Genomic DNA, 70,045 nt, shown 5'->3' with positions numbered 1-70,045 from the left:
ACATGTCTTTTTAAAAAATGATCCGGGGTAGGGGCACCTGGGTGGCTCAGTGGCTTAAAACCTTTGCCTTCGGCTCTGGTCATAATCCCAGGGTCCTGGGATCGAGTCCTGCATGGGGCTCTCTGCTCAGCGGGGAGCCTGCTTCCCCTGCTCTCTCTGCCTGCCTCTCTGCCTACTTGTGATCTCTGTCAAATAAATAAATAAAATCTTAAAATGATCCGGGGCACCTGGGTGGTTCAGTTGGTTAAGCGACTGCCTTCAGCTCAGGTCATGAACCTGGAGTCCTGGGATGGAGTCCAGCATCGGGCTCCCAGCTCCATGGGGAGTCTGCTTCTTCCTCTGACATTCTCTCTCTCTTTCTCTCAGATAAATAAATAATCTTTTTAAAAAATTATTCAATTGGGGCGCCTGGGTGGCTCAGTGGGTTAAGCCTCTGCCTTCAGCTTAGGTCATGATTTCAGGGTCCTGGGATCAAGTCCCCCATCGGGCTCTCTGCTAGGCAAGGAGCCTGCTTCCTCCTCTCTCTCTCTCTCTCTTTGCCTGCCTCTCTGCCTACTTGTGATCTCTCTCTGTCAAATAAATAAAATCTTTTAAAAAAATCATTCAACCGATTTGGCAAACCATTTGGAATTGGAATTATTGGATTACCATTATCTTTGGTAATCCAGAAATTCCACTTCTCTAGGCACACTGGAGAATGAATAAGCAAATTGTGGATTACATCCAATTATCTCTGGGTGATAAATGCCAGCCACTGATAAGCCCTCCTGAAAAGTCAGCCAGTCAATGAAAACCGCGTGCTGCTTCTAGGTGACATCCAAACAGCGCATGCTCACTCCAGCTACCTGTTCTGAAAGCCGGGGGCTGCCAGCCGCCTTACTCCAGCAGGAGCAGGAACACCCTGGAAGTCCTTCGGTGTCTTTGCACTTCTACTTCTCTACAGCAACCGATCCCTGCATGCCTGGCTCTCCAAAACCTTCCCAAAGCTCTGGCTTTGTTCTGGAAAAGTGCACCTTACAAGTACAGCTCACCTTCATGGTTAAACGTGAAGTTCACCTGATCTGTAGCAGATACTAATACAACTTATTGTTAGATCACAGGTCTTCCAATGGCTCATGGTTTGTTATGCATTTGACATGAAACAGGCACTGTGAGATGATCAACTCCAACCACAGTTGTGGTGGTTGCTATCATATATATGCGTGCATGCGTGCGTGTGTGCATGTGCGTGTGCGTGTGTGTGTATTTAAGCACCAAAATGCTAAAATGCAGGTGTAAATTTTGTGGTGAATTTACTAACAGTAGACACTAAATGAGGAAAGGTCCTTTTGAAGTTCTTTGAGCCATCATTCAATGTAAAAATGGTAGGAAGTCAAATATAAGCCAGATTAGTATAGCTAAGCATACGAGATGTAGGATTTCCTCAACTTGTACCAAAGAAACTTATAAAATGATAAAATTTTCATTAAGGAATTCAGGGGCGCCTGGCTGGCTCAGCTGTAGATCTTGTGACTCGTGATCTCGGGGGTGTGATTTGCAGACCCATGTTGGGTGTACAGATTATTTAAAAATAAATTTCTAAACAAATTCAGTGGAAGAAAATAAATTAATTGCAACAGAAGTTGTAATGGTCCTCCACACTATGTCATCATTAATTTACAGGTCAAATGTCTGCTTGAATGTCTTGCTACCAGAGTATTTCTTGATTCTAAAACTTCAAGCTAATTTTTAAGTGCCAGGATGAAATCTACTGCAATAATAAAAAATGTAATAGATCCACTTACTATAGAGTGGATATATGTTATGAAAGATCTAAATACCTTACATTTTATGGCATAACTGTGAATTCAAGTAATCACAATGCAAACAAAAAATTTCCCTTCGCTTATGCAATATTTTTTATATGAAAAAGGCTTGCTAATTAGGCTGTTCTGAATAAAATCCCTTCTAGCTGAGATTTCAGAAATAACAGAAAATTTATACAGAGAATCACTTATTGATTTAGGAGTTAATGATAAAAAATTGTACACTTCTCATGCTCTACACTCTCAATTTTATTGATGTTTTCCAAGAACTGGCATTTGGTTCCATTGATTTTCTCTATGTGTGTGTGTGTGTGTGTGTGTGTGCGTTTTAGGATTTTTTGGAATTTATCTAACACAGAGAGAGGGATCACAAGTAGGTGGGGGGTGAGGGGGAGCAGACTACCCGCTGAGCAGAGAGCCCAATGCAGGACTTGATCCCAGGACCCTAAGATCATGACCTGAGCTGAAGGCAGAGGCTTAACCCACTGAGCCACCCAGGCACCCCTGTGTGTGTGTTTTCATTTTTACTGATTTCTGTTTGTATCTTTATTATTTCCTTCCTTTGGGCATAATTTTTCTAGTTTTCTAAGTTGGAAATTTAGATAATTGATTTGAGACATTTCTTCTTTTCTCTTATTGGCATTTTATTGCTATTAAATTCCCTCTCATCACCACTTTAACTGCATCCCTCAAATTTGATTCATTATATTTTTATTTTATCCAATTCACACTAGTTTCTAATTTCCCTTTGGATTTCCTCTTGGATTCATGGATTACCTAAAAGTGTGTTACTTAGTTTCCAAATATTTTGAGATTTTCCACATATATATGTTTCTGTTGCCAATTTCTAGTTTCATTCAATTATGCCAGAGAACACATTTTCTTATTTTAATTCTTTTTTAAGATCTTATTTATTTGACAGAGAGAGAGAATAAGCAGGGGGAGCAGCAAGCAGAGGAAGAGGAAGAAGCAGGCTTCCCGATGAGCAAAGAACAGGATATGGGGCTTGACCCCAGGACCCCAGGATCATGACCTGAGCCAAAGGCAGATGCTTAACTGACTGAGCCACCCAGATGCCCCTGTGATTTCAGTTCTTTTAAGTTTATTAAAGATTGTTTCATTGCACAGAATATGGCCTCTTTTGGTGAATGTTCCATGTGCATTTGAGAAGCATGTGTATTCTGCTGTTGTTGGTTGAAGTACTCTATAAGTCAGGTCCAACTGTTTAATAATAACATTTTTCAAGTCCTCTATATCCTTACTGATTTTCTGCCTACAATGTAGACACTTTGCAACCATGTAACTCCCTTGGCCCTATCCCCTTTTGTTCTGGTTGTCATATGTATTACATCTTTATACAATGAAAACATTAACACACAATAGTAACATTTTTGCTTGGAACAGTTATTAATATTCTGAAGAAATTAAGAGGAGAAAAATAGTCTTTTATATTTACCCAGATATTTACCATTCCTGTTTTTCTTCCCTCATTCATGAAGTTCCAGGTTTCCCTCTGGTGTTGTGTTTCTTTATCATTTCTTGCACAGCCCATCTGCTATTGACCTATTGTCTTCATTTTCCATCATCTGAGAATGTCTTTATTTTTAAAGATTTTATTTATTCATTTGAGAGAGACAGAGCATGAGTGGGAGGAGGGGCAGTAGGAGAGGGGCAAGCAAACTCCCCACTGAGTGTGGAACTCAACACGGGGCTCCATGATCCTGAAGATCATGACCTGAGCTGAAGGCAGACGCTTTATCCACTGAGCCACCCAGGAGCCCAGAGAGCATCATTATTTTGTGTTCACTTCTTCTTCTTTTTTTTTAAGATTTTATTTATTTATTTGACAGACAGAGATCACAAGCAGACAGAGAGGCAGGCAGAAGCAGGCTCCCTGCTGAGCAGAGAGCCCGATGTGGGGCTCCATCCCAGGACCCTGAGTTCATGACCTGAGCCGAAGGCAAAGGCTTAACCAACTGAGCCACCCAGACGCCCCTTGGGTTCATTTCTGAAAGTCATTTTCACTGACTGGAATTCTGGATTGACTGTTACTCTCAGCACTTCAAAATGTTGTCTCACTGTTTTCTGGCCACCATATTTCTGACAAGAAATCTATGGAATTTGTATTGTTTTTCTCTTATGAATAATGTGGGGTTTTTAAATAATTTGATTTATGATATTTCTTGGCAATTCTTGAGTCTGTTAGCTTATGTCTTTCACCCAGATTTGGGGGAGTTTTGGTCATTATATCTTCAATTTTTTTTTCCATGCCAGTATCATCCTCTGAGACTCCAGTAGCATAAATATTAGACCTTTTAATATTGTCTAAGAGGTCCCTGAAGTCCTCCTCACATTTTTCAATATTTTTCTCTTTGTTCTTCAAGTTAAATAATTTCTATTGATATAGCTTCAGATTCACAGATATTTTCCCCCATCATATCTATTTTACTATTGAGCCCATCTGGATAATTTTTTTTTAATTTCAAATGTTACATTTTGGGGTCCTAGAATTTCCAATTGGTTCTTTTTTAAAAACACTATTTTTTTAAGATTTTATTTATTTATTTGACAGATAGAGATCACAAGTAGGGAGAGAGGCAGGCAGAGAAAGAGAGAGAGGAGGAAGCAGGCTCCCTGCCAAGCAGAGAGCCCGATGTGGGGCTCGATCCCAGGACCCCGGGATCATGACCTGAGCGAAAGGCAGAGGCTTTAACCCACTGAGCCACCCAGGCGCCCCTATTTTATTTTTTATTTTTAAAAACTTTATTTATTTGTTTGACAGAGATGCAGCGAGAGAGGGAACATAAGCAGGGGGAATGGGAGAGGGAGAAGCAGGCTTCCCAATGTGGGGCTCGATCCCAGGACCCTGGGACCATGACCTGAGCTGAAGGCAGACACTTAACAACTGAGCCACCCAGATGCCCCAACACTATTTTATTTTTTTAAAAATAATCTCTCTGTCCAATGTGGGGCTCGAACTCACAACCCCAAGACCAAGAATCACAATGCTCTCCCAACTGAGAGAACCAAGCACTCTGGGAAGGAGATCCTTATACTATCTGAAGATCTTTCCCCAGAGTATGTGGTTTCTTAGCTCTTTGGGAGTTTTATCTGAATTAGGATTTATTTTAACTATTTGGGTACCTGTGACAGAGAATTTGAGAACTCTGGTGTGTGTGTGTGTGTGTGTGTGTGTGTGTGTGTGTGTGTGTGTGTCTGCCCAGTGGGTGCGGTCTCTGAGAACCTTTGATTTCTGTGTCCCATGACATGAGATCCCTATGTTGTTTGCGGTATATTTGAAGCTTCTGTTCCTTTGGGGAGTATCAGTCCCGAGATGTGATGTTTTTGACTTATTAAGGTACTGTTTCTAGTGACTACAGTCTCTGAGCCATTTATCCCAAGCCAGTATCCCAAGAAGTGAGATCTCTAAAGTTTTTGTAGTTTGTGTATTTGTGTGTGAAATCTCTGAACTGTTTTGATGTTTGTCTTAGGATGTAAATTCTCAAAAACGATTTTGGCATCTGTCTTGCATGGTATGAAGTTCCGGAACTGTTTGGGGTACACTTTTAGGCGTGATGCTTTTGTTCTTTTTGGGAAAATCTCACTTCCAGGGCTGATGTCTGATTCATTCAGGGCCGTGTGATTAATTGGGGTATTAGTTATCTGGACCGCTCATCAGTCTAGGGCATGGGCTATGGGGTCTCTGGAACATTCAGGGGTCTGTGTATCAGGGTATAAGGTCTCTGGGATATACATAGATCTGGGGCATAAAGTCTCAGAGCTGTAGAGATCTGCGGCAGCGTGTGAAGTCACTGGAATGGTTTGTGGTTGTTGTCCCAGTGAATGAGATCACTTGAAGTGTTTGGGGTCTATTCCCCAGGGTTGGAACATGACATTTTAGAGATTGTGTGGACCAGACTGTGGGGGTACACACGCTTAGTAGCTCCATGCCTTATCATAGGTGGTGTCTGAGCTCTTTTGGGATATGTGTCCAGGGTATAAGATCTTGAAATTTTATCCCTTTTTTTGCTCAAGGGTTTGAGGTATTGGAACTGTGTGTAGGATTTTGTCCCAGAGTGTGAGGTCTCTGAGATGTTGGGATTGGGGGCTCTCTCCCAAGGTATGAGGTCTCTGAGTGGCTTTGAATTACTATGTCCCTGGGTGTGTTCACCATGTGATCTATTGGAGGTGGTCTTGTGTCTGTGTCCTAACATTTGAGGTTCCTGTGTTTCTCTGGATTATGTTCGTTCATGGCATGAAGATCATGATTTTTTTAAAATTATTTTTTAGTCTGTGTCCAGGGAGTGAAGTCTCTTAGCATTTTGGGAACCTGAGCTCTCTGATGAGTATGAGGTGTCTGAGTTCTTTTGGGTCTGTGTTCCATGCCATGAAATAACTGTGTTTTGGGGGGGTATGTTCCAGGGTTTGAGGTCTTTCACATTTTTAACAGTTTCTGTATAAGTGTGTGACGCCTCTGATATATGCGTGGTCTAGTCATAGGGTGTTAGGTCTCAAAATTTTATCATGTTTGTGTCTCAGGTAGGAGGTTTCTTTGTTAATTGATTTCTACGTAGTCTGTGAGCTGTTTTGGAGCCTCTTCAAAATCTATCAAGAGAGGAGTTTCTGATTAGTTCTGTGGTCTACGTCCAAGATGTGAGACATCTGAGCTCTTTTATTTTTTATTTATTTTTGAAAGATTTTATTTATTTATTTGAGACAGAGAGAGAGAAAGGGAATGAGCAGTATGAGGGGCAGAGCAGAGGAAGAGGGAGAAGCAGACTTCCTGCTGAACAGAGAACCCAATGCAGGACTTGATCCCAGGACTCTGGAATCACGACCCGAGCCGAAGGCAGATGCCTAACTGAGCCACCCAGGTGCCCCTGGCATCTAAGCTCTTTGAGTAACTGGCAACTGTTGACAGACTCCAAGGATTATTTTTGGGGTCTGTACCCCATAGTATGATAGCTCCGAGTTCGGGGGTTTTTTTGTTTGTTTGTTTGTTTTCTGGATCTGAATCCTGAAACGTGAGATCTATGAGCTCTTGGACATCTCTGTCCAAGGCATGAGGTTTCTGAATTGTTCTGCGACATGTGTCCAGGGTGTGAAATCTCTCTCCTGTTTTGGGTTCTGTGACACATGATGGAAATTCTGAGCCACCTGGGGTATGTTTCCAGGTGTGAAGAGTCTGTTCCTGTTGACAGTCACTGTCAAGGTTATGACGTCTCTGACCTCTGTTTCCAAGGGGTGGGGGTCTCTGGGCTCTGTAGCCATCTGTGTGACTGTGAGATCACCATTCATGGATCTGGGTTCTGGAGCCGGAGACTTCTGAACTGTCTGGGGTTTGGAGTCCAGAGTGTCATGTCCTCTGATTTGTTTTGGTTAGCTCTCAGGGGGTAAGATCTCTGAGGTACTTACTATGTATGCTCCAGGGGGAATTTTTGAGCCATTTGGGGGTGTGCGTTCTAGAAAAAGAACTGTCAGAGCTGTCTTGGGCTTGTGTCCACTTCAGAAACCTCAGAAGGTTTCTGAGGCATGTGACAGCATGTGAAATCTCTTTGTTTTGGAGTCCTTCTGTTCTCACGATGTCTGTGAGACTGGGCGGGAGTTGTTGGGGACTGGGAGGGTGGTATGGAGTGGTCAGTGTCCAGAGGTTAAGGCCGTAGAATTGGCCCGTGCTGTGCTCAGAGTCGGAGCTTTCTGAGCTCTTTGGAACACTGTGACTCAGGGTGGGAGGTGTCTACAGGGTTTCTAGGTCATTGTTCCAGACTACGAAGCCTCTGAACTCCTTCGGGACTCACATCCAGTATACGAGGCCTCGGAATTGTTTAATGTTCTGTGTCTACAGGTGTGAGATTTTTGTCATCTTGGAGTCTGGTACCACAGAATGAGATTGCTGAGGTGTTTTTATTTCTTTTTTTTTTAAAGATTTTTATTTATTTGACAGAGATCACAAGTAGGCAGAGGGCAGGCAGAGAGAGAGGGGGAAGCAGGCTCCCCGCTGAGCAGAGAGCCCAATGCGGGGCTTGATCCCAGGACCCTGAGATCATGACCTGAGCTGAAGGCAGAGGCTTTAACCCACTGAGCCACTCAGGCGCCCCAATTTCTTTTTGCCTCAATGAATGTTTTCTACATTGCGGGTTGGGGTGCCCTTCTCCCAGCATGTGTAGTGTTTCAACTCTTTGGGGATGTGGGTCCAGGGCTGAAGTTTTCTGAACTTTGTGGGAGTCTCCCTCAAGGGTGCAAGACCTCGAAGCTCTTGTGGGTCTAAACCCCATTACGTGAGATCTTGGAGACAGTTGGCAGGTGTTTCCAGGAGTGAGGCCTTTGACATTTGTGTGGGTCTCGGTTACAAGAAGGAGGTCTTTTTTTTTTAAATTTATGGGTATATTTCCCAGAGTCTGACATCTCTGAGGTATTTCTGTGAGCGCATATGACGTGCTGTGATGCTGCTGAGCTGCATCAAGGTCTGGGTCCTGACCTGTGAGGTATCTGAGCTGTCTGGAGGTCTGTCTCCCAGGACTTGTGATCTCTGAACTGTTTGGGGCCTGTATCTGTTTCCGACTTTGTGTTCCACGGTGTGGTATCTCTGTCCTCTTAGGGATTACTTTCTTGAGTGTGATGTCCCTGCATCATTTGGGGTCAGTTTCTAGTGATCTATGGGGATGTGTCACAAGGTATGGAATCTCTGTTCTCTTTCTCTCTCCAATATCTGGAATGCTTTAGAAGTCAGTGTCTTGTCTGTAAAGTCTATGGGGTGTTGGGTATCTGTGTCTGGAGAACTGTGAGTGGTTTTGGGTTCTTGGCCTTAGTGGGCAAGTTGTTCCAGCTCATGTAGCTGCCAAGTTCCATTGATGTGAAGTTTTTGAGTAATTTGGGGTTTGTTTCCAGGCATGAGGTTTCTGATCTTTTTGGTGGTCTCCATTCCAGCAAGGTATGTATGTGATCTATTAGGGTCTGTTTCCTGGTAGCAAGGCCACTTAGCTATACCGGTGTCTCTTTTCTTTTCTTCTTCTTTTTTTTTAATGGGGCACCTGGGTGGCTCGGTTGTTAAGCATCTGCCTTCAGCTCAGGTCATGATCCCAGGGTCCTTGGATTGAGCCCCACATCGGGCTCCCTGCTCAGCAGGGACCCTGCTTCTCCCTCTCCCACTCACCCTGCTTGTGTTCCCTCTCTTGTTGTCTGTCTCTCAAATACATAAATAAAATCCTTTAAAAAATAAAAATAAAAAATAAAATATTAGCAATTTATTTATTTGTGAGAGAAAGAGAAAGGGAAAGAGAGACAGAGATGGAGAGAGAACACACATGGTGGGGGCAGAGGGAGAGGGAGAAGCAGACTCCCCACTGAGCAGGGAGCCCCATGGGGGGCTTGATCCTGGGATTCTGGGATCATGACCTGAGCCAAAGGCAGAAGTTTAACTGACTGACCCACCCAGCCACCCGGCCCTCAGTGTCCCTTTCCCAAGGTGTCTGCGTTTTTGTGTGTCATTTTTTTGAGCATCTGTGTTCTTGAGTATCAAGTCTCTTAGGATATGTGGGGTTTGTTTCTAGGGTCTAAGGTCTTTGATCTATATATTTGTTTAACCTGTATGTCAAGTTGTAAGGTCTCTGAAAATTTTCCAGGTCTGCATCCAAGGTACAACGTCTCTGTTGTTATGAACTCCATGTTGCAGATTTTGGGGCATCTGAGATGTTTGGGGGCCTTGGTTATAGAGTGTTAAGTCTCTGTACTGTTTTGGAAACTTTCTTCCAGGGTGTGGAGTCTCTGAGTGTTTGAATGTATGTGTTCCTAAGTATAAAATCTCATAAGCTCTTTAGAGACATTTCTAGAGTCTGAGGTCACTACATTATTTTTGGTGCCATATCTTGTCCCAGCGTGTGTCGTTCCAGAGTTGTTTGGGAACTTATGTGCGGAGTATCAGCTTTCTGGGCTGTCTGGGGTCAGTATCCCAGGGAGTGGGTCACAAGGCTCATGTCATAGTTCTTTGAGCTGTTTGGGTGTGAGGTCTCAGAATACTTTGCAGGGCTAAGGCTCATCGTAAGGCCTTTGAGCACTCCCCCACCCCGCCCCCGTCACTTGCTCCCCTCGCCATTAACAGTATGTCCTTTAGACAGTCCATCCAGTGGACACAGCTGTGTCACCCTCCTTGTGTCCAGGCCTCTGAAATGTTTTGTGGTCTGTGTCAAGCTTTTGAGGTCTTTGCCCAGTTGTTTTATGTGTATCCCAGGCGGTGAGATCTCAGAGCTTTTTTGGGGTCTGTGTCCATGGTATGAGATATGTAAGCTGTTTGGGGTTTTATGTCTCAGAGTGAAAGGTCCCTGAGCTGCTTTAGGGTCTCAGGATGTGAGGTTCCTGTTGCTGTTTGTAGTAGTCTCAGGCCAGAGGACGAGATCTATAAAATAACTGGTTATCTGTCTTGTTAGGTGAGTCCTTGGCGCTTTTGGCCAGCCTTTGGTCAGAGTGTGAGGTCTCTAGGCTGTTCTGTGGTTTGTGTCCACGGTGTGAGACCCCTGAACTGCTTTGGACTCTGGGTGCCATGATGTGAGGTCTCCGAGCTTTTCTGTGCCCTGTGTCCAATGGTATGATGTCCCCAAGCCATCTGGGTTGTGCTTCCAGTAGTGAGGTCTCATTCTGTTTCACAGGTCTGTGGTATAACATGAAATCACCTTGATTAATTTACCCTTTACCCTTTAGTTGTTTTCTCCTCCCATTCTTGTGCACACAGACCAGTGCGTGTATATTTCCGTAGAACACATATCTAGAAGCGGAACTGCCAGGCCAATGTAGTTATTTATTCAACAAACTCCCTTTTGAGTGCCTATTGTGTGCGGGACGCTTTTAGGCGCTTGTGGAGGCACGGGGGGACTAGAAATACACCTGCACTCTGGTGGTACTAGTGGGGAGGGATAGCCATTTTTGTTTCGATAGGTGTTGCCACACAAATTCACACCTCCATAGCGGCATCAGGAGAACGAACGCCTTTTTACCGGGCCAAAGCTCTGCAGCAGGGGATTGGGACACCTTGGCGTCGTATTCAGCTTGATCTTCGGGGTATGGGGCTGGCACGGTCCATTGGGGGATATGTCCGGGGGAGCGCGGAATGGAGCGGGTGAAGAGGGAGAAAGACTATTTAGTTGTACAGTTGGCGAGAACTGAAGATGAAATAAAGCCTGGGGCATTGACAGTAAACACCCCTTCCTAGGACACACACACACACACACACACACACACACACACACACGTGTAAGGAGGGCTTTAAGGGTGGGAAGGAAGAGTTAATGATGAGATAGTGCCGCTCTGGGACATACCACTGTGTCACACTGAGACGGAACTGTCGGCTCCGGGAGGTACCACCGGGGATGAGGGCGGGGGTTGTGTATTTTGGAAGAAACCACTCTATGTGTAGGGACGGCAAGGTTTCCCCCATTCTGCTTGTGCATCAGCAGCACTCCAGATGGAGAAGGGAACGGCGCTGTCCAGACCAAACGGAGCCCCGGGGAGGGGGATGGTAGACCCCACCCTCAGCCTAAAGCCTCCACCCATCTGGAAGCTGCCGCCACCATGATCTGACGTCGGGTTGGCTCTGATGATTCGAATCAACAGCAGGGGTGGTGTGGGGTAGAAGGCTGCGGGGCAGTGATTGGTTTTGCAAACCAGTAGGGCGGGACCAAGCCCTGTCCCGAGCGCTGATTGGTCACCGCAAGACTGCCCACCCAAGCTCTTCCAGGGTACCAAGGTTTTCGGGAGTCAATGATAGGCTTCGAGTGGGTCCTCTGGCTCCTTACTGCTATTGGCTGCTGAATTGGCGCAGGCGCTATGGCCCCCGCCTCGGCCTTCGCGGTTGCAGAGGCAGGGCTTTGGCTACTGGAGACCATAGGTTCGAATCCCGTCTGGGAACTTCAGTTTGCGCACCTGTAAAGAAGCTGGCATTATTGGCTAGCACAGAATGTGTCGGGTAACCTTTTCTCTTCTCTTCTACCTGTTCTTACTCTTTTAAAAACAATGTTTATTGTGTCCCATTATATTGATTTCAGGACCCACTCACTGTTCACAGCAGCACTGAGAAAAATTCTTCCCTGGGGTTCCTGACCTCTGTGTTTCAGGCTACCTGTAGGTCTGAGTTCTGCAGGGAAAGTTCAAGGTGATCTTATGATCCTCCTCTAGGACATCCCCTCCCCACCCCCCACAGGATGACTTGGAGGCTTCCTGCCCCCACTCTGGACCAGGCCTAATTAAGGGTGCGTGGAGGTGTCTGTGTGTGTTTGTGGAGGAGTAAAGAGAGGGGGTGGGCTGTGTGGCATAGAAAAGGGGAATTTTGAAGGGGCAAGATGTAACTCCAAGGATAAACTTTTTAATGATGGGATTTTAGGCATCCGGCAGGGGAGGGGTATGCCTGAGTGTAGGTAGGTAGGAGGAAAGTGGTTCTGAAGTCAGGTCAGCTCACATCCCCGGGTAGCTACTGCAGGCTGCTGGCAATGTGGAGGTCTGTATCACAGAGATTCAAGTCTTCCAGGTGTTCGCGGGTTTCTGCCTCAGGGTGAGAAGTCTCTAAGCTGTTTCGGGGGAGTCTTTGTCTCAGAAGGTGCAGGGGTTTTTTTGCTTTTTCTTTAAAATTGATTTTCCTTTTTCTTGGCACTTCTCTGACCACTGGAGGGGCTCCTTACTGTTTTCTGAGCTTGTTGGCAAGATGTGTTTCTTAAAGTTTATAAAATGTAAATTCCCTTTTACATCTTTTAATCTCTTTTCATTTAAAAAATATTTTAAAATCATTTTAGACTTAGGATTGCAAAAAGAGTGCAGAGTTCCTTTATACCCTTAGCCCTGTCTCCCCTGATATAAAGAACTTGCGTAACCATTGTATGACTTCAGAACCAGGGAATGGATACTGTTGTTCCTGAGCTGTTGTTCACCTGCTTCATGTCTATGGCCAAGGTGTGAAATAGCTGAGCTTTTTGGACCCAGGGCTCTCTTGGGTTCTGTGTCCCCTGCTGTGATGTCTCTGAGCATTTGTTATGTGTTTCTGAATGCTAGGTCTCATTTCCTTGGTGATTTCTGTCCCAGAGAATGATATCTTTGACCTATTAGGGTCTCTTCAGGACATATCTTCTCGGAGCTGTTTAGGCTTCTGTGTTCAGGGTGGGAGATCTCTGAGCACTTTGGGGGTCTAAGTTCAAAGCTGTGCTGTGTGTACCCTCAGCCAGTTTTTATTGGTCTCTGTCAGAGATAATGAGATCACTTTTGGATGCTTTTGGAATCTGTGTCTGGGGCAGGATTTCCCAACCTGAGCACTACGGACATCTTGGACTGGAAAATTCTTTGTTATTGAGGGCACTGTAGGATATTATACTAGTTTGCTAGGGCTGCTGTAAAAAAAAAAAAAAGTACCACAAACTGGGGGGGCTTAAGCAACAGAAATTTATTGTCTCACAGTTCCAAAGGCTGAAAGTCTGAGATCCAGGTGTTGGTAGGTTTCTTTCCTTCTGAGGGCTGAGGAGAATCTGTCCATGCCTCTCCCCTAGCTTCTGGTAGTTTCCTGGCAGGCTTTGACATTCCTTGGCTTCTGTTGTATCGCCCTGATTTCTTCCTTCATTTTCACACGGTGTACTGTGCGTGTGTATCTGTCCAAATGTCCCTTTTTAAATAGACACATCAGTCATAGTGGCTTAGGGGCCCACTGTATTCCAGGAATATGACCTTGTTCTTACATCTGCAATGGCCCTGTTTCCAAATAAGGTCACATTCTGGAGGTCCTAAGGATTAGGACTTCAACATATGAATTTGAGTGGGGAGGGATATAAATCAATCCATAAAAGATGTTTAGCATGGGCAAGAAAGGAAAGAGGGCAGGAAGAAGGGAGGAGACCCCAACGCCCAGAGTTGTTCCAGTACTTGCAGCTAAGCCGTGTCATCCTCCTGTTAGACATAACCAGCCTCAAAGAACACTAACCTCAGACAAGGTTACTCTGAGACCATGATAAAATGAGACAAAGCAAAGCTACTTTATTATGTTGTCTAAGCACAGACAAAAACCCATCTTTGCACCACCTACAAGGTACCAAACATCCCCCTCTCTTGGTTAAAATGAGTGACTGCTCCTTTTTTTTTTAACAGCAAATTCAGCTTTGTCCTTATTATAGTCTGCCCTCACTAGAGATAAGATTTATTGAGATACCAGTCATAAAAACTGCCCTCACTTTCTGACAGTGTTCAATCTAGAAGGAGCCCCCCTTCTTTAGAGCCTCCCCCAAACCGCTTAACTGAAGCCCAGATCCTGTCATTGACTCTTTTTTTTTTTAATTAAAAAAATTTTTTAAGGGCGCCTGGGTGGCTCAGTGGGTTGGGTCCTCTGCCTTCGGCTCAGGTCATGATCCCAGAGTCCTGGGATCGAGCCCCTCATCGGGCTCTCTGCTCAGCGGGGATCCTGCTTCCCCCTCTCTCTGTCTGCCTGCTGTTCTGCCTACTTGTGATCTCTGTCAAATAAATAAATACAATCTTTAAAAATAAATAAATAAATAAATAAATAAATAATTTTTTTAAAGTAATCTCTGCACCCAAGTGGGGCCCAAACTCACACCCCTGAAATCGAGAGTCACATGTTCTTCTGACTGAGCTAGCCCCTAACTGGTTTTTTCCCCGACACCCTCTTACTGAGATGTCTCTTGGCTCCTGCGGTGCACGTTCTCCCTCACAGAAATGAATAAGGAACGCTACTTGTTCAACTACAGGTATGTTCCTGGGGGGCCGCTGACAAGTGGCATCCCTGGTCTCTACCCACTCTTTGCCAACAGCACCTCTCCCCTTCTAGCGGTGACAACCACAATGTCCCTAGGTACTGCCAGATGTTTGTGGGGGGAGCAAGTTGAAGATTTGGGGCAGGTTGGCCTCTTTGTCTGAAGTTCATGGTGTTTTCTGAGAAGCGTTTGGGTCAAATTTCTCAGGATGTGAAGTCACTGGTCTGTTTTAAGGTCTCTGCCCCAGTGTTTGGAAGCCCCGAGCTCTTTGGGGTGCTGGATAAGGAATGAGTGATCTCATCACCTGCCAGAATTCGGACCTGAGGCGTCTTGGGCACACACATGTTGTCCTGGCTCTATGAGTCGTGTCATTGGTAGTGGACTCCTCCCTGGGGACTCGCAGCTACCCCAGCTCCCTTGTCCAGACCGGGAAATACAGGTGGCTACTTCCTTCACAACCTCTGTCTTGCCCTTTGTTCTGGAGGTCACAGAGTCTCCCTTGATACCATTTGTGGAGATCGTGTTGTGGAGAGGTGGTGGTCTGTGGCTCCAGAGCAGCAAGAGCTCTGTCTTGAGAATCACATAGCTCAGATGGACATTGGAATCAGGCCTCATCCACACCCAGTACACATGGGTATTTGGAGCCTGGTAGAATCTGTTTCAGAGCCTGGAACCCCCAAGTCCTGGCTGGGGGATAGGAGAGTCCAGCTTTTTGGAGCACCTTTCTAAACCTTAATTTGACCTACTGAAGTTTTACAAGACCACTCTGAGTCAGGAGGACAGTGTCAGACAGTCCGCACACCTGCACTCTTGATTTCAGCCCCCTCCTCCCTAATCACACATCCCTTCTGAAAGCCAAGTTCAGGGCTGGGGAAACGGATGAGATCCAGGTGAATGCCATCTCTGGCCAGGGGACCAGTGTGGGTCTGAGACTGTCTCAGTTGGAACATGGGTGTCATGTGCACGTGTTGCTTAATATAAATGTCTGTTGGGTTCAATAAAGAGGAAATATTCTCCAGAATTGTATTTCCATCTCTAGTAAACCCCCAGTTTTACTTCAGCTGTTCCTTTGAGGACATACATAATAGGTTATATGTCATGAGGCAAGGGTGCACAGGGAGAAAAAAACATTGTTCTTCCTGTGAAAACTGTAATTCCAGTTATAAGAGAGACAGGTTTATACTTTTTTTAGAGAGGGAGAGAGGGGATTGGGGAGGGTCAAGAGGGAGAGAGAGAATCTCCAGCAGTTTCCACGCCCAGCACGGAGCCCCATGTGGGACTCAAACTCACAGCCCGGAGATCATGACCTGAGCTAAAATCAGGAGTTGGACACCTAACCAACTGAGCCACCCAGGCGCCCCCAGGTTTGTACTTTTATGTAAGAGGCAGGGCCTGAGCTCTGGAGAAAGGCTGTAGGGGAGGGCGCAGGGCCTCGGTGAGTCAAAGAACTCATAAGAGAAGTCGAAAAATAGTTTGTATGTTTTTCTTTTTTTTTTTTTTAAGTAGACTCCATGCCCAGCATGGAGCCCAGTGGCAGGGCTCAAACTCACAACATTGAGGTCAAGACCTGAGCTGAGATCAAGAGTCAGACGTTTCACTGATTGAGTCATCCAGGCACCCCCTGCCCAGAATAGTTTGAACTAAATGAAAATGAAAAATAAAACTTAACCATGTGGGGCGCCTGGGTGGCTCAGTGGGTTAAAGCCTCTGCCTTCGGCTCAGGTCATGATCTCAGGGTCCTGGGATCGAGCCCCGCATCGGGCTCTCTGCTCAGCGGGGAGCCTGCTTCCCCCCTCTCTCTCTGCCTGCCTCTCTCCCTACTTGTGATCTCTGTCTGTCAAATACATAAATAAAATCTTAAAAAAAAAATTTAAAAAAATAAAAAAAAAAAAAAAAAAAACTTAACCATGTTCATGGGATGCAGCAAAGCAGTACTTACATAGAGGAACATTTTAAAGGCATTTTGGCTTCCGTCTTGCTCTTTCTTGGATCATTTGCTCTAGGGGAAGCTAGCCACCATGCTGTGAGGACTCTCAAGCAACCACACGGACAGATCTGTGTACCAAAGAACTGAGGCACCCCAGCCAAAGCCATCACCAAATTGCCAGCAATGTGAGTGATCTGGCTCGGAAGCCAAGCTTCCAGCCCCACTCGAGCCTTCTGCTCACTGCAGCCTGAGGGACTCGAAACCAGAATCATGCAGCTAAGCTGCTCTTGAATTCCTGACTCCCAGAACTGTGTGAGATGATTGGTGTTTGCTGTTGTGCTAAATTGCTAAATTTGGGTTCATCTGTGGCATTTCCGAGCATTTTGAAGCTCTCTGTCGAGGGTTCGAGATTTCTGAGCTTTTTGTGACCTGTATCCATATCTGTCTGCATATTTGGGGCATTCCCTTTATCATATTTGTAGGTCTCTGATCTCTTTGCGGGGGGGCAGTCTCTATGTGTTTTTAGGTCTCTGAACTATTTGGGGATCTGTGCCTCAAAGCGTGGGGATTCTGGGCTGTTTGGGGTTCATGTCTAGAATGTGATCATAACTGTTTGGGATCCTTAATCCCAGGATATGATGTCTCTGAGATACCTTGTACTTGGGTCTGGAATCTGAAGTCTCCGAGCTCCCTTGCAGTCTGTGCCATGGGTGTGAGGTGTTCTGGGTGTCTCAGTGTTCACGGCCATGGACTCTTTGGAGGATCGTGTTTGGAGGATCCCATTGGTTCTGTGAAGTGTGTGGAGTTTTAAGTCCCAGGAAGAGATATCAGGAAGGTGACTGGAATCTGCATCCAGGCTGATCGGTGCTGGAGTGGCGCAGGCCAGTGAGTCCCCGCATATGACATCTCTGCTGTGTTCGAGAGTTGATGTCCAGATACTGATATTTCTGGAGCCGAGGGCAGGGGAAATCTGTGTTTCAGGGTATCAGCTCTCAGAACTGTTTATGGGCATATGTCCCAAGTTGTGAAGTTCCTGAGTTGTTTGTGGGTGAGTGTCCCAAATGTGTGGGGTCCCTTGACTTGCTCGCAGCTCTGCATTGCAATTTACCAGGTGTCTGTTCACTGGCGTCTGTACCAGGGTGCAAGGTAGCCGAACTCTCTGAGTGTGTGTACACGAGATTATGAGGTTTCTGATCTGTTTGGGTGTGTGGTTCCCAGGATCAGAGATTTTTTTTTTGTGGGTGTATATTCTAGGATGTTAGTTCTCTAATCTGTGTGGATGTGTATGTCCTGGGTGTGAGGTCTCTGCTCCATGGGTGTATGGTCTAATGGTGTAAAGGGTTCTGATCCACTTGCGGGTATATGTCCCAGGCTCTGAGGTCTCTGATCTGTTTGCCATTGTATATCTCAGGATGGGAGGTCTCTCTTCTGGATGCAGGTCAAGGATATGAGGTCTGTGATCTGTTTTTGGTTTTATGTCCCGGGATGTTAGCTCTCTGGTCTCTAGGGGGTATATGTGCCAATGCATAAGCACGCTGACATGTTTGTGGATATATTTCCCAATACACACGGTCTCTGAGGTCTTTGCGGATATATTTTCCTGGTTGGTATATTTCTGAGCTCTTTCAGTTACGTTTTCTGGGGCTGGGAGCCCTCTGGTACGTTTGTGGGGTGTGTGTTGCAGGATATAAGGACTGTTCTGTCTGAGGGTGTGGGTCCCAGAGTGTGAGGTCTCTGCTGTGTTTGTGGGTGTAGTTCCCAAGATGTAAGTTCCCTGCACTCTGTGGGTGTATGTACCAGAAAATGAAATACATGGTCTGTTTGTGAGTGTATGTTCCAGAACATGAGGTCTCAGAGCTGTCTATCCCTGTGTATGTCCCAGTACGGGAGTTCTGTCTTCATGAGTATAGATCAAAGGTTCTAGATCTTTGATAATTTTGTGTTGGCACTTCCCAGGGAGTGAGGTCTCTGAGCTGTTTGGAGGGGGGGGGGATATAATGTGAGTTCTCAAGTATGTTTGTGTCTGTATGACCCAGCATAGAGGTCTCTGAACTCTTTGGGTGTTTATGTTCCATGGTTTGAAGTCCCTGAGCTCTTTGCTGATGTATATCGCAAGGTCTGAGGTCTCTGATCTATTTGTTGTTATATAATAGTATGTGAGTCTGTCTTTACTGGTGTATGTCAAGGTCTGTTTGTGAGTATATCTCTCAGTGTATGAGGTCCCCTATCTGTTTCTGGGTATATGTTCCAGAGTAAGAAGTCCCTGATATGTCTCTGTATGGAAGGTCTCTGATCTTCGGATAATTGCATCAGGACCTAGAGGTCTTTCACCCCTATGGTTATAATTCCCAGGTATCTTGTCTGTGTTGTGTTTGTGGCTGTATGTCTAGAATGTTGTGTCTGCATTGTTTCTGCAACGATGTCCCCCCTTCGGAGGTCTGTGATCTCTTTGTGGTGTATTCATCAGAAGGGGGGCTCTCTGATAGTGTTTTCGGGTATATGTCCCAGAGTGAGAGGTCACTGATGTTTGCGCATGTAAGCCCCAGGATTTGAGGTCTGTGATATGCTTGTCACTATAATTATCAGCGTGTGAAGTGTCTTTCATGGGTGCATGCCAAGGGTGTAAGTTTTCCAGTATATTTGTGGTTCTATGAACATGGGTGTGAGGTCTCTTATGTGTCTGCAGGTGTATATCTCAGTGTGTGAGGTCTGCGAGGTCCTTTTGGGTTTGCATCCCGTTGTGTGAGGTCTCTGAGCCGGTTGGGGGCTTATTTACTGAGCTATGAGGCGTATGTCTTTTTATCATTAGCTGTTCCGGGATGTGAGCGAGACCTGTGACTATTTATCATTGTATGTCTTGGGATGTGAGGTCTCTTGCGTGGGTGTACATAGAAAGTGTAAGATCTTTGATCTATTTGTGGTCATATGTCCCTGGGTGTGAGGTCTCTGATCAGTTCATGGGTTAATTCTTGCAAACGGAGCAGCAGTGTCAGATGGTAAGTGCTCCTGTCCCACCATGCGTGATGTGACGTCTCTGATCTTGCCGAGGGGGCGTGACCCACAGTGTGAAGTACTCATCTGTTCCTTGTTTGTTTCCCCAACATGTGAGGTCTCCCACCTGGGTGAGGGTGTATGTCCCATGGCGTGAGGCCACTTACTTATCTGCAGGTATATTCCCAAGAGAGGAGCTCTCTCCTCTCTTTTGAGCAGTAGGGCCCAATTTCAGAGTAAGGTCTGATCTGGTTTTGCAGATGTCTCAGGATGTAAGGGCCCTAGCTGTTTGTGGGTGTACGCCCCAGGATGTAAGGTCTCTGATCACTTGTGGATGTACATCCCAAAATACATTTCTTTCTTTTTCTTTTTTTTTTTTAAAGATTTTTATTTTATTTATTTGACAGACAGATCACAAGTAGGTAGAGAGGCAGGCAGAGAGAGAGAGGAAGGGAAGCAGGCTCCCCGCCGAGCAGAGAGCCTGATGCAGGGCTTGATCCCAGGACCCTGGAATCATGACCTGAGCTGAAGGCAGAGGCTTTAACCCACTGAGCCACCCAGGTGCCCCCCCCCTTTTTTTCTTTTTTAAAAAAGTTTTTATTTGTTTATCTGAGAGAGAGAAAGATCATGTGCGGCAGGTAGAGGGAGAAGAAGAAGCAGGCGGCTCCCCACTGACCAGGGAGCCCTAAGCAGGACTCGATCCCAGGACCCTGGGATCATGACCTGAGCCGAAGTCAGCCGCTTCACCAACTGAGCCACCCAGGCATCCCCAGAATATGTTTCTTTAGTTTTTACTGGTATGTGTCCCAGGTTGTAGGTTCTCTGATCTCCTGGGGGGGGGGGTTATTTGCAAGAGTTGAGGTTTCTGATTTTTTTGTGGGTATATGTCCTAGAATGTGAAGTCCTAGATCTTTTAGGGTATGTATGCCCAGAGTGTAAGGTTTCTGACCTCTGGTTGTGTTTATGCTGTGAGGTTTCTTCTCTGTTCCTTCCTGTATGTGTCACTGTGTGCCGTCTGGTCATGAATCTTGTCAAGGATGTAAGTTCCCTGATCTGTTTGTTGTACACTCCAGGACATGAAGTTTCTGATCTGCTTGGTGATAGGTGTCCCAGTGCATGAGATGTCTGAGCTCTGTGTGTGTATGTGTGTGTGTGTGTGTGTGTGTGTGTGAGTCTCAGGGAGTGAGGGCTGTAATGGACTTGGGCACGTATCCCGGGTTGTGAGGTTTCTGATCTGTTTTGGAGTGAATGACAGCAGGTGCCATATGTGAACTCTTTATGGGTCTATGTTCTGGGCTTTGAGGGCTTCCGCGTGGTAGTCAGTATATGTCCTGGGTGCAGGAACCATGGTCTGCTTCTCAATGGACTGCCCAGCATATGCAGTCTCTGAACTGTTTGTAGGTTTGTGTTGCAGGAGTTGAAGTCTGTGATTTTTTTTAAGCCCGAGTGTGGGGCTCACACTCACAACCCCAAGATCAAAAGTAACATGTTCTACCAACCGAGCCGGCCGGGTGCCTCCCAGTCTATGATTTCTTTATGGCTAGACTTTCCAGGCTGCTAGGTCCCTGATCCATTTGTGGGTGTGCATATGAGGTGTGAGTTCCCTGACGGGCCTGTGGGTGTACTTCCCAGAATGTCACATCTCTATCACCCCGTGCCATATACATCGTGTCTGTGCTCCGTTTAGCCGAAGACTGGCCTCCAGTGATCGCTATGTCCAGATTCCCAGAACCTGGGACTGTGTTAACTTTCTGGCAGAAAGGACTTCGTAGGTGTAATGAAATGAAATACTTTGCGATTGGGAGTTTATCCTGGATCGAGCAGGTGGACCTAATGTAATGACGACGGTCCTTCTCTGTGGGAGGCGGGATGGTGAGCGTCCGAAATGGCCGTGTGAGAGTGATGCGTGCGGAGTCCGAGACGGTGATGCAAAGTTGGAAGCCAACTGAGAGAAGGAGGTGTGACAACTGGAACCGAGAGAAGAGAGATCAGAGAGACATTTGAAGGTGAAACACTGCTGGCTTTGATGATGGAGGAAGGGGCCACGTGCCAACAAGTGCAGACAGCCCCTAAAAGTAGGAAGTGCAAGGAAATGGATTCTGTCTTGGAACCTCCAGGAGGAAGGCCAGTCTACTGACAGACAAGACTCGTTTCCGGGTTTCTGACCTGTAGGAATGTTAAGGCAGTAAGCGTGTGTTGTTTTACAGCACTAAGATCGCAGTGACTTGTCACAGCAGGGTCGCAAGGTCTCTATCTGGTTGTTGGCACACATCACAGCATGTAAACTCTCCCATTTGTTTGTGTGTGCAGGTCTGATGGCAAGAGGTCTCTGAGCTGATCTGGGGTGTATGTCCGGTGTGTGTGGTCTTTATGACATTTGTGGGTTGTATTCTGAGATTATCAGGTCTCTGATGTGTTTCAGATATATTTCTCACGATGATGAACTTGCTATTTGCTTTGATGGTATACATGCCAGAATATAAGGTCTTTAATCTGTTGAGTTATGAATGTCTAGGGTGCGAGGTTTGAAAGAGCTTGCTGTGAGGGTATGTCCCTTGGGCTGAATCCTTTGATCTCTTGTGAGTGTGTGTCTCTGGGTGTGACCTCTCTGATCTCTTCATGGGTGTGTGGCACAAGATATTAGTTCTGTGGTCTGTTTGTAGCTCTTTTTCCATAGCATGTTGGGTCTCTGGTGTACCTGGAAACGTAGGTTGCAGGATTTGGGTCCTCTGATCTATTTGTGGGTGTATCTCATTGTATACAGTCTCTGATCCATTTTGGAGTCTATCCCATGATATGAGCCCCACGATCTATTTGTTGGCCTATTTCTCAGGGTGTGAGATCTCTGATCTCTTTGCGGGTATATACTGTGGGGGTTTGAGGTCAGTGGTCTACATGGTTACGTGTCCAGGGGGGTCCCTAATCTGTTTGTTGACGTTCATCCCAGGATGTGAGCTCTCTGATCATTTGTGCGTGGGAGGGTAAATGGTGTGAGGATCCTAATCTGTTTTCTGGTAAGTGAACCAGGCTAAAAGGACTGGTTATGTTTCTGGGGGTTTTCCCAAGGTGTGAGTTCTGTAATCTGTTTCAGAATCCATGTCCTAGGATGTGAGGTCTTAGAGCTATTCGTGGACGTACGTCCCCAGGCACAAGTTCCCTGAGCTGTTTGAGGCTGCCCATCCCAGCTTGTTAGACCTCTCATGCTTTCTGGCATTGTTTGCAAGTATAAGAGATTTCGAATTTGTATCCTTGGACACATAACAGGATGTGGAATTTGTTATTTTTTCAAGTGCATATATCCAAGGTCAGGTTTCTCAGCTCTTTGTGGGGCTGTATCTCAGGGTTGGGGCTTCTTATCCGTTGGCAGGTATGTGCCCCAGGATTTGAGCTCTCTCGCTTCCTCTTGGGTGTGGGCCCCAAGCTGTCAAGCCTCTTTAATTACTCGGGGTGCATTTCCCAGGATATGAGGTCTCTATAATGTACTGTGGGTTCTTGTTGCAAGGGTTCGGGTCTCTGAGCCATTTCTGGTTGTATTTCTCAGATGAAGTCTGATTCCTTTGTGTGTCTCTATCACAGTACACAAGTGTTTTTTGTTATTTTTTTTCTTTGCGATGGAGGGGGGAGTCTCTTTTGTTTGTTAGTCAATGGTATGAGGTTTGTTCCGTTTGTGGGTATATGTCCCAATTTTTGAGGTCCCAGACCTGTTTGTGGGTGTGTGTCCCAGAATGTGTGTCTCTCTGCTCTCTTTAGATGTATGTCTGAGGGAAGGAGGTCTCTGATCACTTTCTAGATGTATGACTCCAGATGAGGGATGGGAGCTGTTTCTAGTGTGTGTCCCAGGATTTTAGGTCTCTGAGCTCTTAGGAGGTGTGTGTTTTGTGATTTAAGGTGTCTTACTGTTTGTGCGTGTATGTCTCTACTCTGCCGACTTAAGGCCTCCTAAAGATGGTCCAAGGTCCTAATCCTTGGAAACTGCGTGAAGAGGTGACCTTACATGTTAAAAGGTACTTTGAAGCCATGATTAAATTACACATCTTGAGATGGGAAGATTTTCTTAGATTTTCTAGGGGTGTCCAATGTAATCACAAGAGTCCTAAAATGAGGGGGACAGGATGGCTATTATCACTGAATGCAAAGTAACAACACAGACCAAGTCAGACACGGTGATCTGATGATGGAGATGTTTGTGGGTATGTGTCTCAGCTGGTGAAGTCCTTGAGCTCTTCACGGGGGTGTGTCCTGGGCCGTGAAATTCCCAGTTGTGCATATACGTCTGTTCTCAGCTAAATAATAGGACTCCGAAGATGTCCAGAGAAGGACGTATGAACAGGGAGCCCGAATCAGGGAGGAGATTGATGATGGAGGCAAAAATCGGAGAGATTTGAAGATGAAGCATGGAGAGCTCTGCAGGGGGAGGAAGGGGCCAGGAGCCAAGAATACAGGTGCTCTGGAAACTGGAAAAGGCCAGGAAATGAATTCTCCCCTAGAGTCTCCAGAAGGAACACAGCCTTGTTCACACCTGCCTTTCATATTGTAAGACCCATTTTCGGATTTCTAACCTCCAGAGATGTAATATAAATAAATTTGTGTTTTTCCACGACCCTGAAATTGTGGTGACTTGTTACAACAGCAATAAGAAACCAATACAGTGTCCTGAGTTGTGATGTTTCCGTCCGGTTGTCTGTTCACATTCTAGGAGTGTGTTTGTCAGTGTGTCTGATGGTGGAGGCCTCTGATCTGTGTGTGGGTGTATGAGCCAGGGCAAGAGGCCTCTGGCCTGTTTGAGAGTGTGTATCCCTAAATTTGTGGGTTTTGTGGGTTGCACGTCCCGGAATGGGTGCTCTCTGGTTGGTTTGTGAGTATGTGTCCTTGGATGTGAGGTCTCTGTGCTATTCTGTGTGTCTCTCCGAGTCAGGTCTCTGAGGTGGTTGTGAGTTATGTCAAGGTTGTTAGATCTCTGATATTTCATGGGTATTTCCAAGATTTCTGATTGATTTGGTTATATACGTACCAGGACAGGAGGTCTCAGATCTGTTTGGGCGTGTATATCCAGCTCACTGGGTGTCTTTCATGTGGCTCAAGTCTCTGGTCTTTTTGTGGGTCTGTGTCCCAAGCTATGAACTCTCTGAACTCCTTGTGGGTGTTTCCTGAAGAAGTCAAGTACATCATCAGTCTCGAGGTATTTTTCCTAGACTAAGGTCTCTTACATGACTTGAGTTTCTGACCTCTGTGTGTGTGTCTGAGGGTGTAAGGTATCTTCTGTTTGTGGTGATGTGTCCCAGTTTGAGAGATCCCTACCCTGTGTGTGGGTATAGGACACAGAACACGTCTGTCTGTCTGTCCGTCTCTCTCTCTCTCTCTCTTCGTATGTATGTCCAAGGGTGGGAGATCTCCGATCTCTTTGGAATCGTACGATATGGGATGTGAGGTCATTGACCTACTTATGGGTGTGTATCTTAGGATGGGATGTTTTTCATTGCTCATGTATGTATATCTAAATTGGTAAAGGTCGCTGAAGGATGGCTGTGTTCTCATCTCTGGAACATGGAACTATGGGACCCCACATGTTAAAAGGTCCTTTGCAAAAAAAAAAAAAAAAAAAAGTCCTTTGCAGTGTGATAAAGTGATTATCTTGAGATGGGGGAGACTGTCCTGGATTTTCCAGCTGACTCCAGTGTAATTACAAGGGTCCTTACAGGAGAGACGCAGGACAGTTGGAGAAGCAGATGTGATGACAGAAACAGAAATCAGAGAAAGCGATTTGAGGATGAAACACTGCTTTGAAATTGGAGGAAGGGGACCACGAGCCCAGGAATGCAGGTAGCTCCAGAAACTGTAACAGGCAAGGAACCAGATTCTCCCCCTAGAGCCTCCAGGAGCAATACAATCTGGCCAGCAACTTGATTTTAGCCCTTTGAAACGCTTTCTTAGCTTCTGCCCAGTGGAAAGGTAAAGATAGTAAATGTGCGTTGTTTCACATAACAGTGGACAGGAAATGAATACAACATTCCAGGTCGCAAGGTCTCTATCTGGTTGTCAGTGCACAGCCCAGGATGTGGACGCCCCCATCTGTGAGTGGTTGTCTGATGGTGGGGGCTCTCTGATCCATGTGCCGGTGTATGGACCAAAATGAGAGGTTTGGCAATGTTTGGGGAGGGGCGGGTGTGTCTCAGAACTTGTGATCTCTGAGCCGTTTGTGGGAATATGTCTTAGGATGCGAGGTCTCCAGTTTGTGTGCATGCGTCTTAAGATGTCAGGTGTCTGAGCTGATTTGGGGAATCCATTCTTATTATGTGAGGCCCGCCGGATGTGTGTGGGTTTGCCTTCCAGTTGTTCGGTCTCTGATCTGTTTGGGCAGGTGTTTCTGGTGATGCGAGGTTTCTGATCTGTTTGATCAGTTGCGAGCACATTAGATCCCTGATTTATTTAGGTTCGTATGTCCAGGGCCTGTGAGGTTTCCGAATTTTTCTGGGTGTATGTCCCTTGACTTGAGGCCTCTGATTTGTTTGCTGGTAAATATCCCCGCACATGAGCACTTGGATCTGTGTGTGCATCTTCACCGTAATATTTCAGGTCTATAATCTGTTTCTGGTATCTTCTTAGCATCTGAGGCGTCTGGCTTGATTGTGATTGTGCGCTGCGGGATTTAAGGTCTCTGGTCCACGTGCAGGTCTGCGCCCTGGGTACGTATGGCCTCTGCACTGTTTGTGGATTATATCTCCGGATGTGAGCGCTATGATCTCCTTATAACGCATGACTCAGAGCTTGAGCTTTCCAATCTGTTTGTGGGTATGTGTGGCAGAGTGTGAAACCTGTGGTTTCTTTGTGGTTATGTGTCCAGGTTGTGAGGTCTCAAATCTGTTCGTGGGTGTGTATCCCAGAATTTCAGCTCCCTGATCTGTTTGATGGTCTCTGTCCCATGGTGTGAGGGCTCTGCACTATTTGTGGCTTTTGAAGTCTCTGTCATGTTTGTGGCTCTGTGTCCCAAGTTGCGAGGTCTGGAATCTCTTTGTCCGTGTATGTCCCAACATGGGAATTTCCAGATGTGTGGGGGAGGTTAGTATCTGGCAGTGTGAGATGTCTGATATGTTCACTGGTCAGTGAAGCAGGGTGTGAAGCCTCAGGCCTGTTCGAGGGAGATCTCAAAACCTAGATGGCGGGTTCTCTTAAGTTTGTGAGTTTAATTCCAAGAACTCTGAGCATTTTTTGGTCTCAGGTCCCAAATGGGTGTGTATCTGTTCTTTTTGGATGTATGTTAGAGGCCGGAAGGTATCTCACTTATGTGACTCCAAATGTGAGGTCTAAGAGCTATTTGGGCTTGTCTCTGGTGAACAAATAGCGAGACCCTGAAGATGTCCACTTCCCAATCCCAGGAACCTGTAATTATGTTAATTTACCCCAAAAGGGGGACTTTGCAGATATGACTAAATTAAGCCTGCTGAGATGGGGAAATTATCCCAGATTATCAGGGTAGGCCCAATGTAATCCTATGTGTCCTTAGTGGCCAAGAGTCCGAGAACTCAGTGTGGGAAGGACCGCAGAGTCAAAAAAAAAAAAAAGTGGCCATAAGCAGAGATCAAAGAGAAACAGAAGTAGAGATCGATTGGAAAAAGAGAGAGAGATTGGAAGACAGAACACTGCTGACTTCAAAGGTGGAGGAAGGAGTCACGAGCTTAAGAATGTGGTTGTCCTATAGATTGTGCCCTAGGAACTCAAGAAGGAAGTTGACTCTGCTGACACCTTCATTTTACCCCAGGAGACCACTTGTCAGTCTTCTGATCTTCAGAAACATAGGATAACAAATTTGTGTTGTTTTACAAGAAGATTGGGGCGATTTGTTACAGAAGCAGGTCCAGAGCCCTGAGAAGCTGAAAAGCCTGCACCTTCAAGAAATTTTTCTTCCCTTTTATTTTTCCTTGCCCCATCCCTTTTCTTTTCCTTTCCTTTTTTAAAAAGATTTTATTTATTTATTTGACACACACAGAGAGATCACAAGCAGGCAGAGAGGCGGGCAGAGAGAGAGGGGGAAGCAGGCTCCCCGCTGAGCAGAGAGCCCGGTGCAGGGCTCGATCCCAGGACCCTGAGACCATGACCTGAGCCAAAGGCAGAGACTTAACCCACTGAGCCACCCAGGTGCCCCCTTTCCTTTCCTTTCTTTTCCTTTCCTTTTTCTTTTCCTTTCCCCTTACCGCCCCTTTCCCCCTTTCCTTTTCTTTCTCCTTTCCTTTCCCCTTTCCTTCCCCCTTTCTTTCCCTCTTTCCTTTCCTTCTTTCTTTTCTTTTAGTAGACCCCAGCCAAGTTACATGCTCTACTGACAGCCAGCCGGGCGCTGTCACCTTCTTCTCTTTAAAAAAAAAAAAAGTTGGAGGGCACCTGGGTGGCTCAGTGGGTTAGAGCCTCTGCCTTCGACTCAGGTCATGATCTCGGGGTCCTGGGATCCAGCCCCGCCTCGGGCTCCCTGCTCGGTGGGGAGCCTGCTTCTCCCTCTCTCTCTGCCTGCCTCTCTGCCTACTTGTGATCTCTGTCTGTCAAATAAATAATTTTTTTTTAAATCTTAAAAAAAAAAAAAGTTGGTAGAGGGAAGAAAGGACTACAGCGTCCCAGACTGTGAGGTCTCCATCTGGTTGTCAGCACATATCCAAGGCCGTGAACACCTCTGCTTGTGAGTGTGTGCCTGCTGGTGGGAGGTCTCTGACCCGCATGCAGGTGTACAAACCAGGGTGTGAGGTCTCTGATCTCCGTAATAGTGTGTGTCCCAGAATTTGTGGGCCTGGCCATTTTGGGGTATATGGTTCTAGGAGAGGAGAATCTGGTTTTGCAGACTGTGCCCAGGATGTGAATTCTCTGATCTGTCCAGGGGTGGGGTATGTTCATGGTGTAAGGATTCTGCCCTCTTCGCGGGTGTCATTTCCTCTTGCTTGCTCCACTTCTGAGATTATATGTCCTAGAATGTGAGATCTCTGGATCCGTGTGTTTGTCTCTGTCTCGTGCTGTGGAAGCCTCTGGCATGTTCACTGGTGACTGAAGCAGGAATGAAACAGGGTATCCATCCCACGATGGAAATTCCCTCCTCTATTTGTGGGTATTTGTCTGAGAGCGTGAAGTGTTTGATCTTTTCACTGGTGAGTGAACAAGGTCTCTGACTTGTTTGCTATTTCTGGGGTTTTCATCTAGGCGAGTTCTCTGATCTCTTTCTTTCTTTTTTTTTTTTTTTAGCAGTTTTTTTTCAAAGATTATTTATTTATTTATTTATTTGACAGAGAGAGAGGAAGGGAAGCAGGCTCCCTATTGAGCAGAGAGCTCGATGCGGGGCTCGATCCCAGGACCCTGAGATCATGACCTGAGCTGAAGGCAGAGGCTTTAACCCACTGAGCCACCCAGGCGCCCCATCTCTGATCTCTTTCTTGATGCGTGTCCTCGGATGTGAGATCTGCGATGTTCTGGGAGTGCGCACCCTAGAGTGTTAGGTCTCTGAGCTGTTTGGGGGGTTATGTTCCAGGTCGTCAGATGTGTGACATCACATGGGGACATTTGCTAGCGTTTCTGATTTGTTTGTTGGCATATAAGCCATGAAGTGAAATTCTCATCTCTTAAGGTCTATATATCCAGGATTTGAGATTTCTGAGGTCATGCTGGGTGTATGTTTCAGATGGGGTGGGGACTCGAGCTGGTGGCGTGTGCGTGTCCCGTGTTGCCAGCTCTCTGATGTTTCTGGGAGTATTTCTGTGCACGTGAGGACTTTTGCCTCTTTCTGGGAGGATCTCTGTTAGTGGGCCCGTCTCCCAGGATCTGAGCTCTCTGATCTCCTCGAGACTGTATGCCTGAAGATTTCAGGTGTCCAAATCTATCTGGATGCATTTACCAGCATGTGAGGGTCTCTAACCTGTTGGTTGGTTCATGTCGCAGGATGGAAGGTGTCTGGTGTGGTACGGGTTGTGCTTCTCAGATGACGTCTTTGATCTGATGGTGCATGTATGTCATGTATGGGACTGTGTCATCTCCTTGGGCGTGTTGGTAATGGGCATGAGGTCTGTTCTCTTTGTGTTTCTGTGTCCCAGTGTGTGGGGTCCCTGGTAGGGGTGTGTGTTTGTGTGTGTGTGAGAGAGAGAGAGAGAGAGAGAGAGAGAGAGAATGAATGTGGGCTGCTTTTCTGCTCCTTTGGTGTGTGTGTTTCAGAGTTAGAGTTCTGGTCTGTTTGGGGGTCCTAGAATGTGGGTCCCTGACCTTTGTGTAGGTGTGTAGCCCAACATATCTGGTTCCTTTTCTCTTTGGGTGCGTATGTCCCAGAGAGCGGGTTCTCTTCTATCTTTGTAGGTTTAATTCCCAGAGTGTGAGGACTGTAGGCATCATCTGGCCAATGTCTCATAACGTAGCTCTCTTGCGCTCTGCACGTATGTCCCAGGGGTTGGGGTCTCTGGTCTCCTTGGGGGTGTGGGACTCCAGATGTGAAGTCTTCAAGCACTTCACGTCCCTGTGTCCCAGGGCTGAGCTTTCTCTTTGTGCACGTGTGTTCTGTCTCGTCCAATAACGGATCGCCAAATAAATGCTCACCCCAGTCCTGGACCTCATTAATATGTCGTCTCACCCGGAGAAAGGGATCTTACAGACATGTATTTAGGAAGCACCGTGAGATGGGGCAGTTATCCTGGATTCCCCAGAAGGACCCATTCTAATCACAAGGGTCCCTATGCAAGGGACGTAGGACTTTTAGGAATCACAGGAAACCAAGTGACTGTGGACACTGAGGCAGGGGGCTGTGGGATGATGGAAGTAGTCACAGAAAGCGACGTGATGGCAGAAGCAGAGGTCAGAGAGAGAAAGAAAGAGACTTGAAGCCAAAACAACGAATCCTCCGATCTCTTTGTGGGTTACGCCACAAGATGCCACGGCTGCCATCTGGTGATTTCCTGGGGGTGTTTTTCAGCATGTGGAGTGTCTGACTTGATTGTGGATTTGAAGTCTCTGGTCTGTCTCTTTGCTTTGGATGCTCCAGAATGTGGGTCTCTGAGCTGTTCATCTGCGTGTGTTACGGGATTGGAGGTTGGTCTCCAACCTGTGCGTGGCTGTCTTCCCAGGACTTCAGGGCACCGATACATTTCTGTGTGTGTCTCCGGATCTGTATCCTCTTTGCGGGGAGAGTCCTGGATATGAGGCCTCTGATTGGTTCGTTGTGTATGTTCCAGGACGCAAGGTTTGTGAATGGTCTGGGGGTGCATTTTTGCAGGTCTTCATGTCCATGAACTCTTCGGGGAAGGGTGTCCTAGGATGTGAGGTTTCTGGTCAGTTTCTCTGCCTTTTTCCCAGCATGTAAGTTCTGTGAGCGTTCGGTCACTGTGCATCCCAGGATGTGGTGTCTCCGATCTCTTTATGTGTGTTGTCAAACATTTAAGGTCTCTAATCTTTCTGTGGATGAATTGGCCAGGATATTTTAGTGCATTTCCTGAAACGTGCCTCTCTCTGCTCTTTTTCTACATCTGTCCCAGTGGGCAGTATCTGATCTCTCTGTGGGTGTCTGTCCCATGGCGTATGCTCTCTAATGTTTTGCGGGTGCATCTTAGGACCACAGGTATGTGTCCTAGGATGTGAATTCTCTGACCACTTTTTGGATTTATGTTGCAGAATGAGAGGTCTTTCATCTAGTTCTCTGTGTATGACCTGTCTGCGGGTGTCTGTCCGAGGGTATGACATCCCTGAGGGTCCATGCCCCAGGATGTCAGACTTGTCTGTGGGTGCCCATCAAGATAGGAGTTGTCTGAACCCTTTGTGGTTGTGTGTCTTGGGACGTGAGGGTCTGTTCTCGGTATGTGTGTCAATGTCATGCGGTCCTTGATCTGTTTATGGTTCTGTGTCTTGCTCGGGTCATCAGGTTTTTGCCTTTCCTTTGTCCCAGCATGTAAGGTCTCTGAGGCATTAGGGGTTTATGCCCAGGCTTCAAGTGTCTGGTCTCCTTGTGGGCATGGGTCCCAATAGGTGAAGTCCCTGAATCCGTTCTTTTTTTTTTTTAAAGACTTTATTTATTTATTTGACAGAGATCACAAGTAGGCAGAGAAGCAGGCAGAGAAAGCAGGGAAGCAGGCTCCCCGCTGAGCAGAGAGAGCGATGCGGGGCTCGATCCCAGCACCCTGGGATCATGACCTGAGCCGAAGGCAGAGGCTTTAACCCACTGAGCCACCCAGGTGCCCCCCACGATCCATTCTTTAGTTTATCTCCTAGGATATGAGTGCTTGGAAATGTTTGCGGGTATATGTCCCAGTGCATGAGGTATCTGATATTTTTATGTGCGTATGTCTCCGATTGAGGTCTACGATCTGTTTGTGGGTATACGTCCCCAGATGCTATTTCTCTGAAACACTCGTGGGTGTCTATCTCCGCTCGTGTGGTTTTTGATCGTTTTGTATGTCACAGGATGTGAGGTCTGTTCGTTGGGGGCGTGTATTTCCTAGAATTTGAATTCTCTGAGCTCTTTTGGATGTACATCCAGGATGTGAGGTCCCTGATCTGTTTGGGTGTGTGTATCCCACGATTTGAGGGCTCTGATTTCTTTTTTTTTTAAAGATTTTATTTATTTATTTATTTGAGAGAGAGAGAGAGAGAGCATGAGAGGGGAGAAGGTCAGAGGGAGGAGCAGACTCCCTGCGGAGCTGGGAGCCCGATGCAGGACTCGATCCCAGGACTCTGGGATCATGACCCAAGCTGAAGGCAGACGCTTAACCAACTGAGCCACCCAGGCGCCCCAATGGCTCTGATTTCTTTGCTCTGCATCTAGCATATTCTCTGAATTATATTTTGAGGTCTGTACCCCAAGTCTCGGAAGGATTTCTGAATCCTCGATCCAAGGGTTCAGAGCTGGTTCTGGTCTGCATTCCGGGGGTGAGTTCACAGAGCTGTTTGAGCGGCTGTGTCTACACTGTATGATCTCTGAGCTGTTTGGCCTCTGTGTTCCAGAATAACTGGTCCCTGAGCTCTTGGGGTTTGAGAGTTTCTTGACACGTTTGGGGGATGTTTTCAGGTATTGAGTCTCTTTCTTTCGGAACCTCTCCATCCCAGAATGTGAGCCATCAGACTCACTAGGGATTTGTTCCAGGGTCATGGTCTCTGAGCTGTACATGGAGGGGAGGAGAGTGCCCAGCTGGGAATTTTCTGAGCTGTCTGGAGGTCTTCATTCCACGGGTGAAATCTCTCCGCTCTGTGATGGTCTGTGTGGAGTATAGTGTCTCTGAACCACTTAGAAAGTCTCTCCTCTCAGGTAGGAGGTGGCAGAGTTGTCTGGGGTCTGTGGCCCTTACATGAGAACTCAGGGGTGTGTGTTTGAGTATCTGTCCTCAGCCTCTCCTGATGTTTTGAGCCCATGCCACAGCAAATGAGTTCTATGATGTGGGTTTCATCCTCAGGTGTGGGTGATTTATCAGAGCAGTTTCAAGATCTGTTTCGAGTTCAAGGGCTTTCTACTGATGTCTTTATACTTTTGGGGGCCTCTAACATGCTTTCCCTTCTGGGACCGAGAGGGTGAGCTCTCTGATCTCTATATCCCTTGGTGTTGAGATTCCTGACTGTTGGGGTGTCTTTCCAAGGGTCAGCTAGCTCCTGTCGGGAGAGTCTCCTTTCCGGGATGTGAGGTCTCTCTGACTTACTAGGGGTCTGTTTCCAGGGTTTGAGGTCTCTGACTGGTTTGGAGTTCTGTTACTAATGTCATCTCTTGGGTGTTTGGGGGGCATTGTCCTTGTCCAGGCTGTTAGCTCTCGGAGCTGAGTGTGGGGGTGTGTTTGTGTCCTGGGGTGTAAGTTTTGTTAACTCTGAGCATTTTGGCAAGGTATGTCTGATACATGAGGCCTCTAGCCTGTTTGCGGGTCTGCTTTCCCGGCCTTACTAACTCTTTGAGGGTTTCCGTCCCATACTGTGGGTGTATTTCTCCAGGATGTGTTGTCTCTGAGCTCTCTGTGGGTCTGTTTCCTGGGTTAGAAGTTCTCTGGGTCATTTGAGAGCCTGTGTCCACAACATGAGATTTAAATGCTGTTGTGGGTCTGTGTCCCAGTTACTGGGTCTATCCTGTTTGTGGCAGACTTTGAACAGAAAGTAAGGTTTCTAGACTCTTCAATGCTGTGTCCATTGAATGTCAGGTGTCTGAAATCTTTCTGGATTGGAGTACGAAGTGGGAGTTCCCTAAGCAGTTTAGGGGTCTGAGTTCAGGATGTGATATTTCTTTTTTTTTTTTTTCTTATTTATTTATTTGTCAGAGAGAGAGCACAAGCAGGCAAAATGGCAGGCAGAGGCAGAGAGAGAAGCAGGCTCCCCACTGAGTAAGGAGCCCAATGTGGGACTCGATCCAAGGACCCTGGGATCATGACCTGAGCCAAAGGCAGCGGTTTAACCAACTGGGCCACCCAGGCGTCCCAGGATGTGATATTTCTGAATCATTTGGAGGTCTATGGAGAGTGTAAAGACTCTGAGCTGTTTGGGGATGTGAGCCCTAGGATATGAGGTTTCTAAGCTGTTTGGGGTCTGTGTCCAGGACGTGGGATCTGAGTCATTTGTGGCCTGTCTTCCAGGGTGTGCAGTCTCTGGGCCATGTAGAGGATTTGTGTCCAGATTTTCAGGTCTCTGAGCTCTTCTGTGAACCAGAGTGAAGGCCTCTGAGCTGTTTGGGGGTCTGTCAGTGTACGAAGGCTCTGAGCTCTTTGGGGGACTTCTGTGTGTGGTGCATGACCCCTCTGAACAGAAATCTATGTCAAGGGTGCAAGGCATCTGAGCTGGTTTAAGGCCTGTGTTCCAGCATGTGTGATTTCGGAGCTCTCTAGAATCATGTTCAAGGCAGGAGGTCTCCGAGTTGGTCTGGTGGTTTGGGAAGAGGGTGTGAGGTCTCTGAACTGTCTGTCGTCCATCTTTATCCCAGTTTGTAAGTTCTCTGAGAAATTGGAGGGGCAAAAAAAAAAGAAGAAGAAGAAGAAAACAAAGGAAAAGAAATTGGCGGGTCTTTGTCCCTGGTTGTGAAGCTTTGTTGGGAGGGGTGTGCTCTAATCAGATTTTCAGGACTCTGAGTTCATTGGGTGCGTGGGTTACAAAGTGGGAGGTCGCTGAGGTTTGGTAGTCTTTCCTAGGCTGTCCTGACCCTGAACTACTTAGGGGTCTGTGGGGTCACTGGGCTGCATATGGATTGTTTTCCAAGGCTTGCATTCTCTAAACAGGGTCTGTTTCTGGGCTGTGAGATTGCTGTGCTTTCTGGAGTCTACGTCTAAGACTTGAGTCTCTGAGTCGTTTGTGACACTCTGTTCTAGGGAGAGGTCTCTGGGATGTTTGGTGTTCTACTTTCCAGGCTGTCTCTGAGCAGTTTGGGGGTCTGTGTCCAAAGTGTGAGGATTCAGAATCATTTAGGAAGCTGTGGTGGGAGTGTGAGGTCTCAGTGTTTGGGCAGTCTGTGTCCAGAGTATCACATCTCCATTTTGGGGCTGGCTGCCCCCAGGATATGAGGTGTCCAGATGGTTTGGGAGTTCACGATTGGGGTATAAAGGCTCCACATAACGGGTGGCAGTGTCCCACGTTGTGAGGTCCTTGTATCTCTATCCCAGAAAGCTCATTCTCTAATGTAGTTGGGGCTCTGAATCCCACTGTGTATGTTGACAGGTGAAGTCTTGGAGCTCTTGGGGAGTCTGTCCCACAGTTCCAGCGCAGCCTCTGAGGTCTGGGGTCTCTGTCTGGGTGCGAGATCTCAGAGCTGCTTGGAACTGGGTCTCCCAGGGTGCGTGGTCTCAGAGTTCTAGGGTCAGTATCCGGGTATCATGAGGTCTATGAGCTGTTTGGAAACCTGTGTCCCAGCTGCCCTGTGATGTGATCTCTCTGAGCCATTTAGGATTCTGTCACCTGTGTGGGAGGTCTTCAAAATAGGTATGTGTGTCACCACATATGAGGTCTCTCAAGCAAAGCAAAGGACACGGGCTCACACTCCAAATGAGAAGCAATGAAAACAAGTTTTTTGGAAAGGTCATCTCTGTTCTCTGCTTTCTGCCCTGGCACAGAGAGGCACCCAAGGAGTATCTGTGGAAAAAGCTTCCCCCGGTTGGCAGAGCCTTTTCTCTCTGCAGTAGGTAGGCTATGGGTTCAAAGCCTCTAAGAGCAGAGAGATTCCAGCTTGAATTGTATCGTATTTCTCTATTTCTACTGTATTTCTTTTTGTTTATGACAAGTGATAATGGTTCATTTAGACAGCAATAGATTTAGTTTCTTTTTTAAAGAATTATTTATTTTAGAGAATGAGAGAAAGACAGTGCACGCCAGCGAGCAGCAGCAGGGGGTGGAGGGAGAGAACCCCAAGCAGACTGTGCACGGAACACAGACCCCAACACAGGGCTCCATCTCAAGACCCCAAGATCACGACCTGAGTTGAAACCAAGAGTCGGACCCTCAGCCGTCTGTGCCACCCAGGTGCCCCGGATTCAGTTTGCTTTTTCTCGGTGCATTTTAAAAGTTCAGTTTTAAGAAGCAAGCTTATTTTAGGTCCCATGATCTATGATGATGGCACAGGCGGGTCCTTGTGGGAGCGTTCCAGTAGATGGCTGCGGTCCGAGGAACACATTCCTGGGCACCCCAGTGCCCACCCTCTCATGCCTCCAACCCCCCCCCCACAAGGTCTTCAGTCCCCACACCTTGGTTTGTTCAGCCATTGATTTGTTTTATTGATGCCCACCCCGGGCCAGGTAGGGCCAAGGGATATACAAGAGGAGAATCAGATTTAGTCCATGCCTGAAGGTCAGTCTGGGGGCAGGGAGCACGGACACAGACGGACACACAGACACACACAGAGGTCTGGCATCTGGTGGCAGGGCACACAGTCTCACGTAGGGGCACTCTGAGCACAGGTAGTCAGGGAAGGCTTCCTAGAGAAGACCTCACAGGGGAAGCAAGGGGCAAGGCAGCCATCAGAGCCTTTGCCTTGTGTCTGTTCATGGGCAGGTCACTTTTGTGACCAGTGGACCCAAGTTGAGTGCAGAGGGCCTGGGGGCCGGGGACAGCAGGGGGCAGAGGATCCCGTCACCTAGCCATACCCTCCTGGGTAAACCGGGCCCGCCCCCCCCCATTCTTGGCCTGTCCTTTGCCTTCTGCCACATGCACCCTTTTCTGGGGTCCACCTCCAGAGTTTCCAAGGCTTCCCTGAGACAATCCACGCGGGTCTAGTGCCCAGCACCTTGCCAACACCCCATCAACGCACATTTTTGTCCTAAGTGCTATCTACAGCCTAGCTAGGTCTTGGTTCAGCTCTACGAAGTCCCAGCAGTTGTCACGCCCCAGGTCGGGGCTCCCGGCCCCCGCCAAACCGTCAAGAGCCCCAGGGAGCCTTTGTGTATGCACCCTCAAAGGCAGACTTCAGACCTGGCCCCCACTGTAAGGGCTGGCCGAGTCTGGACTGCCCACGCACTGTCAGCGGGCCAAGGGCACCCACCCCTCTTCCAGTGACATAGGAGTGTCCACTTCTCAGCTGTGCAAGCTTGAAAGAGAGACCCTGTGGCTCTAAGGCCCACCACCAGCCGGTGCAGGCACAGGAGCAGAAACCAGCCCTGGCCCCAGCCCCGGAGATCCCCTTTCTCTCGCTTGCACAGAGTTTCTGTGGTGGGGGAAACAGGAAGGCTGGGAACCCGGGGCTCTGCTATCAGCCTGCCCTGGGGCTGCGTCCCCACACCCTTGGGGCAGTAGGGAGAGGGCCTGCAACAGACCCCTCATGCTCCAGGCAGAAGCAGGTACAAAAGCAAACATCCTTCCATTTCTGGGGCCCGGCTGGGTTCACCCCTTGGACCTTGATAGGCCATAACTCTCAACCGCAGAAGCTCCTGGTGTTAAAAAATGACTTCTGAGGGTGGGTGGGGGTTTGTAAGTGCAACCCACAGATGGGGCTGGGACAGGGAAAGGGGACTCCTGGAGTCGGTCAGTCCTCACCACAACCCCACATCCCCCAAACACAGGGCAGGCGGGGGCGGGGAGGGGCAGGCAGGGGCAGGCAGAAGGCCCTGGCAGTCATTCCTCGACAGGAGGGCAGCGGTGGGTGGGTGGGGCGGGCGGCTTTAGGCCCCACTGGCAGTCTGGCCTCAGACTTCAAAGGGCTAGAAGAGGTATTTGCGGCAGGATTCAGTCCCACACTTGCATTCAATACGGACCCGCTTCTTGGGGGAGCCGGGGAGCCCGGCCAGGCCAAAGTTGGAGTCCATGCGGGTGCTCTCCATGTCCACGGGGTCCACTGTGGAGTCACAGCCGGGGCGGGGTGGGGGGGAGGAGGGGACTTGTTAGAAAGCCAAGGTGAAGTGTCCCACTGCCCTTTTCACTGTGAGACCTAGGAATCTCGGGTGCTGGGAGCACATCTGGGATTTGGGTCAGGAGGGAGTTGCGGGGCTGGTGGTAGTTTGGAGATAGGACCAGAGCTCAGCACTGGAGAGCTATACAGGTGCTGGTAAGACAGCCAGGGGGTGGGGGTTCAGGAGGGAGGCTGGGGGCTGTCAGGGGAAGGGCCACGTCAGACAGAAGTCAGGAATGGTCACCTACACATCCAGAGAGGCACCTGAACTCTATCAAAGATCCCCCCCCCCCGGCTTTGAGCGTCTCAGGTGGCCCGTTTGTCAAGAAGGGGACTGGCTGGAGGCCTTAAGAGTGTCTGGATGCTGGACTGAGCCAGGCCAAGGGGGGAGGAGTGGGGAGGATTGGGGGGACTGGGGAACTCCAGATGAGTCAGGAGGAGTGTTGTAACTATTAGGCCCTACATCCCAGGGGTCTGGGGAGAAGTCTATATGAGTATCTCAGGGTTGGGATCCAAGGGTTGGAAATAAGGGGGCCCCCAAGAGGTAGGCAGAGGTCCAGGAGTCCAGATGGACACTAGGAGTCAGGAAGGGCATTTTAAAGCTCCTCGGGAAGGGGTCCTCACGTCCCATGTCACTGTGTGCCCCTGTCCCCCGTCCCTTGCCACCCCCACCTTGCATGTTGTAATCAAAGGTGAGCTCCTCCCCTGCCCGGATGGTTCTTGTGGCGAAGAAAGCGATGCGGGGCAGTCGCTCATCGAGGTTGTCTATGAAGACGTTGTACACCTGGAGGTTGGGGTCACACTAGGCGAAAAAGAACAGCGGAGGGTGAGGAAGGGCCCCAGTCTGCTCCTCCCGACCCCCGCCCGCCTGCGGGGTACCCACACTGTGGTTGACAAAGTGGGAGATGTTGCCATAATAGGCGGCATCCACGGTGTACACGTCCTCCACGTAGTCCAGGTCGAAGAGGTAGGTGGCGCCCTGGCGGTCGTAGATTTGGCCCCGCCGCTCCGCCTCCTCTGAGGTAATGATCTGGGGAGAGGGCCGTCGGTGAGGGGCGAGGGGCCAGGAAGGCTCAGGAAAAGCAGCAGAGCCCCTGACCCCCCCCAGCCCCTCCCAGAGCCCAGGCCGGTTAACAAGTGAGCAGAGCCAAGGCTGGCTCAGGTGGGGGCAGGTCCAGGCACGTGGGGGGCTGCAATGCAGGGGGTCTGCGGGTGCCCGGAGGAGGCCGCTAGGCCTCAGCTGCCCGCCGCCACCCCTCCTCAGGCCTCCAGATGGCCTGGGGTCTCTCAGTGGCGCCAGAGACTGGCAAGGTCCAGCAGTGAGAGAGAAAAACCCACAGGGAGACTCCGTGAGGAGACCTCTAGCAGGGCTCAGACAGCGGTGCGTGCTCTGGGGAGAAAGAGAGGCTGCAGCACGAGAGAAGGTGCCCGCGCAAGGACACCGAGAGGAGAAAGCGGCCTGGAACGGTGGGAAAGGGACATGGAATGAATGGCGGAGAGACTCAGACAAGTGAGCTGAAGGCAGAAATTTAGAATCTTAATACTGAAAGACCCCGGTCCAGAGAGATCAAGACCCTCGTTGAGAGTCTGAGATGGCAAGAACACAGCTAAGGCCAGAATCTCAGATGAAAGGAGGCAAGAGCGCGGGTGAGTGCTCTCCCTCCACCCTGATGCTGCGTAGGGCCAGCAACTGGGACCTAGGACCAGCAGGCATTTCCCCCTCCCCAGCTGGGTCTCCGGCTGTCTGCCCCTCAGGTCTCCCCTTCCCCCGGGCCGACCACCGCAGCCTTCTGGTAATGCCCCAGCAGAGCCAACCATGCCCTCCTCTGGGGGAGGGTCCCATGGGACCCAAGACTGCCCCTTCCTCAGCCTCAGGTGCCTGCAGACCAGGGCAGACCACCTCCTCCACTCCCGGGCTTCCTGCTACCTCTGCCCACCCCTCAGAGACCAGTGCCCACATGGCACAAGCAGAAGCACCGAAGTACCTTTCTTTTTCACTCTGCTGCCTGGCCCAGTGACCTATCCTCTGTCCCGTGGTGGGCCTACAGGCAATGCAAACCCACCTCTCCTCAGACACCCGCTGGCCACCACCACCTCTGCCACAGGATGCAAACCCAGAGTGGCCCTGGCTTCCTTCCTCGCTTACCCGCACGCCCCCCCACAACCACTCTCCGCTCCCTCCAGGCAGGACAGCCATGCTGGAGCCCTCGCAGTCTCTTCCCTGCCTCTTGCCGCAGCACCTCCAGCCTCTGCTCCCGGCCAGACCTTCACGAGCACCTTGAGGAGACCTGGGCCCCACAGCTCGCTACCCCACACTCTGAGGAACCTGGCTCGCCCACACTCCAAATCTGGGCTTGTTCGTTCACTGGTTTATTTAGTGGGTTTTTAGGAGGCCTACCCTGTCCCCGGTCTCAGCACTCAGGGGCCCGCGTCTGCAGGGGGAGACACGGGACCAGGCCAGGTGCCCACTGCAGTCCCAGTTGGGTCAGGGGAGACAACAGGAACCAGGCCTGGTCCTGGCCCTCTGGTTGGGGGCGGGGGTCACAGTCTGGTGAAAGAGAGACGGACTCAGATACCCGCAGTGCAAGGTGCTGGTCAGAAAACCCAAGGCTTCGGGTTCCCAGGGCAGCAAAACACCAATACAGCATGTAAAGCAAGCTACAGGTCACAGAAGGGCTTGGACACAATGTTGAAGAGTGGGGACTCTCTCCTGAGGAATGCCAACAGGAGCCCCAGAAGCGTTCTGAGGGCTACATCAATGTCAGTGTCCCTCCGCCTCCCAAGGACACACACTCCTTGCGAGTCAGCAAGACAGGTGTCGCTTCTCTGCGGCCTCCTGATGCCCAGGCGCTGGAAGCCACCTGTCTGCAGCCCCCTGCAGGTCTGGGACCGAAGAGCGGCCTCCACGGGCTCTCGAGCATGCTGGGTGGTGTCAGCCAGCTTTGCCCTTTCCATGTCCTCCCCGATCTGCATCTTCCCGCCTATTCTGCCTCTACCTGCTTCCTGAGTCTCCCCGAGAGTGAGTCACGCGGTGAGCCCTCCAGGGCACAAACGGCTCCTTCTCCAGACGCCTTCCCAGACCCACTCTGTAAGGGCAGGCCTACCCAGAAAATCTGGGAACAGAGCAGGCCCCTTCCCTGCTCTCTAGCAGCTGTCCAGAACGACTGGGGAAGACAGATGGGCTAGAGGCTGGCAGCCTGGAAAGGGTGCTGACCGTGAACAGGACCCAGAAGACTCAGAGTCCAGCCGCTGCCCTGCCCCCATCTGGAGAGGGGATCCTGAATGTTCTCTCCTGCCTGCTTCCTCAGCCAAAAAACCAAAACCCTTCCACCAGGTCTGGCAGTGCACCAGTTTTAGACACTTGGGCCTTTTTTTTTACCCACTTTGTTAGCTTGGTGACTCTGAGCACGTTCCTCTCTCCCTCTGGGCCTCAGCTCTCGTCTGCAGAATTGGGGGGGGGGGGGCGATGATGGTAGCTGTGACCTGACAGGAGCTGTGATAAAGCTCCAGCACGATCAGGGACATGAACGACTTTTCTGTTCTGGGCACTGAGCACTGTCGGAAATGGTCATGACTGCCAGTCTTACCCCAGCAGAACACGCTCCCTTATTTTCATGTGCCCTCTCCCAAGAAAGGAAACACTGCTAATTAAACGATGATGCACTGTCATTTAACTAATTGAGATGCACCTTCCTTTCGGTGTTGGTAAAATAGGAAGCAAATGCAGGTCTTAGAATGGATAAGCTAGGCTGTTCTCTGCTGGGTGAGGGCGGATGTTCTGCTGGAACGTGGAAGGGTGCAGAGGAAAGGATAGGCAGCTCGCATGGAGGGACCGTTGGTGCAGAGAGGGGAGGGTGGGTGTCGGGTGGACACTGTAGAAGGACAGCTTGGCGACCAGATATGGGGTGCATGCCCTCTATTATGTGACACCCGTAGGGTCTGGGACAGCACCATGTAACTGAGGAAATGAATACTCCTATAATGAGATCTATGACTGTTCACCCCAAGTGGGAGGACTAAGGCTACATATCGGCCCAGATCAAGTCTGGCTGGGTGTTCTAGCCACATGGGTTACCAAAGACTGGGTTTTCTGAGCATTTTGGATTTTCTGAATTTCAGACTGTAATGGCTAATATTTATCAAAGTCTTACTGTTCAAGTGCTTCTTCCAAGTGCTTCACACATCACGATTCATTTAATTCTTTTAACAAGTGAATGATGTGGGTGCTGTTACCATTCCCATTCTACGGACTGGGAAACTGAGGCTCAAAGAGGGTGAGTGACTGCCACTGAGTGGTGGAGCTCGGCTCCAGTCTCCAGCCTCGGCTGTGCTGCCTCCCCACGGGGGATGCACAAAGAGGAGTTTGGCTTCGGCAGCATCTGGGGACCTATGGTGGGTGCCATCAGGAGGCCCCCCAGGTCTGAGAGCATCAGGAGGGGGCCTGGAAATCACAGAATGTGGCAGGAGGGAGCCCGAGAAATAGCTTAAGGACAGTGTGTGTGGAGCGGGAAGAGGGAGCACAGGAGTAGGAAGCCCTGACCACCCCAAGTTTACAGCATGGAAGAGTGTAGACGCTAAGGAAGAACAGCACCCTGACCAGGGGACCCTGGGGTACTTGGGGCCTGTGCACTCTCCCTCCTCTTCATTCGTCAGGATCCTCTGTGTTATAAAGAGCTTTTCCTCAAGATTGTCAGTACAGTGAGGCTGGAGACACTCCCTTTTCTGGACTTCCTCTCGAACCGGCAGGCTCCTGCAGGGGCTGGTCACCTCCTGCAGGCTGTCCGGGGCTCTGGAGTGTGCACGCGTCCTCCTTCAGACTGATGACACCCCTCCAGCCTGTTAACATCTCCTGCACTGTTAGCATCCCTTGGAGGTGTGGCTACCTCCCCCAGAGGGTCAGAACACTGAGGGCGTGGATACTTTCTCCACATTGTCAGAGTTCTCTTAGGTGTAGACCCCATCTCCTTCAGACTGTCCCAGTCCCTCCGGGGTGAGGACACTTCCTTTTCCTGTCAGGACAGTGTGGGTGTAGACACTGCCTAAGCTGGACTGCCAGGGTCCTGTGGAGGAGAGCTTGCTCTCTCCTTCCAGGTCACTCTGGGACGGAGACACCTCTTCCCACAAATTGTCAGGACCCCCGTCCCAAACTGTCAGGATCCCTCTGGGGTATGGCGACCTTCTCCTTCCTCCAGACTGGCAGGTCCTTCAATGTGTGGACGTTTCTTTCTCCAGACCGTCGGGATTATCTGAGTGTGGACTTCCTGTCTATAGACTCTCAGGGTCCTCTGAAGTGTGGACTGCTCTGCCTCTAGATCATCTCTGCCCCGTGGGGCTATGACCGCACCTACTTCATGGGTCTTTATTGGGAGTCTCTCCTCTCCATCAGTGTCCTTACTACGGTGTGGACGCCTTCACGTGTGTGTCCCTTAGGCCCATTTCTGTCACTTCCCAACTATACCGCAGCCCTAAGAGACATCTAGAAAGATGAAACTATCTGGGGTTGTCACCATGACAACACTCTCATGGATTTACACGGTCAAGGTCCAGGGATGTCAATTGTTCCCCCAGTGCATGAGATGGTCCGACATAAAAAGAACTGCTCCACCCCAAATGCACACTGCGTCCCACCTTAGAACATGACATTTGCTGTTGCAGACACTTGCTGGTTATTCATACACACACTCCTTTTGTTTTCCACCTAGGCGCATGGCTGAGTCACACTTCCCAGCCTCCCCTGCACCAAGGTAAGGCCAGGGACTCGGTTCCAGCCAGGGAGTGTGGGCAGCAGTGATGGGCGCTGTATCCAGGCCTGGTCCATGAGTGACCTTCCCTTCTACCCTCTCAGCCCACTTGCCAGTGATGCGGAGTGAGGATCAGGGGCAGCTCTAAGGCACAACAAAGGCACAAGAGGGAAGGAGCCTAGGCGGCCATGCCACTGTACAGAAGGATACTACCCGAATACCCAAGCTGGACTGACAGTAGCAGAGAGACTTCTAATGTGTGAGGCCGCTGAGCTCTGGGGCTTGTATGGTACGGCGGCCAGCCTGCCTAATCCAGCTGCCCCTTGGACAACACAGGTTGAACTACATGGGCCACCTACAGGCAGATTTTCTTTTGGATAAATACAGTAGGGGACTCTAAGTGTTCTTTTCTCTTCCTTACTTCACTGTAAGGAACATTTTATCATACATGTAACATGTAAAATATGTATCAATCCACCATTTAAGTTATCAGAAAGGTCAACAGGCTGCTAGTAGTTAAGTTTCTGGGGAGCCAAAAGGTACACGCAGATTTGACTACACGGGTTTTGCGCCCCTAACCCTCCCCCCACACCCCCCTCCCCTGGTGCCCTGTTGTTCCAGGGTCAACCGTACACCCAGGCTTTCCCTAGTGTCCTGCAAATGTGGAGGAAGTGGCCGCCCGCGTTAAGGCATGTCTGCGTCCTACTCCAGGGTGTTCGTGCTCCCATTAGTAAAAGGCACTCCTCCTGGTCAGACACTGCGTGGTGTTAAGCTGAACCCTTGCGAAATGAGAAGTAGTGCCTTTCCAGGTGACGCAACCCTATGCTGAGCACATGGCCTGTTAAAAGGAACGGCCGGATTTCAGTTCCCGCTTTCCTCTTTGCCAGGTACCCTTATGAGGTCAACCCAGTCGAGAAGTATTTCGCTGTGCTTTCAACTACCAGCTTGAAATGCGCGCCCCTGTCAGGATGTCCCCGTCACACTCAGGTTAGCCGCCCCCCCACCTTTCCCGGGACAGGAAAAGCAAGGACGCTGCAGGCATGCAGTGAGGCGAGCTGCAAGCACACGATGGGAACTTACCGCGGGAACAGCTGCCCGCGCGGGCGCATGCGCGCGCACACACACACATCAGGCCCCCGGCTCCCTACCTCTCCCACGTACTCCATGACGAAGCTGTTCTTGCGGATCTTCTCCAGCGTGCGGACGCCCCAGCCACGCCCGTCATCCGTGCGGAAGATGCAGAGGTCATAGCGGATGCCCTTCTGTACCACGCGGTTGGGGCAGTCATAGCCGCAGCGGCAGCGCGAGTTGCACTCGTAGATGGGCAGCCCGGCACGCAGCCGCACTTGACCCTGGTCGTTGTAGGCAAACTTGTGCAGGGACGCCCCAGGGCAGCAGCCTCCGGCGGGGGCCCACAGACAGTCCTGGCACTCACAGCCCACCGCCACCTGGTTGAGGGTGATGCCCTCCCCCACACGGTACTCGTTGATGTATACGAAAGCCCGCGGGGGGCCGTCCAGGTCCACCTCATTCTCCACGGTGATGCGTCCCAGGTGGCTGCGCTTGGCATTGAGCTCCTGCTCCCAGCGCCGGAGCGCCCGCCTCTGCTTGGCCTTCTGTACCAGGTAGTTGGCCAAGCTTGGGTCCAGGTGCCTGGGGGGCTTCGACCGGTGGTGCCGCCGGAGCAGCTCCCTCTCTAAGTCCTTGTGGAACTGCTTGAGAATGCGCACACACTTGAGATTCTGCCGTGGCTCCCAGGTGCTCTCTGAGTCTGGGTATCCACGCCATTTTACCAGGTAATACTCTTGTTCCTGTTGGAGGGGACCAGGGGATGGGGGCACCGTAAGTGGCGATACCCTTGGCACAGCCCTTGTGGGACCTCCATCCCAGAGCGAGTAGGTAAGACCCAGATCACTCCCCGCACCTCTTCTGGAATAAGTCTATGCGGTGGTTACAAAGCATGGGCCCTAGCCTGAGGATCCCTAGGTTCAAATCGCCTGCTCTCTCTTACTACTGTCCAAATTCCAAGTTTTAATTTAATCAGCTCCCTCCTCCTAGCTGTTCAGGCCCCAACTCCTGAAAGTCACAACCTTCTTTTTCACAGTCCCCACATCCACCCTCAGCAAATCCTGTCAGCCTCACCTTCAAACTACATCCAGAGTCCAACCGCTTCAAACCATCGTCACTGCCACCCCTGTCATCGCTCGCCTGGATTCCGGTAGGAGGCCTCCTCACCAGTCCCCCCCAGTTCCACCCTTGCCCCCTACAGCCTGCTTTCCACTCAGCAGGCAGAGGGATATTTTCTTGCAGAGAGCAGCTGGATGATACAATTTAACCACACAGATTCCACAGGCAGACACACTGGGTACAGACTCTGAATCTGAGGCTTCTTGGCTGTGTGGCTTTAGGCAAGTTAATTAACTCTGCTGACCCTCATCTATAAGTAAGGTGGGGGGGGGGAAGCTGACATCATCCTAGCTTTCAGTATGTAGCAGGTACTGTTCTAAGGAACTTCTGTGTCTTATTAACTAATTTAACCCTCACAACTCTGTGTGAGCTAGATAATACTAGTCCTCTCCATTTTACAGGTGAGGAAAATGAACCACAGAGAATGTACGTAAGTATCCCAAGGCTACAGGGCCAAAATCTGAACCCCACCATACTGGCTCCAGTCTGTTCTCTTTATCCTGCTGTCACCTGCTCTGGCAATGGTAACAGTTCCCATTTCACAGCATGGCCGGGGGGATTGAAGGAGGTTCTGCGAGTTAGTGCCCAGCACACTGGAGGTGCTCAATAGTTGCTAGCTGTCACTGGCTCCCTTCTGGGGCTCAGCACCTCAAACCCTGTAGCTGGTGTGTATTCCTGTGGAGGTGGGAAGAGAGACTTATTAGGGGATTCATTCGGGCTCCTGCCCCCCCGCCCCGAGAAAGCCACTTAGTTTCCTCACCTGCAAAATGAGGATAGTAAGAAGTCCTACTAAACCTAATTTTTTAAGATCAGAGAAGAAAATTCCCTTTGGAAACAGATGCAGGCAGTGGGGGTGGGGGCAAGGGGACAGTAAGCCAGCTTCCTTGAGACACCCCTGCCCTGGCCATGGTCACCCAGACTCACGCGGATCTTCTTGTAATCACACAGGTACTCGACTTCAAAGTCATAGAGATTCCTCTTGGAGATGCCAAGGGCTGGGCAGGAGAGCTTGGCCAGGCGGCACAGGTCCTGTAGCTGATTCCAAGAAGACTTGCAACACACACTGCAGCCTAGAACAAGGAGGCCAGAAAGAACTTACTGGGCATCCTGGTAAAGCCACGGGTCAAAGGAGACCCCAAATCCTCTCTGGGACTTCCAAAGGACTGCCTCAGAGTCAGTGAGATTTAATCCACAGGCCTTCCCAATGCTGATTCCCTTCTACAACAGAAACAGGCCACTTCTTCCACCCCAGTGCTCATTCCAAGGCTACCGCTGGATCAGTAGACCTCAAAGTGGGATCTGCTGCTTGGATTGTCCTAAAGGGATCTATTCCCAGAGCTTCCAACTCCCTCCATACTCGTCCTAAAACTGCCAGCAAACCTGCCAGGTGTTCAGGACCTAATCAGCCCTCTCCCCACTTTGCAAAATAAAGAGAACCACCCCCCATCTCAGTAGGGTGCATTGCCCCGGGGGATCGGGTGGGGATGGGATTACAACCTGTAGGCACCAAACAAAGGCTTAACTGGAAAGACTGGTCTGGAAACCCTTATCTGAAATTCCTGGGGTAGTTGTGTTTAGGAATTCAGATTTTTGGGGGGCAGATTTTTACAAGTGTAGTTCTAGGTATGCCTCACACACTACCTACCACCCCCAGTGTGGTCAGGGGATCAAGCCATAATCAAACACATTAGCGATTCTGCAGCAAACAACTGAATTTTTACACTGAATAGGAGAAATAAAGAGGCAAGATAGTCCCACTTTATAATCTAGTTTTGCCACTGAATGGTGCCAAACTGAACTTCTCAGAGCTTTTTAGATTTCAGAATTAGGAGTAAGATACTGTGGAATGGTATTAGATTGCTGGAAGCTTCCTTGAATGATTAGCCTAGGTCCTTTAAACCTGCAAGGTGTTTGAGGGGTTTTTTTGAACCCGCATTTTGGCTTTGTGTCTCATCTACATTTCTGTGAGGGGTAAAGCCCAAAAGAGTACACTCTGAATTCAGGAATCGGCAAATAGTATAGATTACTGATGATTCTTTTAAGTATACCTAGAACCTTTCTTGGACTATCAGAAATTTTCAAGATGCGGATTTTTTAAAAAAAGACTTCTGATTCAAGGCACAATGTGCTTTAGAAGCCATTTTATCAAATCATTCCACAGAACCCTTAACTCCAAATGCAGTCAGTCCTCATCCTATTTTTAATATTTTCTACTTCCCATTACAAAAATCAAACATTTGAACTCTTAACGAAATACTCTAGACCTCAACCTGAAAACGTCCAAGAGCTTTGCAAAATTATGCCGTGTGCTAACCCCCCCTCCACTTAGGCAGGCCTAGTGGAGACTCAGCCTGTGCCCACGCTTTCCTCTCTCTCCCTGTGATGCCTCTCCCTTTCAAACCCCTTAACTTGCATTCGAAACTATACCACTAAAGTGGTCCCAACTAACCTCTCCGGCTGCTGGCTCCCCACTGACCACAGGTGGATTCCCAGTCTTCAGAGGCCCCCCCTCGTACTGTGGAGCCCATCCTCCCCGCAGCTTTTCTCACCCAGAAGAGCCCACCCTCCCCAACATACTGGAAAGTCACCCCTCTTCCCTTGCACACGAGAGAGTCCAGCTCTCCTATTAGAGAAGCCCTTTCCCTTCTTCCCAGAAGAGTCTTTTCTGCAGGAAACCCTTTCCCCATCACGCGGAAAGGAGGTACCCTCACCATGAAGACTCCTCTGTCCCCCCACTCTGAAAACGAGGTCCGTCCCCTTCCCTTCCCTCCCCTTCCGGCGTCTCGCGTGGACACCAACCGGGTAACGGTCACCCGCGGCCGATTTTCCCGCGCGCGGGCGCGGCCTCCCCGACAAGCCCCCGCGCGTGCGCGCGCCGACTGGTCGCGATCAGGGGCGCGCGCCCCCCTCCCGCGTCCCCACTTAGCCCCGCGCCCGCCGCGTTCCCAGGCACGCGCCCCCTCCCCTCAGCCCCGCCCAGCCCCGCGCGCCAGGCCTGGGCTCCCTGAGCCCCATCCTTTCCGCGCCAAGCTTCCGGCTCCCGGCTCCGTGGCCTCGGACGCCGGGGCCCCGAGCCCGCGACGCCACCCCTCCAGCCCACCCGGCCCGGCCAGCAGGCCCGCGCCGCTGCCGCCACTGCTTCACCTTTTAAATTTTCCGCCATCTTTCCCCACGGCTAACGACATTCGGGCCTAACCGGCCTCGCGAGAAGAGAGCTCGCGCGGGCGTGGCCGAGAACGCGCAGCCTATTGGCCGCGCGGCGCCGCGAGCAGCGCCCGCGCGGACCAACCGGCGAGCCGTGACCGGACCCCTCCCCGCCACCCAGCTCGGTCCCGCAGGCGGGTGCTAGCCAGAGCTTTCCCAGAGTGCGTCTGGGCTGCAGCGGCGGCGGCGGCGACAACTAAGGTTGCCGGAGGCCCAGCCCGCACGCCGGTCTGTCTGTCACGCTGTCAGCCAATCACGTTCTTAGCCAGCCGCACGGGGGATTCTCCGTCCTGTCAGACCCCCAATTACCACCGTCAGTCAGTCGTCACTGCATTTTAACCCCAAGCAGGCCGTGACTCCCAAGATGGACTGTCGCCACGAACGACTGCTCAGCCGGTCCCCAGACTCAAATCACACAATGGGTCCCGTCAACACAGACAACTGTTTAGTGAGACCCCGGCCCCCCCCCCCATTCACACTATCTGCCAGTCAACAGCGGCCCCCGTTGGAGCCTCGTGCCAGCGGGGAGTCTCTTAAGCAGACAGACGGCGCTAACGACTGCACGGTTAGCCAGCCTGTCATTCCCTCCGACTGCCCCTTTTTCACACGGTCAGTCAAGCAGCCGGTCTCTCCATCTACTCTTGCTCCGCGGGCAGCTCTGAAACCCCCAGGGGAAACCATCTCACAGCCACCAGCCACCAGCCGTGGCCTCGGGCGGGCCGTGGTTAGGTCAGGACAGGCTGTCATTGTCAGCGTCTCAGGTCGCCCTCTCAGGCACAAAGCCTATAGTCACAGCAACTGAAGCCCCCACCTGACAGTGGGTCAGCGGTCTGTCATGTCTCAGGGGAGGCATGCCCACCATTGGTCAGTCATCTGGACAGTCTCCTCTGACCCACCGGGGCCCCCTCAGGGCCGCTGTGATTCCAACCTGGTACGGCCAGGCAGTCAGGTTTCTACACGGACATTTCAGTGGGTCAGCTGGCCTCTGACTCGTTCACTGCCCTCCATCGTGTTGTCCATCAGCCAGGCAGCCATTCTCGGCATGTGACTGACCACGAGGTCTGTCAAGCATGCTGTGATTTGGCCAGGGTGGATGGTCACTCACCAGATACGGTTGCTTATCAGGCCATCACAGATCTGTCCATCAGTCAGCCTGAAATTCCCTCAGGGTAGCCCTCCCTTTACACATCATCAGACAGTGCCACATCCAGACACACTCCCTTGGGCCCGATGTGACTCCCAGCAATAGTCAGCCATTCACAACCAGCCAGGCAGGCAGCAACGGCACAGGCTGTCAGTCAGCCAGCCTGTCAGTCCCTCAAGAGGCTGCCTGTCTTCTACACTATCAGACCACCAGCCAGTCCCCAGTGGGCATAATTTAGTTAGATTCTCAGTACCTCACAGCATCAGGAAATTGCACCCTCTGTTCCTCAAATGGCCCCTCTCCCTGTGGGTCCATGAGTTATGTAGTCAACCAAATGATTATCCAGTTAAGCAAGTGGTTGTTCTGTCTGCCTGCTGGTCTAGCTGTGAGCTAGTTGGGGAAAATGGCCAGTCTGAATTTCCAGTAGCCCCTGCTTACCATGAGCGGGACAACCAGCAGCAGATACCCCACCACTTATTCTTTCTAGAACACAGTCAGATTCTGGTCCTCGAATGCTCCCAGTCTCCCCAGACAGGCAGAACCCTCCTATGCCCAGGAGTCCACTCCAACCCATAAGAATGGCTTAAGGCAGGACTGAATCTGGAGGAGGGTCATGTAGGGGTCTGTGAGTGCTTGGCAAACATCCCTCTGTCAGCCTTAAAGATAAAACTGCCAGTTATTTTACCAGCAAAAGATGTGTTTATTCAGGAATAACTAAGAATTGCAACGGAGGACAAGCAAGCTATGGCAAAACCATATGCATGTCCAATCAACAAAGGAAAGGAACATTCTATTATGGAGGAGGATGTTGGGAGGGGTTGTTTGGAACAAAAGGCTATTGGAGAAAAGCAAGAGTTCTTAGCAATGATGGTTTCTCAGTGGCTGAGTTGCAGGTGTAGTCAGTTTCTTATAAGAGATACAATGTATGTCTTTTCCTGTTGGGGGCTTGTAACTGACCATTCTTTCCTGTTGAGATACTTGTTAGGTCTATAATTGATACTTTTTGCTGTAACTGACATTGAGTAGTAAGTTTCCTCTACACAACCTCCCCATCTAGCATCCTGAGTCCATTTTAGTAAGGTTTCCCTTTATTAATTTTCATACCTTCGTCCTCCCCAAACTGTATATATATAACAGTATATATAATATAGTAGGTAAAGGCTTAGATCTTGGAGCCTAGCTACCTGGGTTCAAATCCCAGCTCCGCCATTTACTAAATTGTGTGACTTAGGCAGTTTCTTCACCAGTAAAACCTCAGATGAGTGACCTTGGGGTGGGCACCTCCCACTCGTGTGGCAATGAACCTTTCCAGACTAGCATCTGTCCAGGAGACCTCAAAAGTAAGACGCCAGGGGTGCCTGGGTGGCTCAGTGGGTTAAAGCCTCTGTCTTCGGCTCAGGTCATGATCCCAGGGTCCTGGGATCGAGCCCCATATCGGGCTCTCTGCTCAGCAGGAAGCCTGCTTCCCCCTCTCTCCGCCTGCCTCTCTGCCTCCTTGTGATCTCTGTCAAGTAAATAAATAAAATCTTTAAAGAAAAGAAAAGTAAGAGGCCACTTTATTATTCTTTTTTTTAAGATTTTATTTATTTATTTGACAGAGAGAGATCACAAGCAGGCAGAGAGGCGGGCAGAGAGAGAGGAAGGGAAGCAGGCTCCCCGCCGAGCAGAGAGCCCGAAGCGGGGCTCCATCCCAGGACCCTGGGATCATGACCTGAGCTGAAGACACAGGCTTTAACCCACTGAGCCACCCAGGCGTCCCATACCACCCTATTATTCTTGTGTCCCACTCCCAGCCACTGGTCTGTTCATTCAGCATTAAATTAGTGCCAAGCATATATTGCCTTGCCCAGTGCTGGGACCAATATAAGGCCTTACCCATTCCAAGCTGTACAGGTTTGACTTGTTTTTAATATAAACCTTGTATTTGAGTGTACCACACAGACAGAAGAGGGCACAGACCACAGGTGATCAGTGTCATGAGTTTTCATAAGCAAACATACGTGTGGAACCAGAACGCAGGTTAAAGAACATCCCCAGCCAGATTCCAGGAACACTTAATTCTGTAACATCTCTGAAATCCGGCTGCGTCTCCCAAGCACTGGTGAGTCATAATTTAATTCGCAGTACTTTTTTGTCTCTCCTGGTGATACATACAATAATGGTGCATTTTTTGATCAACGGTGACTCAGGACCGACCGGCAGTAGGAGGAAGAACAGCAACAGCAGCATCTAATATTTGTAGATGCGTCAAGGAGCCAGGCACTTTGCAGACACTTGAATTCTCTTTGCAACCCTGCGAAATAATGCATTTTTAGTCTGTTTAAAGATCGAGAAAACTGAGACCCAGGAAGGTCAAGCCACTTGTCCACAGTCAATACTTTTCTGCTAACCCCTTGCCTGCTGTAGGCAGTGCTCCTGGGGATTCAGAGGTTGTGTGATAGAAGGTCTTCTACAGGATAAAGCCTACTGAGGGGGTCCCAGCACACTGGATTTCTGGGGTTTCCTAGCAGGGAGTGGGGAGGTGGGTGAGTGATACTGACAGGCCCTTCCTAGACTCAGCTTGCCCCTGGAGACCTGGCCAAAGTGGGGTGGGGAGTAGAGTGGAAGGTGAAGACCAATGAAAGAATTAAAAGGAACCCAAGACTCCCTCCTTCTTCAGCTTCTGTGCCTGTGGGGGAATTCTTAAGGAGCAAAGCCAGCTCCCACCTCCTACACCTCCACCCTGGCCCTGCCTCTCCTTTGCTCCCTCCCCTAACCCCCAGCTTGCACCTCGGATGGCTCAAAATTCTTCCACTGGCCTTGCAGATGGATGTAGCCTGACCTCTCAGGATTCCTCCTCACTCTTATCTTTCTCCCCACTCTCCTCCTCCTCCTCTAAAGGCAGGATACCTGAGGGTTTGAATCCACCAGATTTCAGAAATGGGAAGGAGTAGAATCCTCTTCTAAGGCTCTCATGTGCAGAGGCTTCTATCACTCCCTTGGAAATAACTTTAGACACCTGGGACAGTTTTGAGTTGTTCCTTTTTTCCTGAATGCTAGAAGAGGAGGGGGGACCCCATGGCATCTGAGTTGAAAATCAGTTACATATTGTTACCGCTGTTGTAGAGATGAAGAAACTGAGGCTCAGAGGTGGGGAATCTTGCCTAGGTTCTAGAGCCAGTATGTCCAAGTCTTTGCCTCTTCCATTGCCACTGGCCGGGACTTGGTTTGTGCTGAGAACTGGGCAGAACCAAATTTTAAAATCGAGAGAGGGGTCCTGCCCATCAGGATCCTGGTGTATGAGTTGTGTGCATGGAAAGTATGTCTGACCATTGAGTATTTTCTTGATCTACTATTGTGTTGATTGGACTTTTTTTTTAAATAACTAAGTAAGTAAATGAATAAATAACTCCTGCTCATTCACCATGTTCAACCTCACACCAAGTTTCCCCCAACTCAGGGCCTTTGCACAGGCTGTTCCTACTGCCTGGAATGTCCTCCCCCGAAAGATTTACTGGCTGACTCCCCTCTCTTTAGGTTCTGCACAGCTGTCATGGCATCCTGGTGGCTTTCCCTGAATGTTCCATCTGAAGGCCGTTCCCCCTCAGCATTATCACAGCACTTGTCACAATCTGTAACTACCTCTCATTTCTATTTGATTCCTGGTTTCGTATCTGTCTCCTCCACTAGAATGTTGGTGTCATTAGGTTTTCTTCCTGCTGCTTTAGCTCCAGCCCTAAAAGTAGCGTTTGGCAACAAATGTTTGTGGGAAGAAAGAGGGGGCAGAAAGAAACAGAGAAATAAATGAGGGAACAAATGAGTGAATAAATAAATGAAATGGGAGAGATGAATAAAAGAGACTTTGGGGATAAAAGACCCCACATTTCCACATTTGGAATATAAACCAACTGAGACTCGGAGAAACAAAAAGATGGTTATTTTATTTTGGTTTCAAAATCCTTATGTGAGGAGAACCGAGATAGTCTGTATATAAAGGGGCCCTAGCTACTGCTAGTCAGAATTAACTGCATTGGAAGGGTTGGCGGGGAAGAAACAGGACCTGAGAGGCCTGGAGGCCAGGAGTGGGGGGCACCAAGCAGCAGCTGCCAGGAGAGAAGGCTCAGAACAGGTGGGGTGGTTGACTCAGTCGTCCCACTCATCGTCCTCATCCTCGTCGCCGGCCTGGTCCTCCCCTTCATCTGGAGGGAGAGAAAAAGTAGGACTGAGGATGGGCAGAAGGGTTCAAAGGCCCGGGGTGGGGTGAAATTCCTGGGATCTGAGAGGTCAAGTCTCAGGGTTTGGGGGGCTGAGGTCTCCTGGGGGCCATACAGCTGAATGAGGGAGGGGCCCCTCAGAGGAGGGAGAGTTAGGGAGTGGGCTGGAGTTGGAATGGAAGTGAATCTCGTCAAAAATGTGGTTAGTTGGGGGGCGCCTGGGTGGCTCAGTGGTTTAGGCCGCTGCCTTCGGCTCAGGTCATGATCTCAGGGTCCTGGGATCGAGTCCCGCATCGGGCTCTCTGCTCGGCAGGGAGCCTGCTTCCCTCTCACTCTCTCTGCCTGCCTCTCTGCCTACTTGTATCTCTCTCTGTCAAATAAATAAATAAAATCTTTAAAAAAAAAAATGTGGTTAGTTGGGATATCACTCTCACACAGGGGTTAATGTTCAGTTTGTCACTTAATGGGGTGGATTCAAGGATTATTAGCAGAGGCAGAGTACTTTACAGTATTACTGTTTCATAGCAGGCTAATGTTAATGTTACTGACCCATCACGGGTTATCGATGATCTCACTGTAAAAAGATGAGGTTTGTGAAAATAATCGTCATGGAGCAGATTCATACTAATCTTGCAGATGTATCCTGGGATTAACGTGAATTACTATCGCCAGTAATAGGTTGAGGTTCACATTCCCCTCCTCTAATTGTCCCATAATAGCAATAGTGTTGCCACATCAGGGGACGAATGTCAGCGTTATTATAGAAATGTTGGGTTGGTTATGGTATTATCACCACATTACCAGCTCAGGTCCCTCTACTGACACCTGGAGTTCGTGTTAATATTATTGTCCATGGTGGGGTTCCTTAGAATAGCATCGCCTACGGGCTAATGGTAACACTTCCGTGCATCCGGGATTCCTATTAATATTACAGACATGCTCTGGCCTTTATGTTAATGTCATCATCAAAGAGAGAGTGAATCATAGGATTGTTCCATGATGACAGTGTTAACACTGTCAAAAAAGGAGATTGATAACAGAATCACAATGGGGTGGCGGTCACCACGGTTGGTAACCAGTGGGGTTCTTTTTCAGCCCTCACTGGCCCGGGGGGAGTGGGCGTGCAGTCCTGGCAGCGGGCGGGCTGTCACCTGACGAGTGGATGGCTCGGCTTCTCTTCTGCATCACGTGCATCAGGGCTCCCACCAGCCCCTCTGAGCTCTGAGGCGCGGGCTGCAGTGCTGAGTTCTCGGGGGCCCCAGGCGTCTGCAGCAAGGAGGGTCCAGCACAGAGGGTTCAAGGCCCATGATGGGAGCACTCCTCCCTGCTCCTCCCACGTTATTCCCACTCCCATACACTCCAGTCCCTTCCAGGATTCCCAGCCGGCCTCTCCCCACTACCCTCCCCACCCTGTCACTGAAATGCCAAAAGCCTGGGACCTCTGTCAGTTTCAGCCCTGCCCCAGATATCCTGACTTGACTGACACCCAAGTCCCAGACCCCCCCCCAACAATCCTCCCTCTCACCCGTCCTCACCTTGTTCAGCTGAATTCCCTGGCGGATTTGATCCAAAAGTGCCCCCCGACCTCCACCGGGGGCCAGGTTCCCCACAGGCCCCAGAGCAGGAGGTGGGGGAGGGACTGGCCCATCCGCAGAGCTGGGGGGTGGAGGTGGTGGGGGTGGGGGTGGAGGCACAGGGGGCCCTCCAGATCCAGGGGGCGGAGGGGGTGGTGGTCCAGAACGTCCAGTGGCTGGAGGGGGTGGTGGTGGAGGGCCCCCTCGGCCTGGGGGTGGGGGTGCCCGGGGAGTTGGTGGGGGCGGAGCACCTCCCAAAGGTACAGGAGGCAGTGGACCAGAACGACCCTTGTTGCTCCCCATAGTGGGGGGCCGGGGAGCCTGGTTTCCTCCTCTGGACGGCGGTGGGGGAGGTGGAAGAGGCTCTGAAGGGGGCAAATAACACAGAGGTACTGTTAGTTCTCTTCAGAGCCTCGGTTTTGCTCATTTGCAACACAAGAACCCCAAGTGACCAACTCCTGATTCAAGCAGTGTAAGGGTTTCCATGAGGTCTGAGCGACTGTGGTGTGTTTCTTAGGAATAAGCCACTGGGGATGGAGAAGAAGGGGGGGTGCTCACCCTGACGCCTCATTTCCTGCCGCACAGCCTCCAGGCCACCCTGGTCCTCAATGAAATCATAGATGAGTTTGGAGGTTTCGGCATCTGTGAGCTGAGCCTCACTGATGCCTGCCCTGGAGAACAGACTCCGCAGGTCTGGGTCCAGGTTGTTTACCTGTCCAGGAGGAAGAAGGCCAGGGCAGGGGAGGGGGGAATAAGGCAGGGAGGGGAGGGGCACCAATTATCACAGGGTCTGTCTACCCCACAGGGGTATCTGAGAGGAATGTAAAAAGGGTCGGGGTCTGGGGGTAGGTCTGAGCCAGTGGACTATGGAAGTGTAGGTGGGTAGTCAAATGGGTGAAGGGGTCTTTGGAATTACTCACGTCAAATCCATTCTGGGGGTCCCACCCCACGTGGCTGACATGTCTGGGGGAGGTAAGGAGATCCCAGTGAAGCCCCATTGCCCTTCCTTCCCTTCCTTCCTAGTGAAGCCCTCTTGCCCTCCCCCTCCCCAGAGGGACTCTGAGAGGCCAGAATGAATAGATGAGTCCTAAGTGAATGAATGAGTGACTGAATGAGAACAGTAGTGATGGAATTAGAAGGGGTCCATGGGTTGTAGTGCCCAACTGTCCATCCATCCCTTTTTCTACCATCCATCCACACATCCATTTGTCCACCTAGCCATTTGCATTCACCTGTCAGAACACCGATCTCTCGTACAATTTGTCTTCCTACTCATCTGCCCACATACATCTGTTTACTCATTTGTCTGCCAACCTGTCTTCACACACACTTGTCCATCTACCCATCCATCTACCCATGTGCCCACCTGTCAATTCATCCACTCTTTTGTCTGCCTGTTCATCCATACACTTCTACTGATCTACTGAACTGTCCATTCATCCATGCATCTGGCCACCTATCCATCCCCATCCACTTTCTCTGTGAACCAACCAGATATCCATCCATCTGTCCACACACTCATCCACTCACCTGCCCACCTCCCATTTACCCATCCACCCATCCATCCAACCACCTACCCATTCATTCTCCAACCAACCAATTCATGCATGCATGCATCCATCCATCCATCCATTCATTCGTTCGTTCATTCATTCAACATTCATCCAACCATTCATCTACCCACCCGCACATCCACTCACCTATCAGCCCACCCATGGTGCGAATAAGCTGAAGCAAGTGAGGTGTCTAGGATGCAAAATTTAAGGAGCCCCTCACTCTCAGAGTCATGAATTGCAGTTGCATGACCCTTAGAGTAACAGCCTCTATATATTTTGCAACCTTGGTGCCTTGCTTGCTTCTCCCTAGACCTGGCCTCACACCCACCCACCTATCCACTCACCTATCCACCCACACACCCAACCATCTGCCATCCTTCCATCCACCCAGCTCTCTTCCTGTCCATCTTTTCATCTGCCCCCACCAACACGGATTGGTGGGACTAGTGGGGAGAGGTTCTCACTTGAATCCACTCGGTGCACCAATATCAGCCTTGCTGATTTTCTTCTTCCCTGAGCGTTTCTTATCAGCTGGGCCAGGCCCAGGCGCTGGGAGCCCACGGTATCGTGAACTCGTGATGTCGGGGTTCTGGATGTCCACTGTTACTAGCCCCAGGGACAGTTGGCCAGATGCTGGGCCTGTGGGGAAAATAGGGTGATTGAGCCATTGACCTACTCACCTACCAACCAAAGCATAGGGGCAAGAGACAGGACAAGTGTTGAGGGAATCTGTATGTGTCTGATGGTCATGGAGGGAGTGGGTGAGGGGTCCAATTAGGGCTTATAGAGAAGTGGATGGGTGGGTTCCACAAACCATTCTTACCTTCACCAATTTGTTTCTTTATTCATTCACTCATCTGATCACTTAAGTATTGATTCATTCGTTCATGGCTCATTGACCAATTAACTAAATTATTCAGTCAGTCAGTCAGTCATTGCTTTCTTCACCGATTGAAATGTGTGTTATTCATTTATTCACTGTTCAATTCATTCGCTTATTCGTTAACATCCATCCATCCATTCATCCATATATCCACATACTCATTCACCTACACATCTGTACATCTATGTTTTCGTCTTCCCATCAATTCATCCTCCACTCAACCATCTATCCACCCACATTCCACCCACCCTTTTGCCCACTTATCTCCGCACTCCTCCAGCTACTCATCCATCCACCCACTCCACACCCATATGTCCATCTACTCCCCCGCCCACCTCTCCACCCAGAGACACAGGGAAGAATCCGCACTCACCCCCTTGGTCTCCACCTGGGTGTGGGGGCAGGGGTGGGAGCCCTCCTCTTCTCTCTGGAAAGATGGAATGGGTAGAGAGCTATTACAACTCTGCTACAGTTTCCTGGGCTATCCCCTTAGTGCCCTCCTTGAACTTGAGGACTCACCTTCATTGGCTGGTGCCGGTGGTCGGGGTAGCTGCCGTCTGTCTGTGGAGAGACAGGTGGACTGGGAACCGGAACCATAAGAGGGGCTTTTCCAGCTCCCTACTCTTGCACACACTTCCGCCCAACATCCTTTCCACCCCGAAAGCCTCCTCACCTCCACTTTGCCTCTGATTCCTTTTTTGGATCTTCTCCTGCACCAGGGCCCGGAAGACCTGGGCCTCGCCCTCGTCTGCAAAGTTCAGCCCTGCCTGGCAGGCCTGCACACATCTTGGGCTCAATAGCCTTCCAGGCCCCACCACCATCCCACACCTTTCCCATCTCCTCCCCACATTCCACCTGGGGCCCAGGGGTCACTCACATCTCCAGCAAAGGTGTGGAAGAAGGGGGTAGGAGTGGAGTAGACCAGCTGTGAGTACAGCTCTTGTTCCCAGAGCAGCCGGCCAGTCTGGAGAGATCCGGGGCGAGAGGGGGGAGTGCATTAGCACAAAGACTTGCCCTGGGTGGCAGGCCTCTCTTATTTGGGCAAGGAGAACGGTGTCCTAATTTGGTGCCCCAGGATCAGATCAGAGACTTCCAGCTTATTGTCAGAGAGTTGGGGGGTCTAGATGTCAGGTGTGGAGGGCTGGGGTACAGTATGGGAGTTAGACATGCAGTCAGGGATGGGGAGTTGGGGTTCAGGGCCCTAGAGGTGGGACATGGGGGTTGAATAGGAGGATTTAGGGCTCCAGTCCTAGGAAACTGAGCCCATTCACAGACTTCATCTTACACCCTTCCTTTAGTGGGGGCCTTCATTTGGGCAAGTAGGGCTCCAGTACTAGGAGCTGGTGTTGAGATTTGAGGTTCAGACACACAGACCTGAAAGTTCTGGGGGTGGGGGATTCAGTCAAGGTACATGCAATCTGACGTTTAAGAAGCAGAGCTATGGCTTAGCAGCTAGGCAAAGATTTAGGGTCCAGAAATTTTGATGGGGGATTTCTGGGACCCAAAAGCTTGAGTTTAGAACAGATTTGAGGTTCAGGTAAAAGTATAGTGCTCATTTTTTTTTTAAAATTCATAAAACAGATTAGATTTGGGAGCTATACTAATAGTTGGGGGGTTATAGGTCTTGACCTAGGGATTCTGGGGGTCAATGATCAAAGACAAAGAAAGCCAAAGCAGAGTTTGACATCTGCATGAAGTCTTTGGTTCTGGGGCTCAGGGGTTCACTGATCTGTCCAAGGCCTTGGGGCTTTGGACACAGATCTGGATTTGCGAGTTGAAAACTGGTTTGCACATCCAGCAGGGGGGATGGGGGTCACCTGAAGGCCGTAAAGACGGATGAAGTAGGACTTCTGGGGGTTATCCTTCACGAAGCACACAGCCCCACAATGCTCCTTGGTCCAGTGTTCAGCTCCAGGAGGCAATGCCAGGTACAGTTGAACAACGGCGGTGGCCAGTGTCTGGGAGGGAAGAGCAGGGCTCAGGGGAATCTGGTTAGCCAGAAGGTCTAGTTCTTCCTTGTCCACGGCTGTCCTGGCTCTCAGGGAAGAGCCACAGCCGGAGGGAAAGTAGATAGGCATCACAACCGAGATCTTCCTGGGATTGGTAAATGGGGGTAAGTGGGTTTTAGGAGAGGAGATGATGGAGAAGGGAAGGAAGACCAGAAGAGGGAAAGAAAGCGGAGGAAAGGAGAAGGATGGGGAATATGAGGAGGCAGAAGAGGAGGAGAGGAAGATGAGGAAAGGGAGGGAGACAGGGAGGGCCAGGAGATCCCCAGCTCACCCAGCATTTCCGACCCAGCATCTCGAAGAGTCGCTGGTTCTCATGGTCCTGGAGCAGTGTGGAGGGTATGTTCTGCTGAACCCCTGGTCCTCCGCGACCCCCAGACCTGCCTCCCACAGGGCCCCCACTCATGGTGCCTCCTGCCCTTGTCCTCTTCGGCCAGGCTCTGGGTGCAGGGTAAGAAGAGGAACTTCCGCAGTGCGCAGGGGAACAGGAAGTACAAAAAACCACAAGGGAAACAAGTCCTCCAGGGGCCTCTGGGTGGGCCCGGCCTCCTCCTCCCTCCCTAGGACAGGCTCGGACCCTCCTCCCTCAGAAAGGGGCCCTCCTCCATTTGGCTGGTTAAGACCCATTTTTGGGCCAGCTCATGTCCTCCTCCTTCTTTCTTACTCCCTGAGGCCCATCTCCCTCTGTCCTCCTCCCTCTGATTGGCTGGGAGCAAAGGCCAGGCCACTGCCGCACTTCTGCTGGAGGACACTATGGTGGGGAGCAGTTGGGGGGCTGGGCAGCCTCCTTCCTCCCCAAAGCATCCAGCTGGTCTGGGCCTGAGGCCCACGGCCCCTCATGTGGAAGGGTTACTGGGTTAAAACTTTTCCTCTAGTGACATTGTGAGGGGCTGGGATCCCACCCCTCTCCTGAGACCCCCAGTAATGCTCGGGCACCCAGCTCATTTCCCCATTCCTTACCCCTGCCCCCCCGCAGTTCCCAAAACACTTTCTGCTTCTCTTCCCTTCAGGCAATGTCTTATTTAATCCTAATTGCTTTTGAACCTTTTAAAGTCTGGATTCTTGGGGTACCTGGGTGGCTCAGTTGGTTAAGCAGTGGCCTTCAGCTCAGGTCAGGATCCCAGGGTCCCGGGACCGAGCCCCATATCCAAGGAGCCTGCTTCTTCCCCTCGCCCTGATTGTGCTCTCTCTCTGTGTGACAAATAAATAAATTTTTTTTTCTTAAAGATTTTATTTATTTATTTGACAGACAGAGACCACAGGTAGGCAGAGAGGCAGGCAGAGAGAGAGGAAGGGAAGCAGGCTCCCCGCTGAGCAGAGAGCCCAATGCAGAGCTCAATCCCAGGACTCTGGGATCATGACCTGAGCTGAAGGCAGAGGCTTTAACCCACTGAACCACCCAAGTGCCCGTAAATAAATAAATTCTTAAAAAATAAAATAGAAGTCTGGAATCTTCAGAGTCTTGCTTTTTTCCCCCACACAACATCCTACGTTTATCCAGCACTGATGGAAGCCACTGAACATATGTCCCAGACAGTGTTCTGACCTCTGTAAATACTGAACCCCTTAAATCCTCCTAACAGCCTACGGGATATACACTCTTCCTGGGTCCATTTGTTAGTGGGAAGTGAGGGAATTGAAGCACGCTGATTTTCCCAGTAGCTCCCGGCTAGCAAGTGGCAGAGTCTGGATCCTAAGCCAGGCCGGCTGGGTCCAGAGTGCATACTTTCCATCACTGTGCTCCGTGCCTTCTCTCTGATCTATATCTGCCTGTAACAATGACCGTTCCTTTTCACTGCTACACAGTATTCCATTGTTTGTACGATTTGTTTATTTGTACTGTCCTGATAACAAATGTTTAGGATATTCCTGGCTTTTGCTCCCTTACACATCTCCTGGTCCGCACAGGTAGGCATACACTCGGGAGGGGAATCGGGGGTTGGGGGGAGGTTTGTAGGGTTTGCCTATCTCCGACTTGACCAGATGATGCCAGATTGTTCCCCCAAGTGGATGCTAACTCAACCCTCATGCCTCCCTGGGCCTCAGTTTACTATTTGCAGACAGGAAGCTCCCAGCCACATACAGCAGTCTGGGGGAGCTGAGCGGGTCTGGGGTGTGACTGCCGTCCCCAGGTACCTGAAGGCAAATGGCACTTCTCAAGGTGGGACCCACGGTTCTGCCCAGAAACCTGGCTCAAAGCTCCTTCCAGAGTGGCAATTCCAAACTCCCTCCCTCCCCTCCTCACAACTCAGCTTCCAGTACCCACAACTCACCAGGCAATTTCGTACCTCTGGGCCTGGAGCGCCTTCCAGCCCGTTCATGGGGCAAGGCCCTGCTTTCTTCCTTAAAAAGCCATCACATTAATTCATTTTCATACTGCTTGTTGTTCTCCTGCCGGGTGCCAAGCCTATCTCCGGTATCTGGCACAAACTAGACATTCAATAAACGTTTACTGAAGGAATCAATGAGAGATTAGTGATTTAGTGTTTTCTGAGATTTTTCTAAGTGCCTTACATTTATTAACTCATTTCACCCTCACAGATGACCCCATGAGGTAAACGCTACTCTTATACCCATTTTACTAATAAGGGAAGTTGAGGCCCAGGGAAGTTAGCTAACTTGCCCAAGATCACCAAACTTGTGAATGGTGGAGTAGAGGCCAAATATGTGAGAAATGATTCCTAATCTGTCAAGGGCCACATCGGGGCAGAGAGAAAATTCTTCTGCTCCTTCTCTGTCTTTCCTTCTCCCTCTTCCTCCTTTTTCTTTCTCTGCCCCTACATCTGTCTCCCTTAAGTTTATAGCGGTGGGATGGGCTTAAGCCTCTGCTATATTTGCTGGTTGTTTTTTTTTAAGATTTTATTTATTTATCCGACAGACAGATTACAAGTAGGCAGAGAGAAAGGGAGGAGGAAGCAGGCTCCCCGCTGAGCAGAGAGCATACCGCGGGGCTCCATCCCAGGACCCCCGGAACACGACCGAAGGCAGGGGCTTTTAACCCACTGAGTCACCCAGGCGCCCCTGCTGATTGTTTTTTAAGTTAACATTTAAAAGTTACATATTTTGGCACATTCCGTTGAGTGTCCGACTCTTGGTTTCCGCTCAGGTCATGATCTCGGGGTCGTGGGATCGAGCTCCCTATGGGGCTCCATGCTCAGCTCGAGGTCTACTTAAGTTTCTCTCTCCCTCTGCCTCTCTTTCTCTTTCAAATGAATGAATAAATAATAAATCTTTTTTCTAACTTTTAAAGATATTTATTTATTTATTTATTTAATAGCGAGAGAGCACAAACAGGGGGAGAAGCAGGCAGAGGGAGAAGCAGGCTCCCGAAACCCGATGTGGGGCTCAATCCCAGGACAGCTGGGTCCCGACCTGAGCCAAAGACAGACGCTTAATGGACTAAGCCACCCAGATGCCCATCAATAAATCTTTTTTAAAATGTTATATATTTCCTGTTCTTCTAAGTAGCAGACAGGTTTAAAATGTATACTTTTCTCTAACTAAAAAAACTAGAGTTTTGTTATTTGGGTCCCTAACAGGAATGAGTCGCCCCACCGTGGAATATAGTGCTTTAGTAATCCTTTTTCATATTACCCAGATTATTGAATTACTTTGCAGACGTGCATCAAGAATCAGGAGCTGGCGTATGTCACTTTTACGTATCCCCATCGATTCTTGCTTTTCCGCACTGCATGACAGCCTTTGGTGACGTGAGGACCTCAAAGGTAATTTGCTCTCCAGGGCCTTCAAAGAGATTTAAAAACAAGAACAAGAACCTTAATTTAGCTTTTATGGTTCTCAGCAGGAGATTAGGTTGAATATGAGTCAGTCTGCCACAGCGGGGAGCAGCAGTTCGAGCTTACTTCTTAGTAAGCCAGTGAATACCCAGAAAGCCCAGCCCCAAGAACCAGGATCTACCCCGTAGCTCAGACCACCCTGATGTGCCTCCGCCACCTCCTCCTCCCTCCCTCCCACCTCCCCCCCAACCCCCCCCCCCCCCGCCCTGGGTTCACCAGATGGAGAACCATTTCCTGTTTATATCCTGTGCTTATTTTGCTTTATTCCAAGAGGATATTGCCTACAAGATCCTGCCTGACACATCTCAAGCCCTGAGTAGGAAATAAGACACAGTCAGTGCTAAAACATGGGGCTGTCTTCCACACTTTGGTCCTAGCACACGACTGAGGCCACGGAGATGTGGGCACACGTAGGGTCCTCCTGCTATCCTCTAGGACCAAGCTGAGGACAAGATGGATACATTTCCTTTGCCACACCATCCTTCTCCTCCCCTTACCTCGCCCCTCCGCCTCCCGTGGACCCCTGACTGAGGAGTGCTCCCTAAGGACAGGCTGAAGGAACCAGCAGTGCCCAACCCCCTGACCCAACCCTTTGACCATCCTGGAATGACATTCGGGTACATTACAAGTCTTGATGATGTGGGGATGTCCCCCAGCATCCTAGGCCCTTGCCCATTCAAAGGCGGAGCACCCCCATCACCATGACAACCAAAATCTGCCAGCCAGGAATTCCCCAAATACACCCCCAGGCCAGGAAAAACGTGACCCTTGTCTGTCTTGCTCATTGCCATATGCCCACCACCCCAGCACAAGACCTACACGCAGATCAATCAGTATTTGTGGGATAATCATCCTACAGCCCAGCTATCTGTGCTGCGATTTACTGTCCTCTCTTCATCCCCCCTCCTGCCTGCGGGAAGGGGGAAGAAAAGAACTCGGACAGCCTCTCACATGGAGATGTCTAAAGCGTTCATGGATGCTATGGGCAAGTGGGTGCTTTTTTAGGGGTGCTCAGGAGAGGGGCTGACTTCTAGTTCTGGTAGGGGTAGAGTGAGGATGGGGGCGCACAGAAAAGCGAGACACGTGGAAAGGTAAGGACGGCTCAGTGGCCGTGCACCCAGCTGGCTCAGTTGGTAGAGCAGTGACTTGATCTTAGAGTCAGGAGTTAAAGCCCCACCTTGGGCGGAGAGCTTACTTTAATAAAAAAGAAAAAAAATGGTGCAGTGGTTAGAACCACAGATTCTGGAGCCCTACAGCCTGGCTCTGGCTGTGCCGCTTATGAGCTAATTTTTTTTCTCTTTAAATATTTTATTTATTTTTTTTAGGGAAAGAGAGTGTATGTATATACAAGCAGGTGAGGGGGGGTAGCAGAGGAAGAAGGAGAAGCAGACTCTTCACTAAGGAAGGAGCGGGATGTGGGGAGCGTTCTCATTCCCAGAGGCTCGATCCTAGGACCCTGGGATCATGACCTGAGCCAAAGGCAGACACTTAACCGACTGAGCCACGCAGGTGTCCCCACTAAGGAGCTCTTTAAAGTCTGGGAACCTCTCAGTGCCTCCCTGCTCTCATCCATAAAGTGAAGATAATAGCAGTTAAGGTTGCTGGGAAGGCTAAATGAGGTAATTCATGCAAAGTGATTAGTTCATGTTATAATTATGCATTATTATTGTTTTTCTGAAATAGCTGAGTAACTTGGATGGATGAACTATCATTCCTCAAGCCCAGCCTTCTCCCACCCTCCTCCATAGCACTTTCAAATCCCACGGCCCCTGGTGGATGGGCAGAGACCCAGAACACCTGACAACCTTCCCACGGCCCTTTCTCTACTTTTCCTTGCTGCAAAGACCATCTCAGAGATGCATCCCGTGCCCCAGCCGTATTCCTCCAGGGCTGTGGACGTGTTCCTGGAGCCCTCCCTGGCAACCTTGGAAGTCCCATCCATCACTTGTTTCCTGCCCGACTCCCTCAACCAATGCAGGAAAACCCTGCCAGCCAGCCCTCCCCTTCCCTTCTAGGTTTGTGGCTGCTAACCTTGGGCCAGCCAGGTAGCCAAAGGTACCCTTCTAGTCCCTACACTGCCCACTCCCCTCAAAGTCACCAACTATCCCTAGACAGGTGCTCGCTACCTCCCTGTACCGCAGTGTTTGTGACCCCAAGTGTCCCTTCCCTAGTCTGTGGTGTCACAGACTAGGGAAGGGACACTTGGGGTCACAAACTGTGCACCCCCGAGTGTGTGTGACCCCTCGAGGGTCCAAATCTCCACGTGTGTGATTCCAGGAGTATCTGCTTTCCGCTCAGTGCGTCCCAAGGGCACCCCACACCCTTGACCCTGTGAACCCACAGGAAGGTTAAGGCCGCAGCCTGGAACGGACCACAGCAGGCGTGGGGAGGAATGCGAAATGGAACAGTCCACCCAAGATCGTACCACTAGGAAGGGGACGGCCACCTGGCAACATAACATTTGTTTGTGGGAGAGGACTGACAGCTCCCTCAATCCCTGACCAGAGGGGTGTGTCGCAATCTTGCTTGTACCAAGATTCCCGTCCCGTCCTCCTGACTTCCACCCGCCTCAGGGGTGCCTCACGCTCTGGTAGCGCCCCCCAACCTCCCTCACGTCCGCCATCTTAACCACTGTCACCACCCCCACCTCGATTCCTTAGAAGCCACAGTGTACCCGAGCCCCCAATTGGCTGACGGGTGCGGGCTCCGAGACCGCCGTGAGCTCTGATTGGCCGATAACCGAATTCTCCTTGGGCCTCGGAGAAGAACATAGCCTGCCTCCCCTCTCGCGCGCCGGGCTCCCATTGGTCACGCGCTCCGGGCATGCGCAGTGGATGCCAGACCGCGGTTCCCGGCCGCTGAAGCGAGGCTGTGGAGATTTGGGAGCGTGGGTCAAATGGGTCAGAAGGGGCGGAAGGTGGTGTTTTCCCTTGGGGGTTAATGAGAAGACCCACCAGGGCGTGGCGTCCCGTAACTCGAAATTGTAAACTCTAACAAACCTAGTACGGTTTTCGTGCATTCCTTTATTCTCTAATTAACACAAAATAAAAGGCGGTCTTTTGTGTTTGGGTTGTAGGAAATACACTCAGAAGTTGGTTTAATAAAATTAAGACGCAGTGCGGGCTCTCTGGCTCTCCCTAAATACCATGAATTGCAGAGTGACAGTCTTACGGTCTTTGGATTCAATGTACCAAAGTTACTGATTTTACTCCTCTGACAAATGGGTACAAAGTTTACAGCAGTTAAGGTCCCTCCTGGCGAGGGATTTGACAAAGTGTGTTTAAGAGAATACTTTGCCCAGTTTTCAATACACAAAGCGATGGTTTTGGAGCACTAGGCCTGGCCAGAGGGGACAGGATTGTTGGAATTGATATGTATTATCATAATATACATCGTAGGTGATATAACCAGTGACCTGCTTTAAAGTTGGCGATTTTTACATTATGTTAGTATGTAAATTAAAATATAAGTATATATTATGTACATTATAAAATACATATAAATGACTATAAATACATGATTCGCAGGGATATAGATGATATAGACGCAGGATTGGGGCCTCAGTTTACTGTGCTGGGTCAGTCACGTGCTGAAGGCAAGTAACTTGGTAATTTCACGTGATGCCCTCAATTGTAGGAAACCTGAGCCCTGAGTCCCCTGCCTTTACCAGGTGTGGGGGGGTGGATTTCCCTTAGATTGCTTGGAAATTCCAAATCTATGCCCAGCACTCCTTCCACTGTTGAAAACAACCTGGCTTTTGCATCAGCCCTGATCATTATTTTAAGTGTGTGTATGGGAGCTTGGGGTGCTAGGTAGAGCAAATCAAAGGTTGGGTTAAAATGCGGGCACTTTGTCATCACTGAATGTTTCTGATGGTGGCTGGGTTTGTAACACACGGACTTCTGTTTAGTATCCTCACCCAAGGGCCGATGCTGGTAGGAGGCCCATTGTATTTGTTTGGGATCTGGCCCTAATGGTTATAGTAGCATAGCCCAACCTGCAATAGCTTTATGGTCTCTTTTTAGAAATACAGCCCAAAGTGATAGAATGGAAGAAGTCGGAGGGAAACAAAAGAAAATCTTCAGCTTATAAATAAAGGAATGAGCCCATTTGAAAAAAATAAAATGCTGAAAGAAAACCTCCAGTTAATGTAGCTTGCATCATATGTCTGTAGCCCTTCCAGTTACAGAGATCTCTTTACCAGCAATCAGTTTAGATCTCGAATACAAGCAACTTGAGAAAAAAAGTTTTGTATGTGTTTGCTAGGTTTGGCAACTGTGGGAAAACAGTGAGTGTGTGTTTAAAATCTTATGAATGATGGAGCTTTCAGGAAATTGGGTGATAAATATGCACATATGCATAGTGTTATCATAACTTGCAGGAGTCTCTGGAGTTACTCAGGAAGCTTTAAAATCTATTTACTGGGACACCTGGGTGGTTCAGTCCTTAAGCGTCTGCCTGCCTTCTGCTCAGGTCATGGTCCCAGGGCCCTGGGATGGAGCCCAGCATCGAGCTCCCTGCTCAGCGGGAAGCCTGCTTCTCCCTCCCCACTCCCCCTGCTTGTATTCCTTCTCTCACTGTGTATTTCCCTGTCAAATAAGTAAATAAAATAAAAATGTATTTATTTTTGGCCACCGGTAGTCTTCTAAAAATCGAAGCAAAATCTCTTAAAGCTATTTTTTCACTTTTGATTTTTTTTTAAATTTGTGACTGATAGCTATTTTGTTAACATTTATAAATACTCAGGAGGCTGAGCATGGGGGCTAACTACACAGTGGGCTGGGGTAGGGCGGGACAGGGCTGCACAACCAGGCCTTTTGGGGGGCAGGGATTTTTTAAATTTTTAAATAATTAATTAATTTTAAGGATTTTATTTATTTGTTAGAGAGAGAGAGAGACCACAAGCAGGGGGAGAGGAGGCAGAGGGAGAAGACTCCCCGCTGAGCGAGGAGCCTGATGTGGGGCTCCATCCCAGGACCACGGGATCATTACCTAAGCAGAAGACAGGCACTTAACCATCTGAGCCACCCAGGCATCCCAAGATTTTTTTTTAAGATTTTATTTATTTATTTGACAGAGACACAGTAAGAGAGGGAACACAAGCAGGGGTAGTGGGAGAGGGAGAAGCAGGCCTCCCGCTAAGCAGGGAGCCCGATGTGGGGTTCGATCCCAGAACCCTGGGATCATGACCTGAGCTGAAGGCAGACGTTTAACGACTGAGTCATCCAGGTGCCCGCCAATTTTTTAAAGGATAAACAGTCATCCTTTCAAAGCTTCTTCCCCTTGGTTAAATCATAATAGATGAGCTTCTGCGCAAAATTTGAATTATGAAAGAATTATAGCAGTGCGGGATATTCGGGGGTGAGGCCAGGTAACAAACAGAATCTCTCTTCCCTCCTTAAGCCTCTGAATGTCTGCTGTGAAAGCCCTAAATACCTTAGCCCTTTGAGTTTCAAAGAGTAAAAATACGGGCCAGGCTCCAGTGCCATGAGTGGCCAGGCAGCTGCTGAGCCTCTTCCCAAATATATATCTTCCCAGAAGAAAGAAACCATGTGTTGAAATGAAAACAACTAATTGGGATAAAATATCTTGTAATCAGTTTATAACTAAATGCATCTGGGTAGATTGTTTGCAAAGAGGATACGATGCACTGAACTGTGTCCCTTGAAATCGTATGTTGAGGTACTAAGCCTTAATAGGACTGTCTTTGAGGAGAGGGACCTTACGAAGATAACAGGTCAATGAGGTCACAAGGGTGAGACCCTTATCCAATAGGACTGGTGTCCTTATGAGCAGAGGAAGAGACACCAGAGGTGTGTGCCTAACAGAGAAAAGGCGATCTGTGGGGCGCCTGGGTGGCTCAGTGGTTAAATCCTCTGCCTTCGGCTCAGGTCATGATCCCCAGGTCCTGGGATCGAGCCCCACATTGGGCTTTCTGCTCAGTGGGGAGCCTGCTTCCTTCTCTCTCTCTCTGCCTGCCTCCCTGCCTACTTGTGATCTCTGTCTGCCAAATAAATAAATAAAATCTTTTT

General features: G+C 49.7%; 2 protein-coding genes across 2 annotated transcripts; both read right to left on the bottom strand.

Annotated features, from left to right (window-relative positions):
* Nucleotides 1-35,765: 35,765 nt before the first annotated feature.
* Nucleotides 35,766-48,957, bottom strand: SUV39H1 (SUV39H1 histone lysine methyltransferase). Its single transcript, XM_045995238.1, has 6 exons — nt 48,801-48,957; nt 46,581-46,726; nt 44,618-45,280; nt 38,612-38,758; nt 38,401-38,530; nt 35,766-37,674 (listed from the first exon to the last, which is right to left on the bottom strand). Exons 1-6 carry the CDS (start codon nt 48,817-48,819, stop codon nt 37,541-37,543), a joined length of 1,239 nt encoding a protein of 412 aa, XP_045851194.1. The 5' UTR covers nt 48,820-48,957; the 3' UTR covers nt 35,766-37,540.
* Nucleotides 48,958-51,659: 2,702 nt separating this feature from the next.
* On the bottom strand, nt 51,660-60,657 carry WAS (WASP actin nucleation promoting factor). Its single transcript, XM_045996515.1, has 12 exons — nt 60,491-60,657; nt 60,028-60,168; nt 59,088-59,174; nt 58,884-58,986; nt 58,730-58,771; nt 58,584-58,637; nt 57,792-57,966; nt 56,692-56,734; nt 56,330-56,483; nt 55,733-56,136; nt 55,349-55,463; nt 51,660-54,182 (listed from the first exon to the last, which is right to left on the bottom strand). The coding sequence occupies exons 1-12, from the start codon at nt 60,620-60,622 to the stop codon at nt 54,127-54,129; spliced, it is 1,506 nt and encodes a 501-aa protein (XP_045852471.1). The 5' UTR covers nt 60,623-60,657; the 3' UTR covers nt 51,660-54,126.
* Between the last annotated feature and the right edge of the window lie 9,388 nt (nt 60,658-70,045).

This window comes from Meles meles, chromosome X, assembly GCF_922984935.1.
Source record: "Meles meles chromosome X, mMelMel3.1 paternal haplotype, whole genome shotgun sequence".
NCBI classification, from domain to species: Eukaryota; Metazoa; Chordata; class Mammalia; order Carnivora; family Mustelidae; genus Meles; species Meles meles.
Note: the sequence above shows the minus strand (reverse complement) of the source record. Positions and strands in the feature narration are given on the sequence as shown.

Bases quoted from the DNA above. Each gene is read 5' to 3' on its own strand.
- WAS (XM_045996515.1), bottom strand. From the start codon at position 60,622: ATGAGTGGGGGCCCTGTGGGAGGCAGGTCTGGGGGTCGCGGAGGACCA. The intron at 59,175-60,027 runs GTGACCCCCATC...GGATCTCTCCAG, and splicing joins TCCGTCTTTACGGCCTTCAG to ACTGGCCGGCTGCTCTGGGA. The intron at 58,638-58,729 runs GTGAGTCCTCAA...CCATCTTTCCAG, and splicing joins ACCGGCACCAGCCAATGAAG to AGAGAAGAGGAGGGCTCCCA.
- SUV39H1 (XM_045995238.1), bottom strand. The intron at 45,281-46,580 runs GTGAGTCTGGGT...CCCCTCCAACAG, and splicing joins GTGATTACAAGAAGATCCGC to GAACAAGAGTATTACCTGGT. The intron at 38,759-44,617 runs GTAGGGAGCCGG...CCCTCTCCCCAG, and splicing joins TCATGGAGTACGTGGGAGAG to ATCATTACCTCAGAGGAGGC.